Source organism: Tamandua tetradactyla, assembly GCF_023851605.1.
Source record: "Tamandua tetradactyla isolate mTamTet1 chromosome 18 unlocalized genomic scaffold, mTamTet1.pri SUPER_18_unloc_1, whole genome shotgun sequence".
Lineage (NCBI taxonomy): Eukaryota > Metazoa > Chordata > Mammalia > Pilosa > Myrmecophagidae > Tamandua > Tamandua tetradactyla.
Window position 1 is genome coordinate 2310041 of NW_027518250.1, and position 72089 is coordinate 2382129.

The window sequence follows — 72089 nt, forward strand, 5'->3', positions numbered from 1 at the left end:
CGATATTATCCTAACTGCAGCAAATGCATATTAGTGGAAAAATCAAACATTAATAACAAACAAAACTGTCTTTAAGTTCCTTTATAAACATAGTAGACCCTTCAATTTTATGATCCTCACCACAGCTAGTTGCTTAGCTGATTAGCAAATGCTTTATAAACATGCGCAGTGTCCTGAATTTTCCTGCTATTTGGCACAGTGGTAATGAATTGAGAAATGTCCCTCCATTCAGATCTTTGATTTGGTAAATATCCATGTTTCTTTCTCTCTCTCTCTCTCTCCCCTGCAGTTTAAGAATTTTGGCCTTAGTAAATGAAAAGTAAAGCAGTCCATAATCATAAATATATTTATGGAAATCAAATTCATTGAAGTCTCTTCCTTACCTTAGAGATCCATAGTACATTTACCATTATCTAATTAAGTCTCTGGCTTACTATAGTTGAAACCAATGCTTTATTGTTAAAGCAATGACATTTGTTGCTTTCACTGAATGATAAGGAGAAAACATTAATAGAGCAAATGAATGTGGCACTCTGTGGAAATGTTGATGGGAGAATGTGAAAAGATGCACTGTCATTATTCCCAGGACTGTGAATATTGAGATTTCACATGCATTATTACAATGTTAACCTCAAAAAGGAAATTTTGCAGATGTAATTAAGGTTATTAACCAATGATCATGTGCCACTTAGAAGGGAGGTTATTGTAGGGGGAATCTAATCAGAGAACCATGAAAGGGCTGATTCTTGGAGAATCAGCTCCAACTGGTGGCAGAAGAGCATGCCATATTGTAAGGGTGAGGATTCCACACGCTACTGCTGATGTGAGGATACAGGAGTCTGGGTGGGTAGGAATGTAAACTAGCTTTGAGAGCTAGGAGGTGGGACCACTTGTGGAGCCAAGCTCTGGATTCCACAGTGTAAATGAGCTTGGAGGCAGATGGAAAATCTTGAAAATCTCAAGATGCTCACCATACACTTACATATTATATAATAGCCCTAATATTAGAAATTCTCTCAAGATGGTCACTTTCAATCATGAGCAGAGATCTTTACCACTCCCTAATATATTTAGTTATTCAAATAGTCATATGCTGTCTTCTGCCTGTGTCCTGTTTGGAGGTGTATGTGCAGGATATCACAGGACTTGGGGCATAGGGGATTGTAGAGAATGACCTTAGCCCTTCCTGCCTGCCTGCTTTGGCTTCTCAAGGTAACAAGGAGACAGAAGGAGGGTGATGGTGACATGGGTCCCCCAGCTATTTCTGGGTTTCTGCATCACACATGATCAGATCTAGTGAAGTAGTTTTATTCACAGCTTATATTTGAAAGAAACATGACCAAAAAAACTTCAAACATTCAGAGGCTTCTCCCAGTAAGAAAGTGTCAGTGTAAAACAGACATTATCTTGCTCCCTCTCATCCATTACCTTTAGATAAGACTGTGTAGGGGGAATGGGAAAGAGTGGGGGTTATTGGAATTACAGAAGAGAAACATCACACACAGATTCCATAATGGGTAAGATTCACGTAGCTTCATATTTCACAAAGATTTGAAGAAGAATTTGGGGGTAACAACATTTACTCAAGGTCATTGATAAAACTGATTTCATTAAGTATGAATAGTTGTTAGCTGTTCCAAGAGCCCTTTCCCATCTTGCAGGAGGCAAGGAGACCTGTACTTCTGCCTACCTCTGAGTGCATCCTCAGCGGAATGCTACAGCCCTGCAACAGCCTCCTTCCTCCAACTCATAGACTTGAGACTCATCGGGAAAAAAAGACTTACATCTATGCTATACATAGGCACAGAATAGGCAGGAAGTTTCCTCTTCTCCATCCCGGCTCAAAGGAAATTTGACTCTTACTCAATGCCTGTGCTATTCCTGATCTTCTCCTTCTCATCAGTCCTCCAAGTGACCAGACAGCTTGGTGCAAATCATACATATATATGATCAGGTATAGTTAACTTGGTTATCTGGCTATTGCACTCTGATAAGGCTGTGTTTGAGATGTGCATGGAGTGGGGGAGTGTTGAGCAAAGCAATATTCTTGAATCCTGCTTTTCCTATCAAGAGCCCATTGAGAAGGAATAGTAGAAAAAAATTATTAGGTAAATGCAAAGGGAAGGCACACGTGATATTTTAGTTTCAAAAAAGGTATCTTGATGTATCCACAAGAATTCAATTTACCTTTCAGATCTACACCAGGAACTTATTTCCAAACTTGGTAGACACTATCAGATGTCTGGATGTGGCCACATCTTCCTGCCTACTCCCATTCAGGTAGGTTGAGGAAGAGAAACAATTCCCATTGCCATAAGGAAACAGTACCTGGTGAATATTGCACAAATGTGTCCTCAGAGGTTTTGGCTTATTGGATTCCAGTTTGGGTGGTTTGGGTGTAGAAATATGACAGGTGGTGCATATTAGTCTATGATGACTGTACTTTAACTCTGGAAACATCAATGAGGTCTCCCCACTGAGCGGTACCTGAAGAAGGAAGTCACCTCTCCATTGGAGTCTTCAGAGTGGCTGGGGTGATGATTTTACTGGTGGCCAGAAAGTTCAGACAGCCATCACTGGGAAAGATAATTCCTGTGGGACCAGAAAGAACACCTTAAGAAAAATGAAGCAGAAAATGAAAAGAAGGTTTAGTGAACACTAAGTGGAAGAAAGAGAATGAGGAAGAGCCTTTAAAGGCTGATTTTTTAAAAAGATGATTTAAATAAAACTCATAAAATTATTTGCTAAACAAAATAATTCTATAAAGTAAAGATGAAATAAAGGCATTTTCAGATAAAGGCAGGAGTTTATACTATTCATAAGCATCCAGCTTGTATTTAAAAACAAAGGATGTTTTTCAAGATGGAAGGAAATAACAACAGAAACTTGGTTCTTCACAAAGATATGATAATGACAGATATGTGTGAGACAGCAAACGTTTTTTCAAATTTTTTCTCTGAATCTCTTTAATGAACACCTGATTGCTTTAAAAACCACAATAAAAATAAGACATTTGTAAAATGGAGTTGTCTCATAGAAAAAAGTTAAGGTGCAATAAAAGAAGTGATAACAACGGGGATACATAGAAGCATGCTATGCTGCTGAAAGTAGTTTACATTCAGGAAGTAGAAAAAAGTGTAAAATGAATTTCTATACAAATTCTAACATAGAATTTGATAAGTTAAAGATACATTTTGTTAACCAAAGGGCAATCACTAACAATTAATTATAATAAAATGTAGATCTATAAAATCAGTAGGGGAACTAAGACAAAAAGAAATTTGTAAAAGCTATTCTACATACAACAACCACAGGCAGGAAATTACTAACAAAGGAATGAACAGAAGAAAAATTGCAAAAGATAAAGCTAAGTATAGATTTAAGCATAACTGCACAAATAATAAAATAATGTAGGCATTGATATATGATAAATGTATAAATACAATAAATAAAAATGCACTAGGGTGGTACGAATGTGGCTCAGAGACAAAATTCTCACCTGTCATGCCAAAGACCTGGGTTCAATTCCCAGAGCCTGCCCATACCAAAAAAAAGAGAAAGCACTAAAATACTTCTATCAAAAGGTATAGGTGCTTTTGTGATATAAAAGCAAGATGGTCTTAGGATACTGCAAAACAAAATATATAAAGATGTACATGATATGAAAGTAAAGCAATAAAAATGGTTTCATGTAAACCATAAGCATTAGCCAGAATGGACGCATGAAATAGTAAAATAAATTTTAAGTAAAGTAAGGTTTAACCACATATAAAGGGTGAAGCTCACCACAATGAAAATCAAATTCTTCAGGGGACACTGATATAAAAAAGTTGTATGCACTCAATCTCAATCACAGGACATCAGACACATTAAGTTAAAATAGAGCCATCTAGTGGTAGAAATAGACAAATCAACAGTCATACTGAAATATTTTAACACTACTACCCAGGAATTCATACAAATTTTAACAGAAATCAACCAAGATATAGAAGATATTGACATATCCATCAGACAACTTCACCAGAATATTTACAGGAAACAAATACTGATAAATTCAGAATACAGATTCTTTTCAAGTGCCAAGCAACATTTACCAAGATTAATCATATACTGAATCATAGAACAAGTAGTCCTTTATTTATAAGATTTGAACTTATGCAGCTTGTAATCTCTGATTGAAAGGGACTTAACTTAGATATCAATAATATTAAAGTATCTGAAAATTCCCTTACATTTAGAAATTGGACACACACAACACACTCACACAGACATACACAAATGGGGAGGAAGAAATGAAAAGAGAAATTAGAAAATACTTTGAATTACATTATAATGAAAAATCCCTATTTCAAAGTTGGCGGGATATAGTTATTGAAGCACTTTTGGGAAAATGTTAGTTTATGTAGTCTGTATTGCAAAAGAAATAGTTTTGATAGCAATGACTCATGTTCCCACTTTAAGAATCTAGAATAAAATGAACAAATTACATGAAGTAAGTAGAAAGAGGAAAGACAATATATAAGAAAATATGTCAGTGAAAAAGTAAAAGACAACCAAACATTTTAGAAGTCAGGACTGGATATTTTAAAAATATTACTGACTGGATAAGACATCACCAAGACTAATCAAAATAAAGAGAAAATATAAAAATTAGCAATGATGGGAATGAACCAGAAGGTATTGAAACAGATATTCAAATAGCAAGTGTATATATTATGAATAACTTCATGCCAATTTTATACAAATATATTTGAAAACAAAGAAAAGGAACCAATTAGTTATAAAACAATAGATTGAAATTAAGATAAGACAAAACAGAATGTCAGTATGTATAGCCATCTGTATTAAATTATTTTCATTTTCAAAGATCTTCCCACCAAAAAACTAAATGCCCAGAGATTTGCACAGAAAAATATAAAACACTAAAAAAAATCCAATTAAAAATGCCCAGGAAATAGAAAAATGATCACAGCACCTAGCTAATTTTATGAGTCCAGCTGATGCCAAAACCTAGAGGGAGAATACAAGGAAAGAGAATTAGAAACCAGTGTCATCAAGAACACAGTCATAAAAATATCAAGCAAAATATTAACACAATGCTTCCAACAATATATAGTTATAAAAAGTGTTGTCATGAGACTTTTATGACAAAAATGAGATGTTAGATTAACATTAAAAATTCAGTAAAATTCATACCCTCTATATCATATCATATTTTCTCCACAGCTGAAGAAAAAAAATTGACAAAATTAAAACACATTCATGATCAAGTTTTACAGTGAGACAGGTATAGGAAGAAACTTCCACAATTTAATAAAAAATATTAATGAAAACTACATGTAATAAATATTCTGAAAAGGAAAATAGTTTGAAGACTTTCCCCTTAACTTAAGCAACAGGGCAAGAAATTTGCCCTTATTCCATTATTCAAAAAAAATATCAACTATGGTATGGTATCTTACAGATTGCCAAGATTCCCAGAGAACTTTTGGGGAGACTCTGAAGTTAAATTATTTTAAGCAATAAGATTAAGGTGCTATTCATCTTTTCCTCTCTAGTGATATTTAGTAGTGGTGGAAATGCAATTGGAGGTAAACCTGTTTAAATCCTAGGCAAACCATAGCACTGGCACCAAAATGTAGGAGTCTATGCATTCTTCACTGTCAAACACTTGAATGCATTTATCTCTAATTTCTTCTTTTCTGCATGTTTGTTTTGGGGTGCATGGTCTGAATTAAATTCACTTTTAAAGAGGTTAATTCTCTAGAATGGCTTCAATGAAGCAGTAGAAAACTAATTATTTTATTAAGTTTTGTGCTATAAGTAGGCACATTTTTAAATGTCCTGACCAGCAAAATGGAAAGTAAATGAAACATAAACACTTTCTACTGCACATAAAATAATAATGGATATCTAAATGAAAAGCATATATATGGTTGCTTAAATTGAAAGCTGAATTAACCCCTTCTGCTCTGTATGATAAAACATTTCTACTTGAAAGATCTACTTGCACAAAGGCAGAGATATTTAAATGAAGCTAATTGAACTAGTTTAACCTCAGAATCTTCTAGTTCCAGCCATGTCTATGTGAACTACACCTGATGTCAAGTAGGTAGCTTCTGAGGCCTCTCATTGTCATGCCCACTGGGGTGGGCCCATGGGGACCTGTGAGCTGCTTAGCTGGTGGGAGCCCAGGGAGGCCAGAAGAAGTGGTCTCTGGCAGCAGGATCTCCCTAAGCTGCCCCTTGTAAAGAAGAACCACAAGACCACATTGCTTACACTTGCAAAAAAGGAGGGCACTCCTAATTCTGCCTTAGTACATGTCCACAGAAGAAGGGCTGAGGGAATCCCCACACCTAGGTAAGAGGACCTCTGCCTTGGGCAGAGATTTCCTGACACCCTCTGTTCCACCATCCCCCAGGCATTGAAAAAACAGGGACTCTGGTTAAGAGGAACCTCAGCCCTCAATAAAAGAAGAGGGAATCTTGTGATTTTAGACTGTTTGGGGCACAAAAAATCCAGCAGGGAGCAGAAAGGCCACCTCACACCATCACAAGGAGGTCCAGTTCCTGAGATGTGCCCACAGCCAAAGAGAAACAACACTCAGGTCTTGGGGTCCCTCATCTGTCATCTTCATTTGGGACATTGATTCTACATCACAGGGCAGGCCTAGTGGGGACAGGGGCTTCAGAAAAGAGGAACTGCAGCCCAAAGACATGTGCATGTTGTCAAAGATGCAAAGTGTTTATTTTATTTGCCTGAAGCACCCTCAGCAAGCTGTTTCCAAGAGCCTTATGCAAGTCATACAATTTGTCAAGGCTCTTCTGCAGGGGTGCCAATTCTGAGTGAAAGGTCCTTCCCTCATGCAGGGAATTTACTTATGTGGGCACTGAGAGGCTTTTGGAGAAAGAAAAGAATCAAGGTGTAGGAAGAGCTCTTGAAACTAGCAAAAGGAAGCACAGCCACTAGGATTTACCCACACCTGGAGGAAATGAATCCTCATTTCCTGGGCTCCCTGGCTCTTGTCTCCTCAGCATGAAATATCTGGTCACAGGCAAAGGGCAGTTCCAGCTCCAGTGAGTAATGGGGCATCTGCAAACAACAAAGATGTCCCCCAAAACAGGTGCATTCTGAAGAAAACCCAAAATGCTTGTTTTATTCTCTTGATGCATACCCCAGGAAATTACTTCCAGGAGACCCAGGCAGGTTCTTCAATTTGTAAAGGCTCTGCTGGAGAGGTGACAAAACCTGAATGTGTCCTCATTCCCTTGAAGGAGAATAATCACAATATGTTCTTCTTTTAAGCCACTATTTTTTGTGATAATTTGCTATTCATCAATCAACTGATACTCCAAACACTCAATGAAATAAACAAGAGACCAATACTCCATTCCTTTCCATCTCAGAAATGTCCTATTTCCATTTTTCTTAATCAGAGCATTTGAATTTTCCCTCATAATTCTTGTTTTACTTTGTGAATGGGAAATGAGTCAACCTTCAGCCTTTCCCTTAAATCATGTCCACTTTAAATCATATTTAGCAGTAATTTCTCAAAGTTTTTGACAGGTTATAATTTTTTTAAAGAGTATTTGTGAAATACTTTATCTTTCAAGTTTTTTTCCAAATAGAACATTGCAGATTTTCACTTTTATTATTTTTTTAATGAGAAGAGAGTTGGACACAGGACTTGCAGGGATATTTGTTTCTGAGCTGTTGGAAGACATTCTTCAAGACTCTCAATTAATCCCACATTTAGATTTAAAGTCACCTGCGATTCACATAATGATATTATGTTCAGTATAAGCAAACATATATCTATATAAGTAATAAAAAATTAAAAAAAATCACAACCTGGTCTGAAATACACATTCCTATATCTATTTCTAAACACTGCTGCCCCTTTCTGTGGAGGAAGGGGACACTATGATCCTGGGTCTAGCTGCTTCCTTATCAACAAATATTTATAAGGTCATGCACTGCCCATTTTTCTGCTCTTTGGCACTAGAAAGTTTTATGACTTGAAATATTTCAATATTGCTCCATTCAAAGCTTTTTTATAATTAGTGTTTCTTAATATAGATATATCCATATTTTAGTAATTTTAGGCCTTTTAATGAAATGCAACTAATACGTGGTCCAAAATCCAAAGTGCAATTATGAAAGTCAAATCCATCAAATAACTTCTCACATCCAAACATACGATAATCTGTTTACTGTTACCTAGTATTCAGACTTAAAATAGATGAACACAACATATTTTGGTTGCAAAAATGATATATGAGCTCTTGCTTTCATTGAATAATGTCATTATGTAGAAACTATTAATGTACAAGGATATCTATGTTTATAGAAATTTTGCCAACAAAAAACAAAAACACTTCATACTATAATCTCTAGGACCTGTGAATGAGATTATCACACCCAGAGAATAAAGGGGTTTTTGCCCATGTAATTATGGTAATTAATTAATTTTGAATTAATCAGAAGGGAGATTATGTGGGTGCACAGATCTAATCACATAAACCTTTTGAAACCAGGAAATTGACTCCACTGTAAGTAGAAGAAATCAGAGAGAGTGGAAGGGTCAGGAGAATTCGACATACTATTAAAAAGATTAAAAGATTGGGAGGCCATAGGTTTAAGAACATGAAAACGATTTGGAGAATTCAGTGATTCCTGTCTGACAGCCAGTGAGGAAAAGGGGACCGCAAACCTACATTGGCAAATTCAGTAAAGAACAGGATTCTGCAAACATTCTGAATGAAGGAAGTGGAGTCAGATCCCCAAGATAAGAGAACTCAGGCCAAACAACACTTTGATTTTAGGTTTGTCAGAATTGAAACACTGAATGCAACCCAGCCTCTCCAATTTCTCACTTACAGAATTCTAAACTAATGTATGGGTTTTGTTTTAAGACTTTAATTTTTCTAAAATTTTGTGGCAGTAATGGAAAAGTAATACAGATATTTCAAATGAGGTGTCTTTCTTGATAGAATCTAAATAACATGTAAGGATTGAGTAAAGGCCCCTACTCAGATGAAATTCAACTTTTACCCTGAGAAACTGAATTGATAGGAAATCACATCATCTGAAAAAATAGCAATATAAGAATTAAATATTAGAAATTAATAAATGTACATTCTAATTGCCTTTGTTTGCATACCAGTTAAAAATTATTAGCAAGTATAATCTTAAAGAAGAATAATCTTCATAGGTTTAGATAATTTATACTGAAAATCAAATATTGATACTACAAAGTTAGTATAAGACAGAATAAGGAGAAAAAGAGGGTCTAAAGTTCTTAGAATAGTTAGTGGGAGATTGAAGAGACATGTGTAAAAGAGACTCATGTGCTATAGCAAGTTGCATGTAAGGATGATTGCAACATGATCTGAATTCAGGAAAATCACTGGCATTATGCTCCATATTCCACATTCAATTTGGCATAATGACTGGAGTTATAGGATTTAGAAAGAAAAGTCTTTCAAACACCTAGAGGCTTATCATTATGCAGCATGGCATGATCCAGAGTTCCAGGGCAGAACTTCCATATTATTCATGAAAAATTGAACACAGGGATGGGTTGACTTTAGGTAAGATTTTGGTTATAGATCATTACAAACAGAAATATAGAATAAGGGCCTAAAGAATAAATAACTAAAGAAACCACATTTTAGAATGATAATCACATGTTGGAGTGTGAATGGAGAATATCCCCTAAGAAACACACCCAAACATGAGCCTGGCCAATGCCAAGTAACAAGAAAAGGAAGTAGACCATTCAGGGATGGTATGAGCATGGAGAGAACTCATCCTACCATGCAGTCTTTCTGAAACAGCTGAAAACTGAAGATATTAATTCAAACACTAAGGAACATCTTCCACTGGTACATTGAAAGAAATGATAGCAACACAAATCCAGATCAACTGTGGACCAGATTCATTCAATCCTGTACACAAATTGCCTATGAAGAGGCCTGTGCATTTCCAGACATAAACACTACTCACTTCATCATCTACTGTACTGCACAAAAAATTTTTGAGGCTCTCAAAAAAACAAAAGCAACAGGAAACAAAATAATCTAGAAAAAACAGACTAAGGGATAAAAAAGCTATCAGATTTAGTATTTACCTTAAATAATTGAATAAAATGTTAAACAATCTGCAGAAAGTGAAGACAATATGCATGAACAGATAAAGATTTCCAGAAAATAAGTGGAGACTGCTAGAAGCAAGAGTCAAAAGGAAATGTTGCCAATAAAAATACAGTAGTAGAGCTGAGGGCTGAAGATAGAACAAGTGAAGTTGAAGAGATGTCAATGCAAATTAATACTCTGAAATATGAAGAGAAAAATCAGTGATAAAATAGAATGTATAATCAAGTGATCAAATGGACACACACACACACACATATATATATACACATTTATATATAATTAGAAATTAAGAGTGAGAAAGAGAAAAGAGAGCAGAAGTTGTGTTTAATTGATAATTGCCAAGAAACTAAAAATATGAGGAAAGAATTCAAGCTACAGATAAAAAATGGAGTTCAAAGCAATATAAACATCAAAAATATACACACACGCACATATTCATATACTCCTTCAGGCAGCTGAAAACAAAGATAAATGGAAAATTCTGAAGGCAGTCAGATTTGAGATAATTAACATAGAAAACTCAAAATAACAAAAAACAGAAGATTTTTTAGGAGAAAACCAACCAACCACAATGAAATTGAGTGACATGGAGTACTGGAGGAAACTTCTGCTAAGTTTTAATTTTTAGTCAGCATTAATGTCCTTCACAAATAAAAACTAAGGCATTTTTAGATGAACAAAGTTTAGAAAGTTAATTGCCTGAAGTCATGCAATAGAAAGAATGACATAGAAGTTTCCAACCTATAATATGTTACAATAGAGAAATTTAGATCTATGCTAGGAATTGGATAGTTCCTGTGATGATAAAGATTTAAGCAAATATAAAATGTATTTTTCCAATTTTTAACCACTTTTAAATATAATTGACATTTTATAGAAAAAATGATTTTTTGGTTTTTATCATGTGAATTAAAATATACAAAAGCAAGAGCACAAAAGAGGGAGAAATATATTGGAGCTACACTGCTGTAAATTCATTGAATACTAGTATGACATTTGTAAGTAAACTGTGATATGTAAAACCTAGAGCAAGCAGAAAATATTGTAAAAAAATAATTGACTAGTAAGTTTATAATGGAAATGAAATCAAATCATAAAAAAGAAAATTTAAATTCAGGCAGAAAAAGGGAAAATAGGGGGAAAGAATACATGGAAAAAATGGAAAACAACTACCAAGGTGATATGTTTATAATGAAACTTATCAATAGTTATATTATATATAATTAGCCTGAGTATCTTAATTAAAAGACAGTGATTTTCAGTTGGCAGTAAAAACAAGATGCTTTGATTTCTGGAAAAATCCCATTTTAATATAAAGTTGAATAAACTAAAAATAAACAAAGAGAAAAAGAGAAAAAAATAATCAGAAGAAAGCTGGAAAGCTATATCAGTATCAGACAATGTAGGCTTAGATCAGGGAGAATTATGAGATGATAAAGGATGTTAAATAATGAAAAAACTTTGAATTCCCCAAGGTGACAGAATAGTCTTAATTGCTTAATGCACCTAAGAATAGAACGTCAAAATATACAAAGTATACCTGTTTGGTAGAACCAAAGGAGGGAACTACAACAATTCTGGTTATAATTTGAGACAACATTCAGCTTTCAGCAGTTTAAACAATAGACAGAAAATCAATCAGGATACAGAGGTCCAAAAATAATCAACTAAATTGAATTAATATTTGTAGACTACTCTTCCCATCAACAGCAAACTACACATTCTTTTCAATTACAAGGAGTTTCTATATATACCTTGCCCAGGTTCCCCTATAATTAAGATCTTACATCACAATGGAATATTTGTCACAATTAAAAAACCAACATTACTACATTATTACTAACTGAACTCTACACCCGATTTAGATTTCACCAGATTCTCCACTAATGCCTTTTTCCTGTTCCAGGAATATCTCAGGTAAGACATCACATTGCATTTAATTGTCACATCCCCTCAGACTCTGCTGGTATATAACAGTTTCTTTGTATTTCCTTGTTTGTTATTATCATGACTTTTTTGGGACTTACTTGTCAGGTATTTTGTAGAATGTGCCTCACTTTGGGTTTGTCTGATGTATTCCTTTTGGAAAGAGAAAAGTGATAACCCCTTTTAGTCCAGTCAGTTCAGAGATATATGCCATCAATATGACTTATCACTCATGATGTTAACCATGTTCCCCTGGCCAAGAAAGGTCAGCCAGTTTCTGCCACTGTAAGGGTACTATTTTATCATGCACCATTTTTTTGAAGCAAGTCAGTATACACAGCCCAAAAGCAAGGGAGGAGAGAATAAAGCCTTATTTCCTAGAGGGTCATTATCTATGTAAATTACTTGGCTTTCTCTATAAGCAAAATGTGTCTCTTTGTCATATGCATTTAAATATTTAACAATGCATTTATATCACTATGGAGTAAAAAATGGTAGCATTTTACTTTGTGTTTAATCTCATTATTACATATTATGTTCATACATCATTGATAATTATTGATAAAATGTTAATAACTGAAATTTATTGAGTGGTCAAGTATAATTTAGTCTCTTTCCATCTCCCCAGGGAGGTTCCTCAGGCCAATTTCCCAACTGATCAGGCTTTGTTTGGGGGGAAGTTTTTCTAGTCAGTAGAAAATTCATACTCTATCCCCTCCAAAGATGCAAATCTCTTTAATATATGCATGCACTTAGACATTTTCTATTAATCATGATGCAGGTAATCCTCTGAGAAGCATGGTTTCTTTTCATCATGATTATGGATCTGTATCATTCCCTAATACATGCATGTCTTTGAATAGTCATGTGCTGTTTTCAGACTCTCTTGTGTTTGGAAATATACCTTCAGACTCTCCTGGTACTTTGGGTTTAGAGAGTGAATCTGACCTCTTAAGCTCTTACTGAGGGACTGCTTAGCTTCTCACAAGTGACCAATGGTGGGGAGGTGGGTGACAGTGGTGTTGCACTCACACCAATTTTAATTTCACATTGTACCTGCTCAGAAGCTCAATTCCTTAAAAAAATTATACTACATTTAAGAAAAAATATGATGCAATAGCCCCATTGTAGCAGGAAGTCTTCCCCCTCTTTCTGGTCTAGCTGTGCTTTCTGTGGAAAATCCCCAAACCCCCTCTTCTTGCAGGCAAGCTAGAAAAGACATATTCCTGGGATAGAAACCTCCTCCCCTAGGCTTCAGGAACTGGTGAAGCTGCATGTAGGCAAGATAATATATACCTGGGGTGGGGGGCCCTACCTTAAATGTTCAGCTTTGGCCCATTCTCAACTTAAATCAGCCAATTGTTTACCTTGTCTTTAACATGTCATACAGTCTATAAATCTAAGGTTGCCTTTTGTTTGGGGCTCAGACTTTCAGAGGCTACTTGGCTTAGCCTTATGGCCATAAAAAATAGAACCTGCTTCTCAAAACTATGGCTCCTTAGTCTCAGCCTATTCTAACTTCATGGAACTTTCCTGGAGACCGGAGGCTTCATTCCTGGTTTCCACATTACACTATGACAGTGATTTTTCTAGTGAGGAAAGGATCTAAATAAACCAGACTTTCTCTTGCTCTTTCACATACTTTTACTTTATCCATGTGTCTGTAGGGGTGAGGGGCAGAAAGGAGTGAGAATATTGGGATTAGAGATTACCCATTCTGCTTCCAGAGTGGATAAGATTCAAGAAGCTTCTTATTTCACAAATGCCATGAGGACACAAAGTCATTTGGGCACTGATGAAGGGTAAATTGGGCAGTTTTCCTGTTGTGGATCCTGTGTTGAATGTTGTGGGGCCTAAAAACAAAGACACATGCTATGTGAGTATCTGCCATTTCTGAGGTTTAACTTGGAACTTGACAACAAGGCTTCCCCACTAAGTGGCAACTTGTGGAAAGGAAGGGCTTCTTCATGGAGACTCTTCACATTAACTGGCTTGATTATATTGTCACAGATTAAATGAATTAGCCATTTGTCACTGGTGAAAGTATTCTCTGTACATCCACATGGGCCACCTTGGAAAGAGTAAAGCACAGAATGAAGATGAGGGTGGAGATATCATGAGTAAAGAGAGGAAAAAAATGAAGTAAGGAGGATCAGGAAAGCCTCCATAAACAATCATTAGCATGCACACATACACAGAACACACACTCATTCTCTCTCTCCACCTGGTGCAGGATTCATCTCATCAAAGATGATTAAGGCTCTCAAATGTATTTTGGTGTCATCTCTGCAGAGTTTATATGGGGTCTTGGTTTAAGCCCAAGAAGAATGGGCCTTAGCATACCTAGCATCAGCCAGCATTGTCCACCCTGTGAAAGGGAAGTTTTGTGCCTTCCTTCTAAAATAAACTATAACCCCATTGGATCTCAGCAGCACTATGTGGAATATTACCAGTGGGGTTGGTTGGCCACTTGTGTTTATTTTATATTTGGTGGAAACATGTGATTCTCCCTTAGGCATATCTATACCATTTTAACCACAGGTCTGTCCTGAAGCTCACCTTGACAGAATAATTAGGGCTCATGTCATCACTACTCAGCAACATGAATCAAAAGCAACTGAAGGTGCCAGATGGGTCTTCATCTTCTTCCACATCCACATATTCAGCATCAAAACTCTGACAGCCTAAGGGAAGCAGACACAAGAAAAGAAAATATCAAAGGGAGCAACATCAACAACAAAGGTGGAAAATATGGTATTGCATCCCCATGATAGATCTATTTGAAAGAGCCCCTAGATCAATCTAATGTGCTCCCACAGGAATTTTCTCTAGAAGGAAGGAGAAGTTGTGATGTCCTGTCCCTTATAATTTACCTGAGGCTTTCTTTAGTCTTTATTTTCCTTCATGGTTCTATAGCATTTGTTACTATTGAAACTCACTTTTTATTTCCTCATCCCTTTACTATTGAGAAGCTACACTTGTTTTTCTCCTATATTTCTTTTTCTATTAGATAAATTGTTAGTTTACAGAAAAATCAAGCAAAAAATGCAGAATTCTCACATATCACCTCTCTATTAACACCTTGTATTTGTGTGGTATGTTTGTTTTAATTGATGAGAGCACATTATTATAACTGTACCAACAATCTGAAGGTACTATTAAGTAGCCCATGGTTTAACTCAGACTTCATTGTTGGTGCTGTGTAATTCCTTGGATTTTCTCCTATATTTCTAATATTCTTCTGACTATAAGCTTTTAAGTCACCATTTTTACACGTGCCTAAATTCCTGTATGAAGTACATAGAAAGACCATATCTCCTATAGAAAGAGAGCAAACTACTGGCTAGGAAAATTAAAGAAATGTCTACAGGCTAGAAAGATTCATGTTCCCTCTTAATAATATATAAAACAATATAGACCATTCTCCCTTTTATTTTATTCTCACAACTTAAAGTTCATTGAGGATAAGTTACTCAGTAAGTGAGAAATCTAGACCTAGAAAACACAACAGATTTGTGTTCCAGTCACAACTTTTCCATCTACTCAGTGGTTAAAAACTTCCAACAATGCAACAAACAAATCAAGAAAATTTTTAAAGGTAAATTAAAAAAAACTTCCAACAATGGGTTAAGTGTCTGCACTGGAGTCTTGAAGCAATGCATAGCTGGCCTCCAGATCTTTACCTACCTGGATATGAAGTAATCAGACAGGATTCAAACAGAAAATAGATGACTTCTCAAAGGCAAGGTAACTGAAGAGCCAATAGATCCTATATTTTCATTCCATTTTTAGTACATTTCCCCTTGACCAGACTCTTGTCTATATGGACAAGTCAGATAGCTGCAAAAGGAGAAACATTCATTGGCTGAATATTATGAATCATCTTGGCAGCAAGATGAATTGCTGTTGCACAACAAAAATTTCTCAAATAGAACTTGAGAACTTGAAGTATGCACAGCTACAACAGCATCATTCATGGTGTATGGAATTGTGCTCGAGTAAGTTTCTCAAACATAGACTATTACAGGAAAAGGTATTTCTGGAGTTACTGGACACCAAGTCTTACACCACATGCCTCAATACCAGATTTAATAAATTCATTTGAATAAGTTAACAGCTTCAGGTGAATTGGCCACATTTCTCTCTGGACTACAGAAATCTCCCTAGAGCTAGGACCCTTCAAAGGGACTAAGATTCCTGAGGAGATAGAAAGACAGCCATACCTGAAAGAGAACAAATGACCATATGATTGGAGGGAACAAAAGAATTTATTCATGATCTTGAAAGATGGGTGCTAAATTTAAAAATGATGACTGGCACTCCAAGCAACAGAATGTCACAGGCTTCACACGCTAAGCTTAATACACAGGTTCCTCCACTATTTCTCCACTTAGTGGATACTGCAGGCATTACAGATAGTGTAACTAATTCAAATTTTCTGCTGAAGGTCCCCAGTTTTTGTGTTAACTCATCAGGACTGAGTTTGTCAAGCCTGGTACATTCCAAAGAAAAGACTCTTCAAGATTGATATTTGTTTGGCCAGATCTTGAGAGATAAATTCTGATCTTTTAGAATGTTCTGCCAGATAAAAGGGTTTTTGTATGCCTGAGGCTTTGGGCCATAGTGTACCAGTGCGACCAATCAAGTTTAGGCAAAGCTCTTGATTTATGATGAACTTCTGAGTACCTGAGGTCAGTCATGCAGGCAGTGCCTGCTTACATAAAGGATCTCCAATAACACCCACAGACACCAAGACTCCTGTGAGTTTCACTGGTTATCAATACTTCATACATATTTTCCCACAATATTGATGGGAAAGTTATGTGCAACTCCATTCATCTCCACTGGGAAGTTTGCAACTTGTTTCTCCTGTACTTTGCCCATCCACCTTTTTCTTTTGTTGATGATAATCTATATCATTTCACTGTAATAACCATAAATGTGAGTTTACAGTTTCTGAGCCATGTGAGCCCTTCTAGTGAACCATCAAGTCTGAGGGTTGTTTTGGAGATCCCTTGTCAATCCTTGCATTAAACCATGGTCTGAGCTTAAATACTTGTTCCTTTAAAAAATAAATCAGTCTACTAGTCATAGGCTTGCATAAATAAGGACAGGCAGCTTACTTAACTTTTCTAATCTTTTTAAAGATAAACAAATTAGTTAATTTTTTCTTGCAGAATGTTTATCAAACTTTTATTAATGTTCAAGTATACAGGGAAGCAAATTGAAAACAAGATTCCTACTTCTCTTTGAACTTAGAATCAAATGTCGAAGTCAGAGATTGAGAAAATGTACACTTCAACCTAAAATATGCTAAGTAAAGTATTGAAGAAATTAAAATAGTTTATATTAGCAGATTTCTTCAGTAAATTGAATAGTTACATATCTCTAATTCAAAAGACAACATTATCACTTTGGTGTAAGGTGTATAAACAACAGTGAAAATCAGTCTCAATTCTTCTCTCTGCACTACTTATACAAATACCTCACATTAGTGCTTCTTCTTTACAGTTCTATTATTTTACCTTCATGAATGAGCTAGTTCTCCAAATGTCTGGCAAAATACAAATGTACTTCTTTTGAGGGGCATCTTTGAACCTCAGCCTGGATCATAACAGCTTTTTTCCAATGATTTCAGTTCCTGAAGTCCAGCAGACTTCAGTTCACACTGAATTTCTTGCATTGTAAATTCCTTTTGAGGAATTTTGTGGCTTTTACTTCCAGAGAAAATTCTTTTTAGGAAAAACATAAATCATTTTAGAGATGGATAAAGTACCTGTTTGCTATTTTTCCTCTTAGAAAGTTTCCTGACCCTAAAATAAGTCTGAATACATATTCCCTAAAGATCAACTCTGTAAATTACTGGCCAATCTTCATGAGGCTATAAAAGACCTCCATGTAACATCCAAGAACAGGGTAGGCTTATTTTCCCATAACTGAGAAGAACAACTACATTCTTCCTGAAACAAAGATGTTTCCCTAAAACGTGTTTAATTTAAATTTCAAATTGAATATATAAAAATGAGAAGCCATAAAACAAACAAAAAATATATCACTCGTGATATATCTACCACTAATTATAAATGGTTAGGTGTTGTCACATATGCTTCACATTACACACACACACACACACCATCATGACAGATACATATAAAGTTTTTTGTGTTCTATTTTATTTTTCCCACTTTTGTATCCTCTCCAGTGTATCTTTTCAGTGTATATTCTTGTCACTTTCTAATATATATGTACTTATAAAAACTATGCCAGCCTCAAAGGATAAATATTGTATGATTTCATTTATATGAAATAACTAGTATATGCAAATTCACAAAGACAGATAATGGAGTACAGGTTACCCAGGGCAGCAGGGAGTAATAATGAGGGATTAATGCATAATGAATGTAAGGTTCTGCTTTGGATGATGGATGGTGATGGTGACAGCTCAGTGGTGTTAATGTGATTAAAACCAATGAATTGTGTGTGTAGGAGTGATTGAGATGGGAAATTCCATACTGTATATAAAAAAGAGACCTAAATTAAAATGACTGTGAAATGATATATGTGATCCTTAACTGGATCTAATAATGGAAGGAAACTGCCCAACAGAGCATTTTTGGGACAACTGAAAAAATTAGAATATAGACTATATGCTTTATATGAATGCTAAATGTCTTGAGCTTGAAAACTTTACCTAATGTGATTGTATAAGTGAATAACCTATGCTTTTAGGACATATATATGCAAGTTTTAAGTGGTAAAGAGAATGATGTATGAAACATACTCTATAGTGTTTGGAAAATTGATAAGTAGGTAGGTAAATAGATAGATAGATAGATGAAAGATAGAGAGGAAGAGAGAGAGAGATAAATACAGGGCTGAGTATGAAAGGAAAAAGAGGGAGGGAAGAGGGGAGAGGGAGAGTGAGAGAGAGAAAATATTAAAAGTTCTTAACCCTGTGTTTTTAAGTGGGAGTTATACTGAAGTTCTATGCATTGTTTTTGTATTATTGTTGAAACTTCTTAAAAGCTCTTTAAAAAGTTAAAACATAATGAAATGATGCAAGTAGTATTTTAAAATATAGAAGTTGATGACTACAAGAGCTAAACGTTTGAAGAAGCTACCTCTGGAAATCCAGACTTAAGAAGTAAATGAGGATATGAAACTACTGGGTTATATTGTTTTTTATTTACTTTTTTTTAAGAAATACTTGATTTCTAAACAGATTACTCCAAAAAATGATAAAAGTTAATTTAAAAATAACAAGTAGCCCCCACAAGTATTTGGTGAGAATTTTATTTTAAAAATTGTACACTCAAATAAGACAAAATCTAATTTTTTAAAAAGAACACTATTTATGATTTAAACATACTTTAAGAAGACCAGATAGTCTGACATGCTCTCATGCTTGAAAACATCCCAAAGCTCCATTATTTAGAGTGAACCCCATTTGAAAAACATTGCAGAGTTCTCAGTATAGTAAAGCAAACCAATCTTCAATGAATAACAATGACCAATACAACAAAATCATCACCAAAAGGAAAATCACAACGTTAAACTTACAACTGAAACTAGAATGAAAATGTCACATTAAAGCCAGGGTTGTCCTGTAAGTGTGCCCAACCCATAATCCCAGAATTTTTCTGGATATCAACCCACTGAGAAATAGCCATTTGATCTGACAAATTGTGTTCTAAACCTGACTCCAGCCCATGCTTAGACACATATTCAGCAAATAACTTCAATAGCAGAGAGAGAGACTTAGGAAAATCTGTGGCCTGCCCAGGTAAACCAAAGCAAAACCAGTCAGTTTATGTAGGAAGTTGTGGGAAATTGATAATTAATATCAATAATCATCCTTAGTAATATCTTTCACCTACCACTCATGAAAGTCAGACACTTGATTTATAACATATTTTCAGGGTGAAACCTCAATGGAAGAAATATCATTAAAAAGGATCCAATTTGTAGTGTGCTATCACCTAGGAGAAACCAATTCAAATCACCTAAGTGTAGACTTCTGAAGATTGCTAAAATTACAAAGTTAAAACATATAGTTCATAGTTATATTCAACAAATAGGTAAGGAAATGGTTTTCCCTGAGCAAGAGACAAATGAATCTATAGAAAGCTGCAGAAGATGGATACAGAGTGTACACTCTGAACACACAAAAATTGGTATGTGAATTAAGGACTTTAAAAGTGTTTAAATACAATCATCAGTTTTAAGAAGTACAATAAATTAACTTATTTTAGTCACACCATAGGGGGACCAAAGTACAGGAAAGAAAGAGACTAATGTAGTCACAACAATGGAAACCAGACAAGCCACTATGGTCTCTTCAAAAAAGTTAACAATAAATATTTTTTCAGTTAAAATTGTTTAACAAACACAATCAGCTTTCAAGCATGCAACCTGAATTCTGAAAAGTTGACAACAATGGTGATAAAGTTTTAAAATTCCTGCATAAAATAGAAGGGAATAAGATAAAAGAGCCAAACCATATGACATTATTTCCCACCAAAAATAAATAACAAGGTAGTATGAACAACTCCCAAAATACAAGAAATAGGACAAAATGCCAGTCAATATTCACCAATAGTTCCTCTTATCTGTGTCTGTGCAAGAAGAAGCAGAGGGACACCACTGAGCCTTAGATAAGCCTTAGAACAAGAATCAATAGGTGTTAACTTGAAATCAAATCATGGCCAGCATGCCCCTAATCACAAGGAAATGTGGCAAGGTAGATATAAACTCAAAGTAAAGAAGACAGCACTATAGAGATACAGAGAAATTATCCAACATGAGGAAAAATGAATCTTATATATGCAGAAAATGAATGAAGGAAATACTGAAACAAATAATGTGGAAAATTTTCCTGAATGAGAAGCAAAGCCTAACTTTCAAATCAAGTGATACAGTGTAGATAAGGAAGATTGTCAGCAAATGATTGCATTGAATCAGAAGTGGTCTCATTATTGAACTTTTATATTTATGAAGGAGCTTTTCAGACACCTGGAAGAAAAAGCAATTCTGCTATGAAGGGAAATCAGAAATTTAACCATCAATATTTAACCCCAGATGTCAATGCATCCAAGTTTAAAACTTACTGAGGTTTATGATTGATTTTTTTGGCATGGGCAGGCACCTGGAATCCAGCATCCCAGCATGGCAGGTGAGAATTCTGTCACTGAACCACCAACACACTGCCCCAAGAAAACTTTCTGAGGAAAGTATATCCTAATTCTATTCTCAATCAAATTTTTATTCTAGTGTGAAGACAATAAGCAAACATTTAGAAACATTGTGACAAAATTGCTAAGAATTGTAAATCACACGTTCCAGCTTAAAAAACTATTTCTGAAATATGAAAATGTTCATTAAGTCAAATATCCCAGAAATAAAATTGTAGAAGGAAAGAGCAGGAAAGATTAAGGAATACTTAACATAATGAAGATTTTAGATCTTAAAGTCAAATCTGGTGACTCTATTCACAGTTGGGTGTGTGTGCCAGTGTCTATGTGTGTCTATGTTTAATGTTGAAAGTAGCATGTCAATCTTAAATAAATAAGATCCTTTACAAAATAAATAATGTATTAATTCAATGAAAATCTCAGCTCACCACTTTGGGGTAGATCCTGGCATCATTACTGAGGTTACTAGGAAGAATAAATATGATCACAGTCCTCAAGGGCAAATGAGTTGTGTGTGTGTGTGTGTGTGTGTGTGTGTGTGTGTGTGTGGTGAGTGGAGGATTCCTTTGAATTTTTTGCACATAAGATCTTGTCATAGGCAATGAAAAATAGTTTACTTCTTCCTTTTCCATTATGATGCCTTCTTTTCCCTTGTCTGAATTCCCTACCTATAATCTCCAACACTATGTGGAATAAATATGGTCACAGTACTCCAGAGCACATGAGTGGATAGAGAAATTGGAGTTACAAGTGCTAATGCATACTATATAAAGACATAGTATGTAATAAATATGTTATTTGAAAGGCCATATTTTGTCTGAATTGTGACATAATGTTGGGATTTACAAAGTAGAGAAAGAATAGAATACTTTTTTATTAATTGATATCAATGTTTGAACATCTGCTGTGAATCCAAAATTATCCTAAGTACTTTATATACTGTATCATCCATCTATCTATAGATAGATATATACTTTCCTACTTATCTACCCATTTATCATTCTCCTTACAGCAAAACTATGAAGGAAAATTATTTGCCCATTTTTTAAATAGAATGGAGGAAAGAACCTGAAAAAAATAATTGCAGCAAGTTTACAGTTAATAAATGGGTAACTATAATTCAAATCCAGAATTAGCTGTCTCCAAACCCACTTGTAAGGTAATACTGCACATTGAATATGAAAAAATGAGTTTACCTTTGGACTAACAGTGTATATTTGTATGGGTGTTACTTCAGATATAGTTATAGACTTTTTCAGTATTAATATCACATCTGGCCAAGTACCCATAAAAGATGATAAGGCTAAGCTAGATGAAGGTTAAGGTTTCAGAATTGGGAATAAAGACCAGATGTGATGTTTCTCTCTCTTTCTCTCTTGATACTCACTTCAGTGATTGCTATTCATAATCACAGTACATAAATTTGATTTGGAAGATAAAATGAAATATAGAGGAAAAAGTGAACCATAGAAAGTCTTTGTATGGACCTAGTTGTCATCTTAAATTCATTAATATGCTTACATTTTATGAAATTCATAGAGATATGAATTTCTGTCTTCATACAGTATCATAAGAAATCTATAATTACTGGGTATGGAAAAGATTTCCTATAACCTCCATAGTCTTGTAGAGGGACATCAACAATAATAACCACACATAAAACTTTATTTTCATCATCTCATACAGGACCTTTTGTTGGCCATTCCCAAGACCAGCTCCACTTGGAGATCCTCCCAAAGAACTTATGAGATTCAACATAAGGGATTCACTCCTGGCTAAGATTTATTATAGCAAAGTAGAAATATACATAGCTGCCTCATAAGGGAAAATGACACAGACAACATGTGCAGGAATCCCTTGGCAGGCCTCCTTGTGATTTCTTCCTCCCATGAGAGGGTAAGGAGAGTGCATCATCTTGGAAACAAAAATACAGCAATATGTGTAGGATATTTCTACCCTGAGAAGTCCACTGAAGACTCAGTTTCCAGGGTCTTTATAGGAAGCTGGCCATATAGATACCTTCTTCCTGTATGTATGCAAATCCCAGGCGCTCAGGATGAAGCAAGTTTCTACATAAACCATATTTTTTGTACAAATGGTTTAGGCCCAGCAAGCCACACTTGTATGGAAAAGTTTTATATATGAGTGTTCAGACCTGTTCACATATGATGTTGCCAGAGAGAGCCAAGGGCCCACCTTGCAAGCAGGCCTTTCTAAGGACAGCCTCTCAGGCCTATGTGCAAACTCTTTTCTGCACAAGTCTCAATTTCTACCTAGATATTCTTGATTAAGTACGAGCAGTTCATATGGTTTTCACAAGTTCACTCAGATGTTGTGACATCATCTATGTACTCTAGCTTCTTAAACTTATCCTCCCACTCCCCCAACTATAGTATCCATGTACTATGTTACAGTTAGCATCTGATAAATGATAAAGAACTGACAAAGAGGCTGAAAGCTGTGAATATCTTCAAAGAAATCATGAATACCCATCAACCTAAATTTCCGTGCTTGGCTAAACTTCTTGCATGAGTATGCATGAAATAAAAGATATTTCTGACTGAAATAATTTACCACTTTTACAGGTTGTTCTCCAGAAAACTTAACCAAATAAGAAGTTGATGCAAATAGTGATTGAATAGAGGTATTCAGATATTTGTATTAACTCAATAAATAATGGTTGCAAATTAAATTAAAACAATGACTAGTTTTTTAAAAATATGTAAGTTGCTTCATAAAAGAAATACAGAAAATTGAAAATGACATAAGACATTCTATGGCCATTTCATTTTCAGAAAGAATAATATAGAAATTGGGTTCATTTTTTTCTTTGTAAATTTATTTAATTAAAAAAAGCAAAATGAACCAAAATTTAAAAAGTGCCATTATGATGTTCATAAATAGCTTATGAGTGCATAGCTTCTAAACTAGAAGCATGCAAAGGGCATTAAATAAAATTTCAGCAAACAGAACAAAAGATGTTATCAAATGCCTAGTACACTTTTCTCTCAAGAAAGAAGGGTCTTGTTATTTGAAGGATTGATGATTGTCCGGCAATAAGAGCAAACAACTGCTATTTATATCCTCTTCTCTGTATAAAAAATACCAAAATTCCCCCCAAATAACTTAATGCTGCTATCCCAAATACAGTGACAGACACCATCTTCCCTCCTTAGAGTAAGTGACTCAAATGTCATTCATTTATTGTGCCAGTTTCAAGTTTTGGAGCTTTAATTTGTCAGCTTTGTATTTCTAATTGTGCTTTTCTTCTGTTTAGTTTTAAGTTGTCATCATATAGGGTTCAAGAATCTATGTTAAAATAGTAATATTTACATGCAAATGATAAGATTCATGAATCTGAAGGAAAATATACTTCAGCATATATGAATAAGTTGGCCACACTCAATATCTATGGGAATCTTTAACACATTTTCCTCTTTGAAGAATAAAACAGACAAAAGAAATATACAGAATGTAAATTTATGCATAAACTATATATAAAGGATTAAACATAAGTCATTTTAAGACATACATATTAAATTCTGATCTTTGGCACTGCTATGTGTTCCACAAATTGATCACACATTAGAACAATGATAGTTGATATGTCAAATATGTTACAGATGTGTCCAAATATCAGTTCTATAAGCCATCTGGTAAGGCAAGTGACCAGTCTCATCTCTTTTTCCTGGTGATGCACACAGTCATAATTTATTATGTATGCCACAATGGGAAATTGAGGGGAATTAACATTGTGAACTTTAAGCAAATTCCAAAAGAGTAATTGTTCAGGCTGTATTAACTAACTGAAGTATAATAAAAAATGAAATGACTATATTTTTTCAATCCTAGACTTTACAAATCTTCACAATTTAAAATTTCCAAAATTAAATTGTCTTAATCATTTAGAAGTAGATATAACTTTAACACAGGGTAGCAAGTTATAATATTGTAAGTTATAATTCTGCTTGTCTGTGCATTCCACCCAATAAATATTTAACTTTGTTATTAATAAAGCTCTTTAAATAGGTTAAAAATGGAACTCTTTATGGTAGTCCATTCAATTTGGAATTTAAAGTAGTAATACATAGGATTTAAAAAGGAGATTCTGAAAATTAGTTTTGTGAGTCTTAACTAACCAGTGATGTACAGTCTATGAAAGAAAAAAATATTGCAACAAGAATTTTAAAAGGACTGCCAGGTTGCATGAAATTCCCTTGAGCTGGGCTAGGGAATGCATTTCTCTAATTCAGAAAAAAGGTGTTCAGAGAGATAGAGCTAAGAATCTGATATGTTTCCTTCTGTAAACTGGAATAAAAGTGTGAGAGTCATAATAAACTGATTTCTTATGTACATCTGAGAAACCTAGGGAATATATACTGTTTTGATAATGAAGCAAGTGGATGCTTATTTCTAAACAGATGGAAACTGAAGTGTCAAGAGTTCTCTTGGCCAAAGGTCGCATGAGTGTTCGTTAGCCACATATGACCATATAAAAAAGAATTGGCCTGCAATTGTCTTAGAGGCAAACTGCCAGTACCTACAGGTTGAGAATGCTGCTTGGGAGACCAACTGGAGGATATGTGTTGGAAATTGAATCATGTTCCATACAAAGACATATTGAAGTCCTACTCTTGTTCCTGTGGGTATGAACTCATTGGTAAATAGTAACTTTAAAAATGTTTGGTTAAAATGAGGCCAAAGTGAATGAGGGCAGACCTTTATCTAATATAACTGAAGCAAATTATGAGCAAAGGAAATTGAACACAGAGATAGAAGCCCAAAGACAGAAGAAGCCAGAGAATGAGACAGATGGCCATGTGACAGAAGCAAGGATGTAAACCTAGGAACACCAAGGGATGTGGCAAGCCAAGTCATCACCAGAACAACCCAGGAGAAAACATGGCCTGTCAAGACAATTTTGACAGGCCATGCTTTCAGGGGGCTAACTTCCAAAACCATGAGACAACAAATTCCTATAGTTTCAGCAAACCGGTAATGATTTTTGCCACACCTGCCATGGAAAACTGTAACAGAATGCGTTCAACTCACAGTGAGTGGAGGAGAGGGTGCTAAAGAGCTAACTGAATACATCCAGCATAGACAGATCTAACTTTAATCACATGCTAAACAGAGAAGTCAATGCTTAGCCACCACAACAGAATAGAGTAAGACCCTGGTAACATAGTAATGCTTTCATAATTTCAAATATCCCCACAATTCTTCCAATGTTGTCAGCAATTATGCACATTCCTACATTTACTCTGCTAGCTCTGCACTTTCCTTATCTCTCCTCAAAGCTAACTTTGTTAGAAGTCATGCCCAAAGGGACAAGTATTAGGAAACAATTAGTTTTGTCATTAATTATGCATCTGTATCCTCTTGGCTCTCTGCCTTCTTTGTCCACTCCCACCATAAAATCCTGCCTTCTCCACCTGTCAAAGCTCTGTTTTACAAACCAAGTTGGACTTGTTTGAGTCATCCATTCTTTGGGCTGTTGCACCCCCACACCTTGGTGGAAGACTGTCTTCCTACACAACCCCTCGCCTTTCTTGGAACAATCCTACCTGACATTACATGCTGCTTTCTGCCTAGTTTCAACACTCTTAAAGCATCACTAAAAGACAAGCACATGGAGGACATGGAATGCATCTTATTATACTCCTTCAAGAGGCCTTCTTAAAATAGGCCTTATGCAGGAGAAGGAAGTAATTCTAAATGAATTTTGAAATTGCACTATGAATTGGAGTGCATATTCTTCTGAACAGAGATGTTTTGTGATTATAAATGTTTTAGTACCTTAAAATTATTCATAAGTCATGAGATTTACCCTAAATTCTATCTAAAAGGCAGGTCAGCATTTACTCCAGAATGTGTGTGTGTTTGTGGTTAGGGGGAATAGCAGAGGGAGGAAATGGGCAGAATTAGGTCTGGCTTTTTTCAATGTAATAGTTACATTTCTGATGTTAAGCTAGCAACACATGCACATGGATTTAAACCCACATTTGGATATATAACCTTCACTTCAAAATGTTTTGTTAAATATTTCACTAATATAATAATTGACATCATGATTTTGGAAAGTCAGCATGCTAATGTAATAATAAGACACAGAAAAAATTTTAAACATATACCTATTGTGTGACCCTGGATTCTACTCTTAAGTATTGATCTGGGAGGAATGAAAGCATATCTCCTCATAAAGATTTACACTGAAATCTCATAACAGCTTATTTGTAAGAGCCAAAAACCCCTTCAAAAATCCCTTCAATAAATGAAGTGATAAACATATTGTGGTTTATCTATATAATGGAATGCTGCTATTCTGAAATGTAAAATAATAGAGTATGGACAGTGACTTGGATGAATCTCAAATAGTTCTCTTCTGTGAAAGAAGGTAGACAAAAAATGAGGGCATGAATTTATATGAAATTCTAGAAAATGCAACCAGATTTTTAATGAAAGCAGGTAATTTTTGCCTGGAGAAGGGGGATAGAGCAAGAAAGGAAGGATTGCAAAGGGACATGATGAGATGTTTGGGAGCTGATGGATGGATGCTATTTTAATTGTGGTAATATTATCACAGGTGTATAGCTAGCTCAAAATTCTTAAATTGCACATCTTATATAGGTGGAGTATATTGTTTATCAAATGTAGCTCATTAAAATGTTAAAAAAAAGATAACTACATAAAATTGCTGTAAATAGGGCGGGCCATGGTGGCTCAGCAGGTAAGAATGCTTGCCTGCCAAGCCCGGGGACCCGGGTTCGATTCCCAGTGCCTGCCCATGTAAACAAAATAAAAATTAAAAAAAATAAAATAAAAATTGCTGTAAATAATTTCATCCCCATATAAACTTTTTAAAAGAAAAGATAGGGTGTGCCATGGTGGAATTCTTGCCTGCCATGCCAGAGACCTGTGTTCAATTCTTCGTGTCTGCCTTTGGAAAAAAAAGTAAATAATAGAAAATTCCATTACTTTAAAACTCCACCATTCATTTTACAAAGATATATAACCCCATTCCCAAAAAATGTTCCATTATAAAAATATATGCTCATTTTACTTGTGAATATAGGTACAAAAAATTCAAAATATAATACTAGGACAGGCAATGGTGGGTCAGTGACAGAGTTCTCACTGGCCATGTTCAAGATCCAAACTTGGTTCCTGGTGCCTGCCCATGTAATAAAAATAAGATAAGATAAAAAAATAAGTTATAAAAATATATAATACTAGCACTTAACCAGTTATTAAAAATAATAAATGCATTAAAATCAAATAGAATTTATTTCAGGAATACAAGAATGATACAGTATAACAATAAGTTTAATAAAGAAAAAAGTAAATGAGTATATTGGTTGATGTTGAGGAGAAATTTGAAAAAATAAGTTTCTCCTGATTTTCTTAGAATATTTTTCTCAAGGAAAACAAATTCCAATCTCAAATTAACATTCTAGCCATCATTTAAAAGCAAATTACTGAAGCTGTTCACTTTAAAGTTCAGAGTAGAACAAGGATAGCGGTTATTTCACATGGCTTTCAAATTTATTGATGATACAATATTTTAAAAATATTTACTATGTTCAAGTTTTAAGTGAAAAATAAAATTTAATATTATCATTACTTTGGAATGACTTAGCTATTTACTTTAAAAGACAAATTCATCCAATTTGTAAAGAGAATCATTTAGTATATTTGGAGGCAATAAAGAAGTTTTATACCATAGTTTTATACAAATTGAGCATTTAAAACTTAATAGCTATGTTTTTTTCTTGTTATAATTCAAGTTCTCTCACCATAAATGACTACAACACTGGATAAAATATTTGTAGCATTTCTTTTCAGATATTGAAAGACAGACAGCACTGGGTTGTGATCCCTAGGCAAGGGAACAAATGAAAACGCTTTACAATCTCTTTGACTTTCTATTTATAAACATTTTCCAGATATTAACATAGTGAAGACAAACAGAGAGTCACAGTTTTACTGAGCTGAACAGAGACAATGAAGTTTGGGAAAAGCAGTTGAAGATGCTAGAACGTGCAGGCAAAATATCAGAAAAAGTAAAACTTTGGAGAACAACTTCTGAAATCTGCAAGGTAGCCCCTTAATGATTTATTTGTCTGAATAATAAACTCCTGTTGCATGTTGTGAGATTCCATGAGGCTAGACATGATACAACTACCAAGAAAAAAATTATCTTGCACTGACAAACTCAGATTTGAGAGATGTAGAGTTATGATGTGCCATATTGGGCAGGCTTGGTTAAACATTTACAGCATTCAATGGATTACCCAGAAAAGCCACACATTGGGAATATGGTTAAACTATCCCTAGCTTCAAGTCTACTCTAGATGTTACTAACAAATTTTTTTAAAAATCCTCAAAAGGATCAAAACAAGCCTCAAAATGATCAAGCTTGTCTTATTATCTGAAAAAAATTTCTTAAATGAAGATAATATCTGGACTGGCAACAACATATTGTTCAAAATTTCCAGTATTCAATAATAATATATTAGCCATATGGAGTAGGAAACTATAACCCAATAATAAGAGAAAAATCAGCCTATAGAAAAAGACCCTGAAATGTCTCAGACAATGGAATTAGAGGCAATGATTTGGAGCAGCTATTAAAATATGGTCAAGGAATTGAAATACAACATAAAAATAAAGAAGAAAGAACTAGAAGCAAAAAAACATAGAACGCAAATTTGCAGGGCTAAAATGAGCAATACATTTACTTAACTGCATTAAAGCAGTATGATCCCTTCAGAAGTAAAAAAAAAATTGATGCATAGAGTAAACACACTGAAAAATTAATATAAACTCATTCACCTCTGGCAAAATATCAAGTTGTTTAAAATGCTTACTTTGAATCTCAGAAACAAAAAAGAGAAAGAAGATATTTTAAAAATTATAATGATAATTTTGAAAAATGATTAAAGCTATATAACCACAAATTTGAAACACCTAATTATCCTCAAGCACAGTACATATAAAAAAAGCAGAATATATATAAAGAAAAACACACTAAGGTACATCATAACTAAATTGCTGAAAACCATTCATTAATGAAGAGATAACTATTATGAGTAGCCATGAAGGAAAAATAGTGCATACAGAGGAAAAAAATAAATGATTTCTGACTTCTTTAAGGAAAAATTCAAGCCATAACACAATGGAATACATCTTCAATGTGCTGAAAGAAAATTAAAGACTCAACCTAGAATTCTACATGCAATAAAACAATCTTTGAAGGTGCCATTTGAAAGCAAACAACAGAGAACTTATTGTCAGCAGAGCAGCATTATAAGAAACATTACATCATTAGGCAGAAGGAAAATGACACAAGGTACAAACGCAGATGAACACAGAAGAATGAAGAGTGTCAAAATAAAAACTATGCAAGTAAATATAGTTTTTCCCCTAATTTCTTTAAAATATAATCAACTGTTTAAATAAGAAGTCATATCAGAGTGTAAAAAGTTTTAAACACACATAGAAGTAATGCATACAGCAATAGTAAAAGAAAGAGGAGGAAGGGGGTGCAAGGGTAGTGCAGTGGTAGAATTCTCACATGCAATGTGGGAGACCTGGGTTTGACTCCTGGTCCATACACTTCAGCCCTCCCCCCAAAAAAATGAAAGAAAGAGGAGGAAAATAGAAGCATATTTTTACAAAACTCTTATATAAGTGTTTCATAATATTATTTGAAGCTTTGCTATGATAAGTGAAACATACATCATGAATACCTCATAATGAAATGAAAGAGAGAAGAACTGGTGAACTAACAGAAGAGATGAAAAAGACTAATAAGAAAGTACTTAATCCAAAATATGAGAGAGGAAAAAGCAAAAAAAGAAAAGAATGAAAAAGTAAACAAACAACAAGATAACAAATCAAATCTAAATACATAGCATCATGTTAGATTTATGTGGACCAATTAGATTTCAGATTGGAATTAAAAAATAGCTAAAATTAATAAGAGAATTTAACAAAGTCACAGGTTACAAAACTATAATTTGTATGTTCACACACCAGCAAGCAAAAAAGTTGGAAAACTGAAATTTTAAAACGAAATGGAAATAATAATGAGAGCATCAATTCTAAGCTGCAAAGGGATGAATTATAAAAAGCAACGTGCGAACCCTGTACGATAAAAAATACAAAGCATTACTAAAACAATCAAGAAAACAAATTGAGAAATATCCTACATAAATGGATTACACAATTCAGTATCGCTAAAGTGTCAGTTCTCAACAAACACATATATACATTCTACACAATGTCATTCAGATTCTCAGCAGACTATTTCTTTTTTGGAACTGAAAAGCTGTTTTTAAAAGGTGTATGGAAATGCACTAGGCCTAGAATTTCAAAAGATCTAGGGAATCAAAGATAGAGAACATATATTTTCTGATTCCAAGGCTTACTATAAAGTCAAATTAAACAGTGTGGTATTGTCAGCAGAGCAGCATTATAAGAAACATTACATCATTAGGCAGAAGGAAAATGACACAAGGTACAAACTCAGAATGGATGTATAGGTTAATGAAGTAAAATATTTGTCTAAAATAGACTCGTACATTATATTTAAAATAAAAATGTCAGGCAATTCAATGGGGGAAAGGACAAACTTTTCAGCAAGTCGTGCAAGACAAATTGGATATCTTTAGGAAAAAAGAATCCTAATCCTCTCACACAATATACAAAAAGTAATTCAAAATTATTATATACCTAAAAGGAACTGTAAAACTATTAATACTTCTAATAGAAAACTTAGAAAAACTATTTCTTGACTGTGATGGAGTGGAGGCTGTATGTATCCCAGAAAGCATCATGTTCTTTTAATCCATTCCTGGAGCTGCAGACCTATTGTAGGTGTCAGCTTTTCATTAAGTTATACCTGTCAAGATGTGACCTAGCCTATTCAAGATGTGTCATATTCCCCTTATTGGGGTCCATTATGAGAGGATAAAAGAGATCAAATTAAGAGAAACTCAAAGAAAAAGACAACAGAGAAGCTGAGAGACAAGGACACACCTATAGAAGCTGAGAGAGGAAGCCACTGAAGCCAGAAATTGGAAGCAACAATGCAGAGAGAAGGACCAACAGACACCATCATGTGCCTTCCATGAGAGGATAAGCAAGCAGGAACCCAGAGTTGGGTCCCAGAGGAACTAAGTGAAGACAAATAGATACTTAGAAAGGAAACCACTGGCATCAGAACTTGATAGCAATGGAACAGGGAACAAGGATGAAGAGATGCCAGCCATGTGCCTTCCCAGCTGACAGGTGTTCCAAACAGAATCAGCCTTTCCTGAGTGAAATATACTTCCTGTTGATGCCTGAATTTAGACGTTTTCAGTTTACATTATATTTGTAAACTTGCAAGCTAATAACTCCCCATTGTTAAAAGCCAGTTCATTTCAGATATATTGCATTTCTTCAGCTTTAGTAAAACAAAACAATGACCTATATGTAGACAAATATTTCTTAGAGAAGACACAAAAAGCAGTAACAATATTAAAAAATAAAGCTTATTCAAAATTAAAACTGTCTGCTCTTTAAAATGCATGATTAAGTAAAGGAAAATGTTAGTCATATTGGGAGAAAATGATTTCAAAACATGTATCATTGGAAGGACATATCCAGAATATTAAAGGCTCTTACCTCATTTATTAGATGAGAAACATAATTTAAGGATCAGTAACAGATTTGGGCAAACATTTCCCAAGGAAGGTACACAAATGACCAAGTACAGCAACAGATGACCATCATCTTTAGACACCAGGGAGAAATGCCATGTAAGACTAAACAATGATACAATTTCATACCTACAAGAGTGGCAAATATATATATAAAGATAAGTCTAAGTATCAACCAGGATGTAAAACAACCAGAAGACCAACACATGTCTGGATCAAGTATGAAATGATGTACAATTTTTGAAAATATTTTGACATCTTAACAATGTTAAATCTATATTTACACATTTACCATGTAATCCACTTGTTCACCTTTAGCTATTTAATGAAGATAGCTGAAATATTTTTGCATAAATACTTGACTATGAATGTTCATAGATGCTTTATTTTATGATAGTTTATATTAGGTTTATTATAGTCTCAACTTCCATTACAAGGTGAATGGCTAAACAATTTGTGGTATATTCATACAGTGGAATATTACTTAGAAGTAACTATAAATAAATGCTATATGGATAATTCTAAAATAAAATGGACTAAGTGAAAGACAAAGACAAGCCATATATCTTCATTATTACATTAACAAAAGATATATTTTCTAAATTCCATTAGTAAAAGATACAAATGATAGAAATTAGATCAGTGATTTTCTGGAATATGAGGAGGGGAAATGAACTGCAAAACTGCTCAGCAAACATTATTTTCAATAATAAAAACATTTTCTATAAATTGCTTTTGGTTGTAGCTATATGAGTGTATACATTTGTTAAATTCATCCAACATTTCAGTAACAACGCATAAATTTTATTGAAGGCACATTATAATCCAATATAGATGATGTTAAAATTTTTAAACTTTCTTATAAACCAACCATAATCTTTTACTATTTAATGAATAATGAATAAATTAAAGCAAAAAATCAAAATTCTAAAAATATTTCTAAATAAGTAATAGAGGATTTCTTTGAAGGAATATATCCAACAATTTTTTCTTGGATATAAAAATTGACATGATAAAAAAGTAAATGAAAACAAACATCATGTTTAATTTTATTATTAATGCATTGTGTGCAATATTTTGTTCCAATTTAAATAAGAATTGATTTCTTCTGTGAAAGAAGAACTTCACTCCAAATTGTCTTGCATATTGATGTTAAGCAATATTTGCTAAAGATAATTAACTTTCTAAATTATACCTACACATGCAACTTTGCATGGATTTGTCTCTCTCAGAATAGGTTAGTATACACAGACTAATCATTAAACTAGAAACCAAAATGAAAATGGGCAAGGCTAAGATTTATAACTACAAAATTTTGACAGTTCATGGCAATACTGAACATATGATCACATCCTATTTTAATCATCCTCTATCTAATAAATAACTATACAAACATTGAATAAAGTTCTGAAACTATTCTGGAACAGAAAATGAAAGACAACATAACAAATACATTTTAAGTACTGTCACTTCACCCCCTTTCTCCTTTTTCCCCTCTTTCCCCCTCTTTCCCCTTTTGACATTAATTTCTTGCCTTAAATTCAGGCCTTAAATAGCAGTCAACCTTGTAAACAGCTTAATTTCATCACTCAAATGTGTTTCTAATTTGGAACTTAAACTGGAGAACAAAAATAATTTATTGATCTCTGGTCACATGAAGGTGCTTAGCAGTTAATAACCAGATCTGCATTACAGGAAATAACCTTAATATTTAGCTGAAATCAAAGTTAAGTAAAACCACCTTGATGCATTATAGGTATCCTTCTTTGGCATGTACCAAGCTGGGATCTACATGAGCTGTCAGCATGAAAATGAGACAGTTGAACAGCTTCCTAAGAAGACTGGCAAAGTTAAGATCTTTGTAAATGAGACAGAGATGAGGTCAGAGATGAGGTCAGAGATGAGGTAAGGAGATTTTAACTCCTATCAAGGATATATATAAAACACATGCAGCTTCAAGATCAAAGGTCAGGAATTACCAAAAGAGCAAAGGGATTGGTAGGTGGTGTATATACTTAGTAGAGGAAAAAATTCTAATGGTGTAATTTTGCATGGCTTTTTAGAAGATTCAAAGTATCTTTCTTTAAACATTTTTACAATACATAAACAAACCATCCACTGAACACAGAATTTAGCAGGGAGATAACCTAGTTATATGTCTATATATCTGTCCTAATGGTTCAACTATAAACCTGAGAGAATAAAGAGGAAAGAGAAACTCTTCTAACATGGAAAAATAAATACCAATAAGTTGTCAATGTTGCCTTTTTAAAGGATGGATATGAGTGAGATGATCAGATTCAGAAAAGTCCAAAATGGGGAAATAATATTATACATAAACAACCACAGATAGTTCCACAATTATTCCCTAGAAATTGGGAAATTCCATTCATATTCACAGAAGCTTTTGTTTTATAGCCACATTTTGGAAAGTGTGCCTTAAGTGAGAAAATTTACCTGTAGGAAAGAAACGAGGATGATATAGAAAGTGATGTGGCATTTATTTTCATTACTACCATGTGGACTTGGTTTGAGTCTTATTTGTTGAGGCTTAAATATTATTAGCACAATTCAAGAGACTTCAGGAGATTAGGGTCACAATATTCCTACCACAGCACTCAAGATTCAAAGAGCAACAGAGTTTTCAAGCAGGCTTATGAAAGTTAATTTCATATGTCAACTTGGCTGAGTTACAGTGTTGAGTTGTTTGGTCAACAAGCACTGATCTGATGGTTACAGTGAAGGAATTTACAAAGATAAACAAGTCATTGATCACTTATTACATCTATGTTTGATTACATCTATAATCAACAAAGGAGATTGTTTTCAATGAGAAAAGTTTCGACTTCCAATCAGGTGAAGGCCTTAAAAGGAGAACTGATGATTTCAGCCATCACAAAGAAAAAAATTCTCTTTCCAGTCAGCTTTGCCTAGAGAATTCACTGCCACTACTGAGTTCCAAACTTGTGGGCTGCCCGATGGAATTGGACTTGCTAGTCTCAATTGCACTGTAAGTTTCTATAATACATATATTATATATATTTCATACACACATACACACACACATGCACACACACACACACACACGCACATATATACATATGCTGTGGGTTTCATTTTTCTGAAGAACCCTCACTACACAGCACCCTTCACTTCACCTTTCTGGCAGCCCAACTGAGATACTAGGAAGAAAGGAAGCTTTAGAAGAATGAGGAGCGAGATCAAGAATCACTGGTGATAAAGGAGAATATAAGGCTTTGCTGACTGTTCTTCTAGGCAAAAGACCCAAGGAAATAGAATCTTGAGGAGGAGAGAAACAACTGTTTCTGAGGTAGAAAAGAGACCAATGCAAGAAGAAACTGAAAGAACCATTGTGATTGGAGCAGACTGAGGACCTGGATTTCATAAAATGAGATTTAAGAAGTGGATAGGAGCCAGATTACATAGGACCATGTAGACTGGGTTTAGAGTAGGTGCCATGGGCAGCCATGAAGGGTTTTGTGCAATGGGACTGACTAAATCCAAGCTTTTTTTTCTTACAATAAATCTTAAATTCAAAATTCACACTTCTTATTCTTAAAAAGTGAAAATAAATATATATGGTTAATTCAATAGTCTAAAGTGATGTGGTTAAGGTGGTGTGATGGTGGCTCAGTAGCAGAATTCTTGCCCCCCATGTCAGAGACCTGGGTTCAATTCCCAGAACCTGCACAGGCAAAAAAAAAAAAACAACAAGATGCAGTTAATTATTACTCCTTCATATTAATTGTACATATATACACCATAAATGATTTTGAAATAAAAAGAAACATCAACAGTCAATATTTTCCTGTATTCTGAGAGTTGTTGAGCACTGAATCATGTTCCTTATACAAAGCATTTTTAGGGAAGGTCACAGAGGCTCAAGGGCAGAGATCTCATCTTTCATGTTAGAGACCCTGGTTTGATTCCCGGTGTCTGCCCATGCTAAAAAAAAAAAAGCATGTTCAGGTCCCACCTAATTCCCGGTCCTGCAGATTTGAACCCATTTGTAAACAGAAATAGGAAATTTGAAGATGTTTTTAGTTGAGATGTGCACAAATTTTATGAGAGTAAGCCCTAACCCAATATGGCTGAAGTCCTTCTAAGCAAAGAAAATTGGACACAAAAGGAGAAATCATGGAGAACAGCCAGAAACAGAAGTCATCAGCATCCAGAAGAGAAAGAACATGCCATCATGTTTTTAATAAGGTGAAGAACCAAAATATATTAGTTAGGGTTCTGTAAAGAAATAGAATCAACAGGAAATATCTATAAGTATAAAATTCATAAAACTGTCTCACATAAACATGAGAAGGTAGAGTCCAAAATCCATAGGGCAGGCTGTGAAGCTGATGACTCTGATTGAGGGTCTGGATGAATTCTACAGGAGAGGCTCACTGGCCTAAGCAGGAAGTGAGCCTGTCTCTTCTGAATCCCCCTTAAAATGCTTCCAGTGATTAGAAAAAGTATCATTCATAGCATAAGACACTCCCCCTGGCTGATTAGAAATGGAAATAAGCTGTGGATGCAGCCAACATGATCATGATTTAATTCTATGAAATGTTCACATAGCAAGAAGGCCAGCACTTGCCCAATGAGAAAAACAGGTACTACCACCTAGCCAAATTGACACATGAACCTGATCATTACAGTTCAAGCCCTGTCAACTTGGCAACTGTAAACATTACCTTAAACCACACCTAATTTCTAAAGAGAAAGCAATAAAAGACACATTTTTCTCTCACCTAACAATACTCAACTCTCCTGCATATAACCAGAAACACATTGAATCTTCCCAGAATAGGGTTCAAGACCTTGGGTAATATTCATTATTAAACTTGATCTCTTACAACTTAAATAGTTTAACATGAGCAAAACAGTATTACAATCCTCATTTCTTTAACTAATCATGTGGCCAGAGTTCATATTTATCACTACTTTCTTCCACTACCCATTCCATGTTTCCTTTACCCTCAACAAGTACTTCAGCTGGTTGTGGTTTTTTGCCTGGTGAGGTGACCCAAACCTTCATTTCTGAAGTTTCAGAGCCATTGGTAGTCCTGACTGGATTGGGTTGTTGCAGTTTTCCATTGATTTTAATCACAGGGCATGACAGTACTAATAGACACCCTAGGGGATCTCCTACATTCCAGGAAAACTCTTCTTTAACTCCATTGTGCAATTGCAGTCCTATTTCCCCCTGATAGGGTCAACCACCCCAGAAAGTAAAATAATCCCCTTCTTGGCTTGTTGATCAGGGGCATGAGTAACCTAAAGTGACCAGGTGACAGTCTTTGAGATTCCATTTCAGTGGAATCATTGCTGTTTCTTCTGGTGGAAACAACCCCTCTTTTTAAACTAAGTCCCGTAGACCAGCAGAGCTCAATGTCACAGGGACAGGAAGCAAAAATTTTCCTAGTGGATCACTAAGGGTAATAGCGAGTAGTGCCACTCCCATCTCCACCCTTTGGTTCCTGGACCCATGGAACCTAAAGCTATGTGAGAAACAACACCACAAAGTGGATGCTGATTCAGAATATATACAACTTCTTGGAGAACATTGCCCCAGCCACCTAGTTGGCACCATAATTAACTTTTCAAAAGGCCATTCCACTGTTCTAGCAATCCAGCTGCTTCTGAATTATGGAGAACATGGTGTAACCAGTGAATTTCATGAGAATGTGCCCATTCCCAAACTTCATTTGCTGTGAAGTGTGTTCCCTGATAAGAAGCAATGCTGTGAGGTATATCATGATGATGGATAAGGTATTCTGGTAAGTCTATGGATGGTAGTTTTGGCAGAAGCATTGCATGCAGGGAAAACAAACCCATATCTAGAGAATGTGTCTATTCCAGTTAGAAGTAATTGCTGCCCCTTCCATGAAGGGATTGGTCCAATGTAATCAACCTGCCACCATGTAGCTGGTTGGTCATCTCAGGAAATGGTTCCATATCGGGGGCTGAGTGTGGGTCTCTGCTGCTGGCAGTAGGACAAAGAGCAGTAGCTGTAGCCAGGTCAGCCTTGGTGAGTGGAAGACCGCGTTGCTGGGCCCATGCATAAATTCCATGCCTACCATTATGACCACTTTGTTCATGAGCCCATTGGGCAATGATAGAAGTGGTTGGGGAAAGAGGTTGACTGGTATCCACGGAACAGGTCATATTATCCATTTGATTATTAAAATATCCTCTGCTGAAGTCACCCTCTAGTGCACACTCATATGGGACTCAAATATCTTCTTGCATTCAGTCCACGCAGAAATGTCCACAACCCTCTTCCCAAGACCTCTTTGTCACTTATTTTCCAATTATGGTCTTTCCAAATTCCCTGACCATCCAGTAAAACCATTAGCAACAGCCCGGGGGTCGGTATACAAATTCACCTCTGGCCAGTTTCCCTTCCAAGCAAAATTAACAACCAGAGGCACTGCTTGAAATTTTGCCCACTGGGAGAATTTACTCTCAGCAAATTCCTTCTCCTTCAAGGATACCCCAGAAAGGTGTTGGAGTGCTGCAGCTGTCCACTTATGGGTGGTATCTGCATATCATACCAAACCTTCTGTAACCAGGCCTGAGTTTTCTCTTCTCAATCAATTCACTCCCCAAGGAGCTCCCCAAGAGGCCATACTCTCATCTGGGAAAGAGAAGGTAATGTGGCAGGAGTGGAGACGATGGGTATTTGGCCCACTTCCTCATGTAACTTACTTGTGCCTTCAGGACCTGCACTGACCCTATCTTGAATATGCCACTTCCATTATATTATGGAGTGCTGCTGCATATGCCCAATTTTATGGCTTGATGGGTCAGACAATACCCAGCTCTTGACAGGTAACTTAGGTCTCATGGTAACTTGGTGACCCACAGTTAAACATTCAGTCTTTACTAAGGCCCAGTAGCAGGTCAAAAATCTGTTTCTCAAAAAGAGAGTGGTTATCTGCAGAAGATGGTAAGGCTTTGCTCCAAAATCCTATGGTCTACATTGGGATTCTTCTATAGGGGCCTGGCAAAGGCTCCAAACAGCATCTCTATTTGCCACTAACACTTTCAGCACCATTGGACCTGCTGGATCATATGGTCCAAGTGGCAAGGCAGCTTGCACAGCAGCCTGGACCTGTCACAGACCCTCGTCTTATTCATGTTCCCACTCAAAATTAGCAGCTTTCTGGTCATTTGATAAATTGTGCCAGAGTAGCACACCAAAATGAGAAAATATTGTTGCCAAAATCCAAAGAAACCAACTAGGCATTGTTTCACTTTTTTGGTAATAGGAGGGGCTAGATGCAGCAACTTAACTTTCATCTTTGAAGAAATATCTCGACATGCCCCGCACCACTGGATTCCTAGAAATTTCACTGTGGTGGAAGTCCCCTGCATTTTTGTTAGATTTATCTCCCATCCTCTGACATGCAAATGCCTTACCAACAAGTCTAGAGCAGCTGCTACTTCTTGCTCATTAGGTCCATTCAACATGATATCATCAATATAACGGACCAGTGTGATGTCTTGTGGGTGGGAGAAATGATCAAGTCCCTGTGGACAGGTTTATGACATAGGGCTGGAGATCTTATGTACCATGATGTAGGACTGTGAAAGTATATTGCTGACCTTGCCAGGTGAAGGTAAACTGTTTCTGGTGGTCTTTATAAGCAACTATTGAGATAAAAGAATTTTCCAGATCAATAGCTGCATACCAGGTACCAGGGAATGTATTAATTTGCTCAAGAAATGAGACCACATCTGGAACAGCATCTGCAATTGTGGTTACTACCTGGTTGAGCTTAAAATGATCCACTGTCATCCTCCAAGACCCATCTGTTTTCTGCACAGGCCAAATTGAGGAGTTGAATGGTGATGTGTTGGGAATCACCACCCATGCATCCTTCCAGTCCTTAAGAGTGGCATTAATCTCTGAAGTCCTCCAGAAATTCGGCATTGCTTCTGGTTTACTATTTTGCTAGGTACAGGCAATTCTAATGGCTTCTGCTTGACCTTTCCCACAATAATAACCCTCACTGCATTAAGTTAGAGAGGAAAGGTGGGGATTCTGCCAGTTGCTCAGTGTGTCTATTTCAACTATGCTTTCTGGAACTGGGTAAATAACAACAGAATCGTTCCAGGGGACCACTGGACCCACTTTGAGATGGATCTGAACTAAAACTGCATTGGTCACCTGACCTCCATAAACCTCCACTCTCATTGGTGGACCAAAGTGATGTTGTGGGTCCCCTGGAATTAATGTCACTTCTGAACCAGTGTTTAATAATGCCCAAAATATCAGATCATTTCCTTTTCCCCAATGCACTGTTACCCTGGTAAAAGGCCATAGGTCTCCTTGGGGAAGGCTTGGAGGAAGATTAATGGTATAATTTTGTGACAGTGCAACAGGGTTCTCCCCCAAAATGAACCTGGCCTCCCCTTCATTCAAGGGGCTCTGAGATCTGTAAGTTGTCTCAAGTCTGGGATTGAGTAAGGGACCATTGTAATTCAAGTTAAACTTCTGTTCATTTGACCTAGAACGCTTTTGTTTATACAACTCAAGCAAGAATTTAGTAGACTGCTCAAATATTATACTTCTAGGTACCCCATGATTACTAGTCAATGCCATAAATCTCTGAGTCAGATTATTTTGACTCCTGCTTTGAGTTTTTTGTCTATTATAATAGCAAGGTCCACCCTGTTTTGGTGATTATATGCTGCCACCTGGCTTCTGACAACTTGGAATCTTGTCATTCTCATTATGTTTAAGGATTCTAGCTGAGTAACAGCACTTCCCACAGTAATATCTGATCTACAGAGAAGTTCAAGTATGAGCTCTTCAGGGATGATGGTGCTAGTCTCACAAATTAATTTCTTATGGTTCTGGTAAAAGCTGCATCCTCTGGACATTCCTGGGGTATAACAGCAGGCTTTGCATGATAAATCTATGTTAACATTTCAATCTCTTTAAGCATCTGGGTTCCCTCATCTACATTATACCAGGGCAGTTCTGGGATTTCAACCTAAGGTAATGTTGGCCACCTTTTGACCCATGTTTCAGCCAAACATCCAAAAAACTGTTAATACCTTTTCTAACCCCTCAAGCTGTAACACTGAATACAGAACCTCTGCTTAGTGAGCCCATATCCATAAATTCAGCCTGATACAGCCTTATATTCCTCCTGCCATTATCCCACACCCTTAAAAACCATTGCCAGAATATTCCCCTGATTTCTGTCTGTATAAATTGGAAAACTGACATAGTTCTTTTGGAGTATAATGTACCTCTTCAGTTGTGATACTTTATACCTCACCTTTAGGGGCCTGTTGGGATTTTAGTTTAGTTATGTCTGGAAGAAATGAGGGGTGGTGGTGGTAGGTCATGAAAAGAATTAGAAGTATCTTCCAAGCCATTTGCTCCAGGGCATTCGTTTGCAGTTTCATATGGTGGAACAGATTCATCACTCTAGGGCTAATTGCTTCAGGTGGAGGTTGGGTGACCAACTCATCAGGGCAGTCTGGAAGTGGGGCAGCTATATCCCCAGGGCAGACCATTACAGGGTCGTCTAGAGAAAACTCAGCATGGCCTAGGATTTCAACCTCTCCACCTAAATCATTATCAATCTATATGTACCATCCCATTTTTCAGAGTCCCACTCCTTTCTAATCAAAGCCCTCACTTTTACTGCAGACACTATGTAAGATAGAGATTTCAGTTTACATTGTAAAGTTGTTACTCTAACAATAAGATTCTGAATCTGATTTCTGGAGACCTCAAGTCTACAGCTACAGGAAATAAAATTTTCCTTCAAGATACTCAGTAATGTTTTCATCTCTCAGATAGTGTGAAAGCTTCTCATTGGAAGCCTTAAGCCCAGCTCTTTCACTCATTAATGCATACAGTGTATCTAAAAACAACCAGGCAGCATTACTACACCTCCTATTTCCACAAAACTCCATAAAGTTCACAAAAAGATTATTCCCCAGAGTCTGGCTTCATACAGGCAAAGCATTAGAAGAATTGATGGTGATATTTTGGCTATCACTTTTGTCAACTCACCCCATGGATTGGCAGTATCATTCTGATTATAGGAATCAGAGTCCTTTGTTCCTCTGAGTACAGTCAGAGAAGAAAACCAATCATTCATACCAATTTTTAAGATTTAGTTTCCTAAGAACTTCTCCTAGTACCAAGCTGTATTAGTTGCTTTTCTAGAGAAACAAAATCAACAGGAAATATCCATAAATATAAAATCTATAGAAAGTACCTATGTAACCATGGGGATGTAGAATCCACAATCCATAGGGCAGGTTTCAAAGCTGATGACTCTGATGTAGGGTCTGGATGAACTCCACAGGGGAGGTTTGATGGCTGAAGCAGGAAGAGAGCCTGTCTATTCTGAATCTTCCTTAAAAGGCTTCCAGTGATTAGATTAAGCATCACCCATTGCAAAAGACACTCCCCTCAGCTGATTATAAAAGGAATCAGCTGTAGATGCAGCCAACATGATTATGATTTAATTCTTTGAAATGTCCTCATAGCAGCAGACAAGCCTGCACTTGCCAAACCAGACAAACAGGTACTGCCACCTGGCCATGTTGACACATGAACCTGACCATGACACAAAAAGATTGCCAGTCAGCCAGATGATACTGATCCTAAGAGAAAGCAAGCATTCTAGCCTTTGAAACCATGAGCCAGTGCATTTCTGTTGTTAAGTGAACCCATTGTAAGGTTTTTATTTTTACAGCTGAGAAACTAAATCAAAGGTTTGTGTTAAGTACCTATATAGACAGAAGTCTTTGATTCTGTTCTATAAGAGGAGAATAGGGTGATGAGAGCATTTGAAATCTGAAGCAGTGACTGCACCTTATGGTTCAGGTATGTATAGGATAATTTGAAGTGTCACCTCTTAGCAAAAAGAGTGCCATATCTCTACTGCAACTGATACCCACAAACTACAGATCCTAAACAGACTACACCCTGTAACTGTGTCTACAGTTTGTGTCCTTCCTCCACAGTGGCAACAGGCTTTTAGCATCTCCACCCTAATCCAGTTCCTAAATTGAGATAAAAAGGCTTACTTTGGAATAGAGGACAGAATCAGAAAGTAATGTGCAAAGTTTAAACATGATGAGTGCCTATCATGTATCATGTTAGAGTTGGGACAAGTTGGCAGGTTACATCAGAACTCAACTATTCCCTTTTGGAAGACTGCATCCTGGCAAAGCTTGACATTGGGGTTCATGGGATGGAACATTTAAGATAGTCCATGATCTGAGCTTGAACTGTGGAGACTTACTACAATCCTACAATCCAATAGAATCATCATAGGCTTTGTGACAGTTATCTAACTGATGTTAGAATCTTTCTCAAATTAAGAGCATTTCCTCTAGAACAAGGGGAATTGTTGCCACAGGTGCTAAGTATATTTCTTGCATCTTCATCATAGCCTGTTCTGCAAGTGTATTTTGCCTCTTTTAGTTCAAAGAACATATTGTTATCTTTGGTCTGTACTTTGACTACCTGCAGCATACACAAAAGCCCCAAATCATGGGCCAGGAAACTAATTGGGAGATGTCTTAACTTGCCAGGCCTCCCATAACAAAAACCAGACACTGGTTGGCTTAAGCAATGGGAATTGATATCTCACAACTTCGGAGGCAAGAAGTCCAAAATCAAAGTCCCACAAGGCCATGCTTTCTTCTGGAACCTGTAGTGTTCAGGTACTCAATCTACTTTGCCACAATTCTTGGGCTTTTTTGGCCTGCACCTCTGCCCTGCCTGACAATATGTCTCATTGATCTCCTCCTTGGCTTTCTCTGACTTCTGGCTTTTACTGACTAGCTGAGTCCAAATTTACTCTGCCTCAGAAGGAATGCTGTCATATGGATTAAGTCCCATATGAATCAATTTGGCATTTTCTAAATAGGATCTTCAAACATTCAATCACAATTAATTCCATACCTTAACTAGTAATAACATTTTCAAAGCCCCTATTAACAGATGGGTTCACACCATCAGGAATACAGAAAAGACTTTAATATGTCTTTGGTGGTACACATGATTTCATCCCCAATAGGGAAGAAAAGACTGACAAACATGGTGCAAACTAAGTATCCATTTTCCTAGACCTAACAAGGAGCACATCTTTCCAGGATTCAGGTGCAATTCAACATTCTTTGGTCACATGGGCCACAATAAAAGGACCTGAACACAGCCATGTTGTGGATCCCAAATGCCTTGAGTTTTTGATACTCTAAAACTGGTAGGAATTTGAGAGCAAGAAGTTGTCTTTTTCTGTATGCCACTCTTGCTGGGCACCTGGAAGGGGCTGAGCAAATACTTCACTCTCTAACCTTCAGTTATCACAATGGTCTGAGAACAGCATTCCTAACATACCAATATTCCTACAGCACAAAGGGAGGTTCTGTCAGGGAACCAATACATTATTTCTTTCATGTGGCCACTGGAAACTAGATATGGCTCTCAAGTTCCAGAGGAGGTTAGTGAAATTATAAGTGCTGGAGACCTACTTCTCCACATCACAACTCTGAAACAATGGCATATCCCCAAATATCAAAGAGAAATGAAGTTCTATTCCCCTATTTGAGTAGAAACTTGCAGTAATAAATCCCCAATTTTCCTATGATTTGATAGCACAATAATGTTTGTGTTTTATCTTAAGGATGCTATCTCAGGATGGTAAGCAGGGGTGAGATAAAAGAGGCAATAACCTATTTTGACTGTCTATTGGACTTTCATCTGGCCTGTGATTTATTAACTACTGCCTGGAACAACAGACTCTCAAATGAGCTGACACGGATGAGTACTGGAGGCTGAGAGAGGAGAAATCTCCCTCTTCTGACTTATGGTGGGGCTTATATGTGCTGTGGGGTCACAAAATTCTGTGTTTGAATTCCATCTTTGTCACTCCCTCGATAAGACGAAGCCTGAGACACCAACCCTCTTAGCCTCAATTTCCTCATCTACACAGTGGATCTTACATCATTAAACTCACAAAGTTGCTGTACAACTTAAGCTACATGTTATACTGCCTAATGTGCCATTTATAATAGAGTTGGGGGAGTTCTGCATAATCTCCATTCATTGCTCTCAAAATTGCAATATTAGTCAAAAATGCTAAACATAAATCCTTACACAGGAAAGTAAAATCCCTACACATTTCTAAGTTATATTAAGATCACATTTGTTTCTGATTAAATAATGGTGGGGGAGATAATATATGAGACAAGTAAGAGATATGGTGTGGAAGGGGATGGGATGGTGAAGCAGTGTACATGGAAAGAAGTGGACAGGTTAGAGACATTTTGATGAACATGGCATCAATATGATCAGTTAGAGTTGGGGGGTGAGGAGAAAAGAGAACATTCCTTTTGGAGAGGATTATCTTTCAGAAGTTAAGAAATTTATAGATACAAGCAAAAAAGTGTTCCTTTGTGTCTAGTGAAGTCTACATTTGTATATATGTGTACATATACATGCACATATATGTACACAAACACAGCTACACAAAATGGAAATGATCATTCATTTAATTAGTCATGTTCTTTGCTATTCCAAAGGAGACCAATCAAGAGAAGAGAGCAAATCAGAGTAAGAAAATAAAACGTCCTGAAAAATTGTTATACTTTTAAATTTATGAATCTTTTTATAGTATTACCATATGTGCTCTACAATGTGATTTTTTTTTTTTTTTTTTAAAGGAAAGACAGAGAGAAGGAAGGAAGGATAGAAGGAAGGAAGGAAGGAAGAAAGGGAAACATTTTTAAACATTTTCTTGTTTTATTGTATTCTGTTTCTCCGTTTTTGTTACATGGGCTGGGGCCGGGAATCGAACCGAGGTCCTCCGGCATAGCAGGCAAGCACTTTGCCCGCTGAGCCACCGCGGCCCGCCCTCTACAATGTGATTTTATTGATACCTTTTTCTCAAGCATATCACAAGCTATTTCAATTATATGTATTTACTATAACTTTATTGCACTATTCAAAACTTATAGAATACCTGCAAAATGTACTTTGTAATTGTAAGCATATTTTTCTTAAGAAGAAAAGTGTCTTTGCACATACAGAATGTATCACTTTCAAACACACAAACACACACCTCTGAATCTAGAACTCAAAATTAGTAGTTTTGTTTAGTTTTACTAATTCTTAGGATGGAAGAAAATTAGGATTTGTTGTTAACTTAATTATCTAATCCAACACTCAGTTGATAAGTGAATAAATTTTAATCCATGGGAGTCAAATGATTAGTTCAACATACATATTAAACTACTGGCTGATTCCATGTCAAAATTTCCAGTAATTTTCCAGTCTATTCTTCTCTGCATCCATTTCATTCTTCCCTATCCTATTTTAATACTTTTTTACTCTTTACACAGTGTAGGTATATTCAGATCTATGTACCCCAGAGAAGAACATGTTCTTTAACTTAATCCATTTCTGTGAGCATGAACATATTTTTAGACTTTTTGATGTGGTTACTTCAGTTAAGGTGTGGCCCACCTCAATCAAGAAGTGTCTTAATCCCAGCACTGGATTCCTTTAAAATCAGAATGAAATTCAGGGAGAGAGAAGTCATAGAAGGAGCAGCTAGAACCTGAAATCCAACAGAATCCAGAAGAGATGGAAGAGGCCAGGAGAGGCTGGCCATTATGTGATAGAGGAGTACGGATGAAGTCCATATGAGTGAGGCATGATAATATTTGACTTTTTGTTTCTGACATTTCATTCAACATACAGTCCTTAAGGTTCACATACTTAGTTGCATACCTCATAGTGTCATTCCTTCTTGGGGCTGTTCAGTAGTTCATTGTATGTATACACCACAGTTTGGTTGCCCTTCAATTTCTTTGTTAGTGTATCCTTAGGCTAACTCCATTACTTGTGGATAATGAACACTGCCACCATAAACCCCAGTGTGCAAATGCCCATTCATGTCCCCACACTCAGTTCCTCCAGGTATAGAATGAGCAATGGGATTCAGAATATGACAACCCCACCCCTAGTCTCTTGTGGAACCATCACACTGCCCTCCAAGGGGCTGAATCTTTCAGTTTCCCTACTGATAGTAAATAGATGTATATCTTTCTCCACATTTTCTCTAGCACTTGTTTCTCTCTGATCATTTTTAAACAGTTGTTTTCACGTATCATACAAGGCATCCTAAGTAAATTGACATGTCTTTGCCACCATGATCTATAGGAACACATTTCCATTTCTTCCACTGAGATTCCATATCCCTCCCCTATGCCCTCTACCTGTTGACATTTATTTGGAATAATGCCTTTGCCATAACTGATTTTGATGAGACTTTGTACTAAGCACTTGTTTCTGATATCACTTATGGCTTTTGGGATATTGTAGTGGAATGAATATATTTTGCAGCTGGAAAAAAATAAGTCTTTGAGGGGTGGGGGTTCAGAGAGTGGAGTGCAGTGGTTTGAAGCCATATGTACCCTAGGAAGATATGTTCTTAAATGTAATCCCTTCCTGTGGAGCCCATTGTGAGTAGGATTTTTTGATAAGGCTACTTCAGTTTAAGATATGGTGCACCTCATTTAGGATGGGTCTTAATTCTCTTACTGAAGTTCTCTATAAGACAGTGAAATTCAGACAAAAAGCTGAAATCAATGAAATCCAGTAGAGAAGGGAGAGATTGGCAGACTCTGACATGTGCCTTACATGAGACAAAAGAGCCAAAAATCTCCAGCAGCCAGTCTTCTGGAATAAAGCATCATCTTGATGCCTTAATTTGGACATTTTCCCAATCCCAAGACTGTTAGCTGATAAGTTCCCACTGTTTAAGCCTCCCCATTTCATGGTTGCTTCAACAGCCTAGGGAGATAAAACAGGATAAGAGAACCAGAGTTGTATATAATCTCAGCAGTGACATTTATATCTATATCATTTAGTGCATGTGGGTATATTTTTTCCTGGAATTCCTGCACATATTCATATTCAAACATTTTTTCCTTTCCCTGGATTCCTTCATGACCTGGCATGCATCACATTATGAAAAGGGTTTCCCTGACTCACTACTTAGATTAGCCACAACATAAATTCTAGCATCTCCCTTTGCACATATTTTGTTAAAGGATTTAATGAAGTATTATTTACCAAAAACTCATGAAATCCTCCATTTTAAGTGTAGATGTCAATGAATTTTTGTAAATGTACAGTTGTGTGACCATCATCATAATTCAGTTCTAGCACACTTCTATTTCCCCCATGACTCCTTTCTGTCAGCTCTGCGGTGGGTTCTCACTCTCAGCACCAACTAAAAACAAATATCAGTTTGACTTCTGCTTCTACAGTTTCCTAGAAATTTCATATCAATAAAATCACACATGTGGTCTGTGGTGTCTAGGTTCTTTCAGGTGAGAAAAATGTCTTGATATACACCCATATTTTTTGCATGCGTTGATGGTCCATTTCATTTTATTATGGGGCTGCATTCCTTTACATAGATATGCACTCAGGCTATTTCCAGGTTTGTTTGAGGTTCTCTCTCTTCTTTAATATTATTGCTCATATTCTTAAATTTTGCACAAAGTAGTAAAGAGTTACCAGAGCTATCCTTGTGGTCTGATATAATACTTCCCATTGCTTCTAAAATCATAAGGGTTTGTGTGGGATTTTAATTTTATTTTTTCCACTTAGTTCCCAAAAATAAGAAAAAATTCTCAAGAGATTTAATAGTAAGTGCATGTAATCATTCAATTTTTATAGCTGAAATTTCCTAACTATAAAGAGTACCCTTTGTCCCCAGTAGGAAATGTTTGTAACATTATTAATGTGTTTGTATGTCTGATTATTTCATTATCTGAAGCATTCAGAATCTATGAGTAAAGGAATTTTATTGAGTTGCTGTTTCTCTAAAAGTTATTACTCCAGTTTTCCCTAAACTTGATGAGAAAAATTCATTATTTCTTATTTTTCTATAATGCCATTAAGATTATGTCACATGCAAATAAAAGTAAAATAAATTTAAAAAACTTGTTTCAAGTCTCTAATAACAGTTAAAGGACAGTAGACTTCAGTAAATTATTCCTATCTCTAAGAAATTGTGCAGTAATAGGTATAGTTCATACTACTGACCATTAACTTAAAGCAGTACTACATACCTTCTTTCATACTTCATGTAATGGTTTCTGACAAGATGTTCACCAAAGTTGTGATTCAGCAACTCTAGAAAATCGACTCCTCTGATTTTCCACCTTGGAAGATCAACTCTGGAGAGCCTTTTGTCACATTTTCATATTCTCTAACCCTAAGAGCCAAAACCATTAACAATTAAATAGCATTGTCTCAGATGGAAATCACTATAAAAACATATGTAAAAGTATTATTTGACATTGATACTCAAAACTAAGAACAAACCATGGCATAAATCACATAGATGACATAAAAATTGAAGGAAAAGTATAGCCTAGATTTTTCATATAGAAATTTATGACCCACTTTTTCAGTGTTTTGAAGACTCCACCTACGCTTTGATTTAGAAATAATCACTGGAATAGCATATTTAAGTAACAATACAACTTAAAATCTATATCCATCTTGCATTTATGATATATGTTAAATTTTCTCTAATAGCAAGATGCCATCAGAATGGGAAATAGCATTTAGGTCTTAGTTTATGTGTTTTATTTTCCCCATCTGACCAGAGATGTCCATTATTGGTGACTATAATGTCTTCTTTTTATGGTTCTTAAAAAAGGTTTCAGTATAGTTTCTTATAAATTGTATGTCTTGATACCTATTTTCTCTCAAAAAAGCTGAAGCATTAGCTAATACAATATTTTTAGTGTATTGCAGAATTCAAATTGAAACAAATCAAAAATATACCTTACTCTGTTACAGAATCATAGTTTCTTTCTAACTTCTCTCTGCTTGAAGTGTAATCCCAAACAGCTTAGATCACATACACCATTCAGAGAATGTCCTATTTGTTCCATTTTGCCTATCTTTAGCAGTGACCTAGCTATGGTAAATACTTTATAATGAATTTTCAATCTCAAATATTTATTTGATCCTTAAAGGAAATTTAAGTTAAAGTTAAATGGAAATATATCAGTCATGTAATTTGGATATAAGTGAGAATAGATAAAGAGCTGTTAAGTGTGATGCGCTCCTTTTTCTAACACTGACAGATAACTAATGAGTTTAAGAAAATAAGATGAACAAATTATTCTGACAATACTTAAATAGAATTTAAGTTGTGAAAAAATTCTTTCCACCATTTAATTTTGTGCCACATGGGCAGCTATACAGATCAACCTACCCACATTGCCTCTTTTTATCAGTTAACTGTGGAAAATAGTTGAGAGTGGCTTACTTATCTCATTTCCAACCACCTTGCAATTTCTCCCCTCAGCAGGTTAGAAGTTAGAAAAGGTAAGCTACCTTTCTTATGACCCCTTAAAGCTCAAATGCTTTACCTGGCCTAGTGTCCACCCAATAGATGGCCATCTGAGATTGTGCATGGATAAAGGAACATTGAGAACTGTTCCATGACCTGGTTTCTAAAGCTTTTGCCCAGAAATGCACATATTCTTTCAACTCCTATGTATTGGCTCACATTTATTTTACAAGACCAAGTCACATGGCCTAACCTTAACCACTTGTGTTGAGTATAATTGCTCCCAGGAAGGGCAGCAAATATTTAAAAACAATGATATAGTGCTTTAAAGAGAACAGTAGTCTTATTTACATCAGTGAATGAGTTGTAGGGAAATAAGAATAGAAGAGTGAAGCTAATTGGAAAATTATTTTCAATGTCCACCCTAGATTGGTTTCTACAGAGCACCTGGAGTTGGGAAGAATGTGATATATTTTGGTAGAGTCAACATGGTTTGTTGGCAGAATAGATGTGGAGGATTAAGGAAAGGGATCATTCAAATATGACTTCTAGATTTTTTATTTCATCAGTGATGACAAGCATGAATGCAATAAAAGGTAGAATTCAGGAATGATGCTTTACTATGAAGGAGAACTAAATCATTCTTTCCACAACTTTCACATCAAAGGTGCCAGGAGATGATGGATCTACATATGTCTTCCCAAGCATTAAAGAATAGGTAATACCTACATTGTGTAAATTGATCCAGGGCCAAAGAAATATATTTTGCAAGTATAGTGTAATGTTGATAACAAAGCTTAATAGAATGCTGAAGACACAGGTTCAATTTCTGGCGCCTGCTCAAACAAGAAAAAAAAAGCTTAATGGGGAAAGCACTAAAAAAGGAAATTTTAGCCTATCTGTAATTTCAATGTAGATGCCTATTTGTAAAATATAAATTCATACTAAGAAAACTTAATTCCAAATAATCTGAGGGTAATAATGCAAATAGTGTCTAATCCAAAAACACATGAGTGATTAAAAATTTAGGAAATCACTAATGTATTAAACAAATGAATAGGTCAAAACAGCATGTTAATCATATCACCTCTTACCCATCTCTCTGAGATATGTATGCCAGAGCCTCTGTTCTTGGAATTTCTTTCCCAGATGTTTTGCCTAACAGGGCAGTTCAATAGAACAATGTGATTCAATTACTTTCTACTCAGTTTTTCCCAGTCTCAGTCTCTAGCGGATAATTTGTAATTCAGTGATCTCCAATTTAACACACTCTCAGTTAATGGGCCCCAAAGATTTCCATGCAGGATTAATTGCTTTAGGGGACTTCCACAGAGGAGACAATGAATGCCTTTGAAGTTTTCATGCAATGTTTCTTGCTTTTTATTCACTATCAACAGTGGATTAAAAAGTTGGAATAAACCCATATTGTAAACATTGAAAGAAAGAAAAACTACTTAGAACTAATTGAGTTTATTTACTTATTCCTTCACTTACTCAATGAATACTTAGAGTTTTTCTAAGATGTTCTGAACACTGTGCTGGCTAGTGAGAGTTAAAGTTCTTAAAGAATCTTATTTTAAAAGTTAACACAGAAGTCTATACATGCAGAAGATTCATTAATCAAAAAGAAAAAATAATAATAAGGCCTTGTTTGCTGAAACCAAAAATTCAGGAGATATTTTTGACTGATAGAAGTTGAGATGTGTTTGGTCAATAATCCTGTCTGTGGACTGCAGAAAACAGATGGTAATACTTAAATTATGACCATTCAGGTAGGAGTTTTTAAAGCATCTAATTGCAAAGGTATAAAGAAGGGATAGGGAAAGCACAAGATATACTGCAGCACCTGCCGGGGTTGGGAATAGTGTGGTTGCAACCAGCCCCAGCTCAAAGAAAGCTGGAGAGGGGCTCTTCTAATAGTCATGGGGAAAGGACAACAGAGGTGGCAGCCAGTCTGAGAAAACACTACAAAGCGGCACCCTGGAGAAAATATATACAAAGTTCTCCATCCTTTCTCCCCACCAATCTCCTGTTTGGCTCCCCAGTAGCCAACTCCACCAAGAATCTAGAGGACATTTTTAATTAAGTTATTACAGATCAGCACTCCCAAGACTGAGAAGTAGAGTGAGTAAACCTGAAGGGGGAAACAAATGGAAGCCATCCACTGAGGTCATCTCAAATGCAGTGTATAATTTTTAAATTAAATTTATGACAAAGTATTATGAATATGAGCATACGTAGAGAAATAATGCCTCTAACCAGAATTTATGTGGCACTATAGTGTAACCTGAGTGTCTTGTCCTCTCTAACACACAGACCCCTCATTATGAATCCCCACATATGTACAACAGCAAATGAAAGCTTTTTAAATCCAGTTCCACAGAGCAAACACTCCTCTCAGTGTTCTTTGCTTCCGCTTCACTGTGAAGCCAGAATCTATGCATGGTCTCTTAAGACAAGTGCACTCCCCTTAATTGCCACCAAAAGCAGTTGCTTCATACCACTTGCACATGCAAGAAAGTTAGATGTGGATGCTAAATGGTTCAGACTGAGCCTCTTACATCACCTGTGCCATTAACTTAACTTCCTACCTCATGCAAGCTGAAACGATTTTTTAAGGTTGATGGTGGACCATTGCCCACAAAGAGGTCTTTTTGGTCAACAGTGTTTCCCACAAAAATAGTTCACACTGAAGTCTGCCTTGGGCACAATCCTAAACCAGGTTCCCTGCTTTCTACTGGAGATCCATCATTCTTTTTCCATTCATTAACAGTTAACATAAGCATTGATGTACTTATACTCATCTCTACCATTTTATTATTTATTCTATACTTGTCTGCTCTGTTTTTGTAACAGTTCCTGCTTTTTTATGGATGATTTAAATATTTTTAGACTCCCATTTTAGTTTTCCCATTTTTTTTATCCATCTCTCTTTGATTTTTTCTAGTGGTTAGTCTAGGGATTGAATTTACACTCTTTGCAGCCTAATAAGAGTTAACAGTATGCTATTACTAGTAAAATATAGAAACCTTGCAACTGGATAGGTACATTTAACCCCATCATTGTAAGAAATGTTTGTTATATAAGCTGCATTTACATACATACTAAACTCCACAAGACAATGCTATAATGTTGCTCTAAGCAGCCACATGCTTTAAAAAGAAATTAAGAGAAAACTAGTCTTTTATATTCACTTATATGTACCACTTCTGATGCACTTCATACCTTCATGTAGATTTGAGTTTCACTGGTATCATTAATCTTCAGGCTGAAACTTTTTGTAACCCCCTGTTCTTCTGTTTGGGACCAGATTGGAGTCAGGATAGTGGTGTGAAATTCAGTTTATGGGGGCTCTAATCATGCACACACCAGACATGCCTGGTGGGCGTGGGAATCACTAGGTTAGCACAGAAAACACCCCCAGGGCTGCACTCCGAGACCGTCCCGCGGGTCAGCCCAACCTAGTGGATCTCTGCATCCCACGCCCCTGGCGCCTCTGGCCTCCGTCTCTCCGCCGGCTGCGGGTCAACCGTCCCTGCCAGCGGTCGTTGCCCGCGAGCCCGTCCTCCCTCGCGCGCATCGCGCGGCGAAGCGGTTGCCCTTGTGACGTGTGCCCTGTCGCGGGGCCGCCAGGTTGGACTCGCGGCTGCCACGTGCCATTAGGGATGGCTCTGCCGCTCCTGTTCGCCCCCTCCTTCTGCCCGCGGGATGCGCAATGCCCGCCCGCGCCGCTGCGGGGTTTTCTAGGTTCTCTCCGAGCTACCCGGTCCTTCCTCATGTCCTCTACTGGGTCCTTCCCTCGCCTTGGGTCTCCAAGTGGCCTCGGACGGTAAAGGCGAGGGGACAGCACACATTCTACACAAACTCCCACCCGCATCACTGGGGGCGCTCGTCTCTAAGGGGACAACAAATTATTATTATTTTTCTCTAAATCTTTATGTTCATTTCACCTTCATGCCTCATATTTTGCTGAATCTAAAATTATGGGTTGGCAGGGTTTTTTTTGTTTGTTTTTGTTTTTGTTTTTTTTTGCCTTCTTTGTTTACTGAACTTTAAAGGCACAGTTAAACCCTTTTCTGATTTGCATGGTTTCTAATGATAAACCCTCAGTGATTCAAATTATTGTTTTCCAGTTTGTTAAATGTCTGGGATTTTCTTGGTTATTTTCAATATTTTGTCTTTATCTTTGGTTTTCAGCATTTTGACTCTCATGCACCTGTGGGTTTTGTTGTGTTCAAATTCATCTTGTTCAGGTTTGCTAAGTTTCTATAATTTGTAAGTTGGCATTTGTCCCTAAATTGGGTCGTTTATCTTGGACATTGTTTCTTCAAGAACTGTGCCTGTCCCATTCTCTCTAAACTCTTCTACTAGGAAACTTTCCAAATCTTCTTTCTTTAGAAATTTTCCCACAGGTCCCTGAGGAGCTGCTCATTCTTTAAAATAATATCCTTTCTCTCTCCTAGATTGGAGAATTTCTATTGATTCAGTTTAGAAGTTCACTGATTTCCCTCCCTGACATCTCCATTATTCTATTTACCCTTCCAGTTGAGTTTTTATTATAAATAATGATTTTTTTCAATACTAAAATTTATATTTGTTTCACTTTTATGTACTCCTTTCTTTGTTGAAGGTACTTATCTTTTTATTCACTATTTTTTCTTTACCTTGCTGAGCACAGAGTATTGCCATTGATGTATTTTATTATTGAAAACGTGTTTGCAAACTAAGTGAAAAATGTTGCCTCAGTTTAAAAAATGTAAAGTCTTGGTTACTAGTTAAAATTTGGGCATATTTCTCTACTTTATTAATTTTTTATTAGATGGATTAATTTGGATTGCTCTTGATTTGAAGTCAGTGAAAATAGCTTGTATGGAAAGGAAAGTTGAGAAGACAAGCATCTTTGACCTCTGACAATGTCAATTATTTAGGATGGGATGGCATTGGGTTACCTAATAAGAACACATAAAATACACTGAAAGATCATTTAAAATGATACAGACCAAGAGAGTAAAAACTTAAATGCCAAAGAATACTCAATGAAGTTCTCTTTATAATGTAAAAACTGAAAACAAGCTAAATGTCTAAATAGGTTTGCCCTTTCAAAATAATATTATACAGACTTTTTAAAAGGCAACCCAAGAACAGTTGTCAAGACATGCAAAAAAAATCTAAAAAGTAGAATGTAAAATTGCATCTACAACATGATTAAAACCATGTAAAATTACATCAACAGATGGATGAGGAGTGAAAGAAAGCTGTAAGAATAAAAATTGTTCTGACTTTTTGGGAATATGATTAAAATGGTATCTTTCAGGGTTCTGTAAATATAATGTTGGTTGTGTAATAAAATAGTTGCATTTTTTTAGTATTCATTTATAAATCTTTATAATTCATGAAGATATATTAAGCTCTAGATTTTAATATTAAAATCTTAGATTTAATACAAATTGGAACTGTACAGGACATTTTTCTTTAACAGCAATAATGTCTAGTTTATTTGAAGAATTTAATGTTGTTCTAGAGACTAGATAAATGCAACTTGAAGAGCCAAAAATACTATCACTCAATTATCTCTTTACTTATTCATTTATTCATGCAATGATTATCCAGTAGGTATTTACTTTGTGCCAAGCACAAAGATAAGTATTAGAATGAATAAAACATCATCCCTGCCATCAATGAGATCTTACAATACTGATAGAGGCAGATTCACAAATATGAGGAGAACAAAACAAAGCAAAACAAAAACTCTAGCACTAACTTGTCTCACCTATTAATATCCAGATGTATAAATATACATATGCCTTGAGAAGAGGTGCTGTTCATGGAAGGATCCACTTAGAAAATGTAAAATTAATTGAATCTTTAAAAAATTATATAGAAAAAAGTCCTGTGAACCCATCAGAGCAAAAACAATAAACAAAAACAAACAAACAAACAAACAAACAAAAAACCAAACCTGCCTTGTCCTATTCCCTCAGGAATTTTGTCTTGATAGCTTTTAAATGTGAAATCCCTACCATAGCAGCTGACTCAGACAATCAGGTGCCTAGTTCATTACATTTGGCCCAATACAAATAAATCTCACCTGCCCTAAACCTGCCCCTATAAGACAGACAAACCCTTTTTCCATCAATAGTAGCCAGGCTTCTTTTTTATGTCCATAAAAATTGTTTGCCAGCCTTAGAATCCTGAAGCTACTTCTGTTCTTGCAAGTGATCTGGCTTCCTTTGCTGCAGTAAAATTTTATTGTTCCTAATAAAATGCCTTAATCAGCAAACTTGACTATTTCACTTTTGATACTCTTGAAGGATAACAGAATCAGACATGGAAAGGAGAAAAGGAGAAGGTAATGGACTTGACATTAGGACCAACATTTTTAAAAAATGAAGATTGGGGCCAGAAGGTAGCTTTGGAACATCAAAATATGTGTCACATGTATAGAGTAACAAGCAATAAATCTGGAAAAGTAGGCACCGAGGTGGCTCTTTAAGGATCAGGAGTGCCACTAATATTAATATTTTAGACTTTATAGACTATCTGCTTATGTGCATTTAAAAAGTTATATCCAAATAAAATCACACTTTCTGACAGAAATAGCTGTGTTGTATCATCACTAAATGGCACAAATGGGTTACTTTCAAAATTGGCAAATTCTCAAGTATCTTAATGATTTAGCTTCTCTGATATTTAACTTCTAAATAAGTCTGTGTTATCTCATCCAATATTTTAAATGTATTCATTAAAATAACAACATGTAAAAATATTGAAGTTTGTGAGATATGTTATCAAACCATTTCAGATGGATGAACTAATTTTTATGTGCTACAAATGGGAAAATGCTAATAAGAGCACTTGAATTCCTGTGCATCAAATGTTTAATAAAACCCTGAAAGCAAATTAGAATTGAATATATTGTTTCAATGGGACTGATTATCTTTAGATTCACAGCTGTTCTCAAATGATAAGAGCAACATGGATGACAGCTTCCAACAATAATTGTGAAAATGCTATTAATTATTGCTATCATTTATTGGATGATTTACCTGTGCCAAGCTTAGCACTCAGTAATTCTATTTTTATCTCATCTTATTATCTCATTAATTATATAAGGCAGGCAATTTTATTGTCTGCATTTTAAAAGTGTATTATATGAGATTCAAAAATCTATGTAAATTTGCCAAATTAATTTAGCCAGAAATTGTTAAATCATGAGGTTTTTATGCATTCAGAATCTTTTCTTTATTAATGGAGACCTATTTTGTGCTTTGTAAAATGTAGTAATCTGATAAAGTAGGGGGAAATAGCAAGCTAATACTGAATTCTCTCAATAGGAGGTAATTTCTTCTTCCCCAAATCAATTTTTGCTCTGAATAATGAGAATTAATCATGCTCATCATAATGTGCCTAGTTATGGACTATTGTTAATGGTCATGAAATTATCAGGACACAGAGTTTGATTTGATAACCTGGTGTCAACTGAATTCCCAAGGTTGATTTTTATGGTGCGTGCTTTAATATTTCTATTCATTAGTTCTCACTTGGTTGGCTACTAAATTCCACAGGAGACAAAAATTTCTTAAGGCTATTTTTTTCCACTGGAATAGTATGGCCTTTGGTCACAGCATTATAGCATAGTGGAAACACTTGTGGTGAGTCATTTATATGAAGTTCACATTTTGTAAACTTTTTTTTCATTTAGAACAATGTTTTTAGCATTTAAAGACTTCTCTCTAATGGAAAAGATGAATTAATTACCTATTCAGACATGTTTTTTTAGATGCAAAATAGCCCTTTCCTATTACTGAAGATAAGAAAGTTGTTTTTCCCAACATAGCTTACTTTCCTGTAGATGGCTACACAAAGATGGTTTCAAATTGTTGAGCCAGAGAAACTATATAGATGGCACTGAGGTAATGAAGATTTTACATATATTTATGCATAGATATTTGCAGATATATATGTAAATATATATATTTTTACATATATATCTGAAAGGGAAATACATATATATCTGGAAGGAAAAAAAAAAAGAAAAGCTAAACCTCACCCTATTGATATTCTGCCACAGAAGCCAGGCTGTAGATATATATTTTTTCTCTTGCCACAGTGACTAATAACATTTCTTTTGAAGAAATCATGTAGAGAAAATTACCAACTATTTCTCTGCCACAAGAGAAATTAGAATGTCAAAATGTGGAATTTTTTGCTACCTCTTCCTGTTTTAAAATTCATTGTCTTAGTTTAGAAGGGCTGCTATGACAAATACTACTCAATATTTTTCCATCCTGCTGCTCCAGAATATAGAAGACTAGAGGGCTTTAATACATTTTATTATTACAATTGACTTTTTTCCTCTATTTTTTTCTTTTGTTACTTGTTCTTTGGGTGTAAAATTTAGGCCACTACCTCCTATTACTACATCTTGAAGACGTTTCCCTACATTTTCTCCTGGAAGCTTTATGGTGCTAGTTCTTATATTTAGGTGTTTAATCCACTTTGAGTTAATTTTTGAATAGGGTATAAGATAAGGGTTCTATTTCATTGTTTTGGCTATTGATATCCAGTTCTTCCATGCCCATTTATTGAAAAGATTATTTTGTCCAATTTCAGAGGATTTGGGGGCCTTATCAAAAATCAGTTGACCATAGATTTAGTGACATATTTCTGCACTCTCTATTAGATTCTATTGGTCAATGCTTCTATCTTTGTGCCAGTACCACGATGTTTTGAGAACTGTGGCATCATGGTTAGGGACAGGTGTCAACTTGGCCAAGTTGTGGTACCTGTTCATCTGATTGGGCAAGTGCTGGCCTGTCTGTTGCAATGAGGACATTTCATAGGATTAGGTCATGATCACATCAGCTACATCCACAGCTGATTCCATTTGTAATCAGCCAAAGGGGAGTGTCTTCTGCAATTAGTGATGCTAAATGCAATCATGGAAAGCCTTTTAAGGAGGACTCAGAGGAGACAGGTCCCATTCCTGCTTCAGCTGGTGAGCCTCTCCTGTGGAGTTCATCCAGACCCTCCATTGGAATCATTGGCTTCACAGCCTGCCCTGTGAATTTTGGACTCTGCGTTCCTATGGTCATGTGAGACACTTTCATAAATTTTATATTTGCAAGTGTTCCCTGTTGATTCTGCTTCTTTAGAGAACCCTAACTAATACATGTGGCTTTATACTAGGTTTTAAAGGCAGAGAGTGTTAGTCCTCCTGTTTTGTTCTTGTTTATTAGGATGCTTTTAGCTATTCTGGGTCTCTTTCCATTCCAGATGAATTTGGTAGTTAGTTTTTCCAAATCTTCAAATTAGGTATTGGAAGTTTTATTGGTACTGTGTTGAATCTGTAGCTCAATTTGGGGAGAATTGACATCTGAACTGTATTTAAGCTTCCTATCCATGAGCAGGAAATACCTTTCCACCTATTTAAAATGTCTTTGATTTCTTTTAGCAAAGTTATGTAGTTTTCTGTGTACATGTCCTTGACATCTCTAATTAAGTACATTCATTAGTACTTTATTCTTTTAGTTGCTATTTTGAATGGAATATTTTTCCTTAGCTGTTTCCTCAACTAGGTCATTGTTTGTGTGTAGGTATGTTACTGATTTTTGTACATCAATTTTATATCTTGCCACCTTACTGAATTTGTTTATTAGCTCAGGTAAACTTTGCTGTAGAATTCTCAGGATCTTCCAAGTATATGTCATATCATCTGCAAATAATGAGACTTTTATTTCTTCCTTTCCAATTTGGATGCCTTTTATTTCTTTGTCCTGCCTGATTGCTCTAGCTAGAGCTTCAAGCACAACATTGAATAATAGTGGTGACCGTGGGCACCCTTGTCTTGTACCTGATATTAGGGGGAAAGCTTTCAATATGTCTCCATTGACTATGATGCTGGCTATTGGTTTTTCATATATTCCCCCTTTATCACATTGAGGTAGTTATCTTTGATTCTTATCTTTTGGAGTGTTTTTATCAGAAAAAGGAGGCTGAATTTTGCCAAATGCTTTTTCAGCACCAATTGAGATGATTGTGTGCTCTTTCCCTTTCAATTTCTAAATGTGCTATATTACCTTAATTGATTTTCCTGCATTGACCCATCCTTGTATTCCTTGTATAAACTTCACTTGTTCACAGTGGATAATTCCTTTAATATGCTGGTGGATTCAATTTGATAAAATTTTTTTGAGATTTTTTGCACCTATGTTCATTAGGAAGATTGGCCTGTAGTTTCCTTTCTTATAACATCTTTACCTGGTTTGGGTATTAAAATGATACTAGCTTCATAAAATGAGTTAGAGTTACTTTTTCTACACAAGGACTTTTTCTAAAAGTCCACATATTTATGCAAGATTTTATGTTCTGCTTTGCTGAATTTTCCATAATTTCATGTATATTTTGAATTTGGAGAAAGTTAAAAATTACTTTGTTATCTGTCTCCAATCATTTTATTACTTTTTTTTTCTCTGGAGTGAGAAACCAATTTTATTAACTACTGAATCCTAAAGGAATTGGACTTGTAGACTCTAAGATCCTTTAATATTATAGCATATAATCATTAGCAGCAATTTTAATTTTCCCAACTCAAAGTTTATGATGACGTAACCACTTAAACTATACTGGACACTTAGCATTTGCCATCTCATTCATCCCTAATAATATGATGCTATATTGTTAGGATTTCCATTTAAAGATGAGGAAACTGCAGATTAGAAAGATTATCTTCCCAAAGTTCGGGTTGTGGATTGAATTACATTCCTCAAAACTCCATGTTTAAATTCTAACCCTCAATTTTGTGCAAGTAAACATATTTTTAAATAGGATTTTTGAAGGTGTTATTAGTTAGAATGACAGAAAACTGAATTAAACTGTATCCTAATCCACTATGATAGGTGTCATTATAAGGAGAGGAAATTTAGACACAGTGAGAGATGCAGAAACAGAGAAATACACAGACAGACAGCCAAGCAATGGAGGTAGACATTGAGTCTTGGCACACCAATCCCAGGTACACCATGAATGCTGGCTACACACCAGAAGCCAGAGAGACAGCATGGAAAAGACTCTTTAAGTGAGAGCATGGTTCTGCTCACACCTTGATTTTGAAAATCTAATGTCCAGAACTTTGAGACAATGAATTGCTATTTAAATCAACGAGTCTGTTGTACTTTTCTACAGCAGCCCTGGCAAACTAAGAAAACACCCCAGATGATACATAATTGAGCCAGGAATTGGAATCCAATCTGTATGGTTCACTCCACTGCTCTGCTTCCTTTGGCATGACAGGATCATTTCACTATATTGCCAGACTATAAACACATTCCAAATCAAAGGAACTTCCTTGCCATTAATTTGTATGACTTTAGGGGGAGTTCATAATATCCATTAGCTTTTTTGAATTTTTAAAAATATTGCCCTTAAGAGAATTATAAATTTTCTGAGACCCCAGACTTTGAAGCACAATATTGGACTTACTTTTCCTAATATGCTGGGGATAATACAAATAAAAAAGAAATTTTAAATCTCCTTCTCATGGATGTATAAGGGTCTGACTTCACTTTGGTTCTAGCAACCCCATTAGCATTTTCTTTCATTTTTGCAGCCTATGCAATTCTTAACTGTGCTCTGCCCTTCTTTACAAAATTTCTTTTATTTCTCCTTCAGAAACATATTTGATTTCAGTGCAAAAATTTTATTATTAAAGGAATAAGTGTCTCAGGTATGTTCCACCTAGAAATGGAAATCAGTTTGCATTCAAAGACTTTAAGAGCCCACATTTCAAAGTCTCTATAAACTAATCTGAAATATGATGAATGAATTTTTTGAGCAGAATTTCTGTTATAAATGTGGTTATCAAGGAAACCCATATGTGTTCAGTTCCTGTGTTATCATACTTCATAATGGACTTTGAATGAAGAAGGATAAAAGTGAACAACATTAAAGCAGATGATTTATGCAGAAAAGGTCTTTAAAGACAGTTATGTGTTGATGAAAGATGTCAGAATCATTATTACTTGTAAAGTGAAAAAGAAAAAAGAATAGAAAATTGAAAACTTCAAAACCTGTAAGATTGAATAGACTAGAAATCACCCTTAATGAAAAATGACCAGTTACATGCAGTAATTAAATTAAAAAAGATTTGAAGGTTCAAAACCACTTCCTTACTAAGGGCAAATGTCACACAGTGGGAAAACTGATAAACATTTTACTCAGTTTTTAACTTTTATTCACTTGTTCAATTAATGTTTATTGACTGCTTACAGAGAAAGACACAGTGATGCTCACCAAATATTCAGTTAGCTTCCCTATATTTCCCAGCCTTTCTTGAAATTAAGGGGAATACTTTTAACTAGTTCTGTACATTTAATGTGAATTGAAATAACACGTGTCTCTTACAGGCTAAGGGTTGAAAAGCCCCTGTATGTAATAGTCAGTTTCTCACTTCTGTTTTATTGATCTCAGAGAAGGACACATTTTTGAGGGGGGGGGGAAGCTGTAATACCTAAATAACCTGAGTTCCTGAATCTCTCCACGAATGACCAAACCAGCAGTGGACTCAGCATGAGTAAGTAATAAACATTTTTGTTTGTTTTAGACTACTGAAATTTAGTGACTGTTTGTTACCACAGCCCAGTCTAACTTTTCCTTTCAAATATGCCTATTATGTATTTATTGAGTGCCTTCTATTTGTCAGCCTTGTGCTAGATCCCAAAGATGTAATGATAATAAAAATAAATAAAATCCCTGGGGTATGAAGTTCATAATCTAATGGGCTTCATATTAGATAAGTTTTTGAACTATCATTCAATATTCAATTATCTCATTGCTTTTATCAATATATTATTACATACTACCTCTCATGTAATGTGACATCATTATGCAAGACAGCCTACTTAACTCATATGCTCATTTTAACCACAAAATCTTGACTGCAATTATCAGGTGATAGCAACATATTTCAGATGCTCATCTGTTCAAACAGCTTAAGTATTTTATTAACTCATATTTTCCAAAAGCAATAAATGATTTTCCCATAATGTTATCTTAGGCATTGCCATTCAGTGAAGTAATAGTAATATACCATATGGTTGTGGTTTTAACACACAGCCTTCCCTCTTTTGAAATCAATGAAATGCTCCACTTGCATTTACAATGACTATAAACAATGGTTGCTTTTAGAGTCATATTTTTACTTTCTATCAGTCACATATTTTATATTTTTCTCCCTTTTATGCTATTTTTCTATTATTTAAATTTGCTTTTATTCTAATTCTAATTTTTCTTTTTTGATATGTGGACATTATACCTTATACTTTTGATTTTAGCAACTATTCTAGAATGCATGTTCAGCTTAGCAAATACTAAAATTAATCAGTATTATCAGCCTCCTTATACACATGACAAGGAAAGTAGAACACTTTAATTCTGATCACCATAAGATAACATGTTCAAATATCATCTATTTTATTTCTACTATGCTTACTTTTAATGTATGAATATACTATTATTATTTTTAAACATTTATTTAAAACATATTCACATATGCATATTTATTTCATCACCATTGTTTATTCTCAGATTTTTCATCTAAGCTAATTTTTCTTCACCATTTATTCATCCCTTTAGTGAGATTCTGTTAATAGCATCCTTTCATTTTTATTGGTCTGAAAACATGCTTATTTTGTTCTTAGTCTAGGAAGAAGATTTCCCTGTGAAGACAATTTTATGTAAACAATTTTTTCTTTCTTAGAAATTTGATTATATTACTTATTCCTAACTTGTACTGTTTGCTTTGAAGAAAATAAATATTTTGAAGAAAGATAATATTTAACAGTGAAATTTGTTGTTCCTTTCTGGGTAATCTGTCTCTTCTCTGGCTGTTTTTAGCACTTTCTTTTAATTTTTTGGTGTTCTGAAATTTTACTGTGGTGTATTTATAACTATTTTATTATCCAATTTTGGGCATTGGAGTTCCTGAATTTGAGAATTCATGCTTTTCATCAGTTTTGGAAAATTCTTAGCCAATTTCTGTTCAAATATTGCCTCTTCCCCATTATTTCAATTATCTCCTTGTGATATTCCAGTAAGACATATTCTATCTCCACTATCTCTTCATAAATCATTCATATTCCCTACCTCCTTGTCTTCCTGCACCAAAATTTTAGGTAATTTCTTAAGATCTATTGTATAGTGTATTACTTATTCCCTCTTTTGCTATCAAATCCCCTGTTTAGAATATCCATTGAGTTTCTCTTATTATTATATTATTCAGTTCAGAACTTATATTTGGATCTTTCTCTCTAACTCGTTAAATTATACTGACACTTATTCCTTGGCCATATTTTAGAGGCCTCTTAAACAATTTTTAATTTATTAAAACACTTCATAGTCTGTATCTGAAAATTTAAATCTGAAGACCAAGGCTTCATTCTGTTGTTTATTTTTTATTGTGTCTTACCAACTTCATCTACTTGGCTTATTTATTCAGTGTATACTGTATACTCTCATACTTTTCTCTACACTAATATTTGTGTTTCAATTATCTGCTTTCTATTTTGATGATGAATCACATTTTCCTGTTTTTTCACATGTATAGTAATTGTTATTGCATGCTGGATATTGTTGGTGAAATATAATAGTTTTGACTATCTTTTCAGGATATTGTATTTTGTTTTGGCAGGAAGTTTGATAACTGATGGATACTGTTTTATATGGAAAGTTTGAATTTATGCCTTCCTAGATAAGGTCTATTTCAGTTTTATCAGTATTCCAAGGGAGTGACCACCAGTACTTGGCCCTAACTCTTAATGTATGACTTTTCCAGAGTTTTAGCTGAATGCTCAAGTTTCTCAGTGAGATATCTCTAATTTGGATGGGCTTATAATAAAACGTCTCCCAACATTGGGCAAATTTTAGAGGCTCTATTTATTTCTTGACCTTGCAGCAACTGTTCTTCTTATGGAGACTTGATCTACAGATATACAGTCTAGTGTTATCCAAGGATTGAAAGGAAATCCTTTCATTCTGTGGACACTGTTGTTGCCCTTCCCAGACACAGCTTCCTTCCCTCCCCTACCTTACACCACAAATTCCAACCACCTCAGGAAACCTAAGCTCCAGAGTACTCTCTCCTTCATCTTATTGAGACTATGATGCACTTCAAACTCCACCTTACTCTGCTGCTAGAAACATATTCCTTGGCAGAAAGCTGGGGAGATGTGGGGTCCACCACCTGTTTCTCTTACCCTAATGATCATAGTTCTGTACTACTTAATATACAATGCCTGTAAACACTGGCTTCATTTTTATTCTGTCCTAGCTTTATAATTGTTTAAGGTGGAAAAGTAAGTCCACTATCAATGAATTCATCATGGTCAGAAGTGCAAGTAAAAGACTTAAATAATGATTTTTGGAAATTTATTTATAAGAATCCTTGAGACTTAGATTTAAGGTGTTCAACCTCCAGAGAAGTTTTGTGCTTTTTCTATCAATATCTGGAGAACAACTACTATGGACCACTTTAAATTTATTTTAGGGTCACACAGTGGGATGATTAGTTTCATGTGTCCACTTGACCTAGTCCTTACTTTGTAGGTGGGATTAGCATATATAACCAGTTGGTCTTAAGTAAAGGAGATGACCCTTCCTAATATGGTGGACCTCATCGAATCAGTTGGAGTTCTTAATGGCAGGAACTGAATGTTGCTGTAGTCAAAAGAATATCTGCCTCAAAACTTCAACATCAACTCCTACCAGAATATTACCTTGCCAGCTTCCCCTTAGGAACTTGACATAAAGGTGTCAACTGCACCATTATCAGAATTTCCAGGCTGTGTGCAGGCTGCCCTATGGAATTTAGACCTTGTCAGCAGCCACAATCACATAAACTAATTCCTTGAAATTTATCTATCTATCTATCTAATCCATCTATCTATCTATCATCTATCTATCTATCTATCTATCTATCTATCTATCTATCTATCTATCTATCTATCTATCTATCCATCCTGTTAGTTTTGTTTCTCTGGACAACTTTAACTGAAATGTGTAGGTAATGTAAATTCTACACCCAAAACTCTATCCTCCAATTTTTCACAAAGAATTTTCATTGGAGAGTTTTTGTCACATGTGTGCAATGCTAAGGCTGAGATAGGAAAATATCTGTACTGTGACACTCTTTATAGGCAGATATTGCTCCTATTTCCCCTTTCATTGAAATTATCTTTCAGACTTCCAGCTTTATATAAGCACCCTTTTGTGAACTTACTATGTTCTGCAGGCTCTGGGTATTGCCAACAATTTCTCTCATGAGACTTATTAAAAACCAAAGGGTCCTGAAATTAGTAAACATTTCAAACTTCTATTTTTGTTGTTGCTTTCAACCTCTAAGGACGTTTGTCATTCTCTTTCCAACTCAGCAATGAATTTAAAGAGGAGTTTTAATATTGTATTTAATTTAGTGTTTTCACCTACCTGTCTGTTGCTAGAAATAAATAATATTGATGTGGTATGGTGTGATGGACAAGTTCATGTGTCAACTCGGCTGGGTTTTGATATCCGATTGTTTGGCTAAGCAAATACTGGCTTAATTTTTAGAATGAGAGTATTTTGTGGACTTAAATTTTCAATAAGTTGATTGCATCTGTGGATGATTACACCTAAAATCAACTGAGGAGATTGTCTTCACTAATGAAAGAGCACTCACCCAGTCTGTCAAAGGCTTTAAAAGGAGAAGTGATGATTTCAGTAGTCAGGAAAATGAATTTCCATGTCTACTTTAGCCAGATTCTCCTGAGAAATTCATTGAAGATCTTCATCATATTTCCCAGCTTACATTCTGCCCTATGGAATTTGGACATGCTCATGTCCATAGTCATGTGAGGCAAATTCAATAAAAGTGCATATCATTCAATCTCCAGTCAGTTCTGTTTCCCTAGAGAACCCTGACTAATATATATAGCTAAGGGAAAGTTCTCTCTCCCATTCTGATTCTCCCTATTCTGTTTTTGTTCTTGTCACATTATTCTTGAGATCTCCTAACCTGTGTTGAAATGGTAACACAATGTGCAAAAATATTCATTTTATTCACCCACAATTATTATAAGTATGGATCATGACTGAGGGATACAAAAATGTTATTTCTCATACCTTTAGTTAACCTTCAACTTAGTTAATTGCTAGGAATTTACTTGAACTTTCTTTGTCTTTAAATACAGGGACAGGATCAAAGAGGTGGTAGGTTTTATGAAAGATTGAATACTCAGGTCTCCAAGGAGGTTGAGTTGAGCTGGGAAAACTTTTACCTGAGGAAAAGCAATGAAAGTTAGAATGAACAATGCTCAAAGCAACTTTAGCAAAGAAGCCAGAGTCAGAAGATAAGAAAAACTTAATTGGGCATAAAAATGAAGACTGAAGCAGGGGTATATTTGAAGGGAAGTGTATCTGAAAATATCAAAGGAATCCTTTGAGGAATGGGGTATAATGTATAAATTAAGGCTGATTACTTCAAAATCCAAAGCTATAGATATTTAGGTATATAACAAGACCTTCTTTTTATCTGGAATAGATACAAGCACATCCTCATAGGACAGGAGAGGGGGTTACCAAAAGAGGTAAGTATTTAAGGTGATCCATTGAGCTGATACATTCACTCTCAAAAACTTTGCTGCTGGATAATGGTGTCTTTGTGTCTTCAAGGTACAAAAGCTTTTCCATATGGCTCTTCACTGAATGATTTATCAGACTGAGCCACCTTGGGGAGGTGGTCTTCACACATTCCTGAACATTTAAGAGTTCTAAAGAATGGTCCATTTGGATGTAAGCATCCAAATGTTCTCTATGTGCCAGTGATTAGGTATGTTTTAATACAGCCTGTCATTCATTATGAAATACCTACTTCTAAAGTATCTTGAATTTTGCAATTTATTTCATCATCTGTGGATGTCAAAAATAAGATTTTTATTTAAGATCAGTTTATAGATTTTTACAGTCAGTTTTTTAAATGGTCAATATAATTCATTTCTTTGTTCATGGTTTAATGCTTTCATTTTCAATAAAAGCACCCCCATTGCCTAATAAATAGGTTACTAGAGCATTCCTTCATGAGATATAGAGAATAGGCTTAAATTAGATTACACAGAGATCCCCTCCAGCTCTGAAATTCTGTGAGACTATGAGCAGTGTATGTTGATAACAGCTTTATGCAAATTTGCAAATAATATTGAATACAAACAAGCCCATATTTTCTTTTAATTTTCTCTCCATCCATCCAGCTCTCACCACTGATTGTTCACTTACATCACTCTTTTCCAAATAAAGTGTGAGGTCTGCCAAATAGAAAAGGTCTTTCTTATTTCGCAGCCTCCATGTGCAACTTAGTTATCTACTAAATATTGAAAGAAAAATGAAATAGCCCTATAAGGAGACACATCAAGTAATTTCTGAATGATGACATTTCATCTTCTCACAAAATTATTCAAGAACAAAACATTGAGACTGTGAAATACTACTGAAATAAATTTTTATACTTTTAAAAACATTCAAGAATTTAGTGTATGAAGTCTTTCATAGGAGTTCTGTTTTGAAAGAACTGGTGACCACTGATATTTGAACATGCAGGAAACCTATACAACACCCAAACATAATCATCTAAATATGATCAGCACACATTCAAAGGCAAGAAACTTACCACATCAGGAGGTATTTCTTTCAATTTTTATAAGATCTATCTAACTAACCAAAGAAAGCAACAAAGTTCTTGTATTATAAGGTGGAGCCATTATTCAGAATGCTATTTATAAACAGATGTAAAATAATGAAATGAGTGTCCCATAGATATTGAAACTCATTTGAAATTTATTAATTAAAAATGTTAATTTCTCAAGAAATACAGTCAAATTCTCAGCAGTATCCACAACAGTCTTATAAATACACTGAGAATATTGTCTTCCAGGAAAGTAGATATAAATTCTTTCACCTTATGTCATTTATCTTGACTTGATTTTGTATTTTTTCCTATAATGTAGCCACCATATATCAAGTTGGTCCAGACTCTTTGATCAGAATAAATATATCAGATATCAATTTCTGTCTCTTTCAAATGCTTTAAAATCTGAGATAATACAAATGCAGTTGGGATTTTGCAGCTTTGCATGCAATTCAATGTAAAAGTTTTGGTAATGGATAGCGGTGACGGTAACACAATTATTTGAATGTAATTTGCACCATTAAATTGTACATTTCAAAGTGGTTAAAATAGGTAATGTGAGGTTGTATACATGTTAACAAGAAATTTTTAAAAATAGCACTGTACAACACAGTGAATTCTCATGTAAATTATGAATTGTATTTAATAGTATAATTATGATAATATTATTTTCTAAATTGTAACAAATTTATCACTCTCATGAAGTGTTAACAGTAGGGAAACTGTGTATAAGAGTGTAAAATAGGTCAGCTCAGCTGCTTTGGGATGGCACTGGGCCATGCGTCTCCTGTTCTTCAAGGCCCCCAAGGGCACATGAAGAAATGGAGGTTAATTTGATGGGCCCAGGGAATCAGCACTCTGCATGGCTTGCTAACAACCTGGGAAGTTTGGCACCAGTGATCAGCTACAAGTCAGAACTTCACCTTCGACTAAAATAACTTTAAAGAAGAAAGAAGCTCATCTATATTTCCAAGCCTATGGTGGTTAGGTAAGGCCACATAACTAAATTTGGACAAGCAATGTGAATGGAATTAATGTGGATCATTTCCAGGACTAACCCTTGGAACCCTACCACACAAAGGCCCTTTACTCACCTCACATCTACTGTCTGGATATTGACTCCTGGAATGACCTTGGCCTTTAGGTGTTGAACGTGGATGACATTGTCAGCCTTGACTCATGAGTGACTATGTGAAATATGGCCTACCTCCAGTTGGATTTCACTTAGATTAATTGAAAGAAAGGAAGATCACCATGGAGACCCAAATTGGCATCTTGGAAAATGAAAGGGGAGAAATGTCTTGAAGTACAGGGCAAAGATAAACAGGTGGGACTTCCTGGAAGATGGCGGCTTAGTAAGACGCGCGGATCTTAGTTTCTTCTCCAGGACACCTACTAGGGGAGTAGAAACGATACAGAAAGCGCCCAAAGCCACAACAGAGATAAAAAAGACAGCATACCCCATCCTGGAACGGCTGGCTGGCTGAGAGAAGCAGCTCGGGTGAGATCGCCGAGGCGCGCGGGCCTTACCAGGCGGGGAGGCAAGCGGCCGGAGTTACTCCCTTCCCCCTTCCCGGGCCGGCTGGGAGAATTGGAGAGGTGGTCCCCTGAAACAAAGACGGCTGGCGCCCACACCACGCGCAGCCCCCGGACCAACTGAGAGAATTGGATCGGAAACCCCCAGGCCGTGGAGAACGGTGACGGGTGGGGGAGGCCCCTTCCAAACCCGTGACTCCCAGGGAACGTGCACTCTCTCGGGCGGGCCGCTGCCGCTGGCGCCCTCGTGCCACGCTTGTTGCCCAGGGCCGACTAGGAAATTCGGACGGGCTCTTTCCCTGGCTGCGGCAACCAGCAACCCTCCCTGCGTTCGGACCCTGGGCCGGCTCAAGCCGCTTCGGCTAGCGAACCCCCAGGACGGCGAGAGTTTTCCAAAGTTTAAGGTCCCACAGCACCTTTTACTGGTGGGACCCGCAGACAAACGGGTGCCACGAGCGCCACCTACTGGGCAG

The 72089-nt window shown here is 35.7% G+C and overlaps 1 long non-coding RNA gene across 5 annotated transcripts; it reads right to left on the minus strand.

The window, feature by feature from the left end:
* Positions 1 to 1292: 1292 nt before the first annotated feature.
* Positions 1293 to 54941, minus strand: LOC143672874 (uncharacterized). 5 transcript variants are annotated; one of them, XR_013170087.1, is made up of 9 exons: positions 54594 to 54941; positions 50131 to 50276; positions 32948 to 33111; positions 15771 to 15923; positions 14643 to 14767; positions 13796 to 13936; positions 12185 to 12236; positions 4976 to 5010; positions 1293 to 2592 (listed from the first exon to the last, which is right to left on the minus strand). It is a non-coding gene; the product is annotated as an uncharacterized LOC143672874 (long non-coding RNA). The 5 variants fall into 5 exon arrangements; XR_013170086.1 differs by lacking the exon at positions 13796 to 13936 and adding an exon at positions 17609 to 17815; XR_013170088.1 differs by lacking the exons at positions 13796 to 13936; positions 32948 to 33111 and adding an exon at positions 17609 to 17815.
* Between the last annotated feature and the right edge of the window lie 17148 nt (positions 54942 to 72089).